The sequence below is a fragment of the Vulpes vulpes genome, chromosome 13 (assembly GCF_048418805.1).
Source record: "Vulpes vulpes isolate BD-2025 chromosome 13, VulVul3, whole genome shotgun sequence".
Lineage (NCBI taxonomy): Eukaryota > Metazoa > Chordata > Mammalia > Carnivora > Canidae > Vulpes > Vulpes vulpes.
Genome location: NC_132792.1, coordinates 119,035,040 through 119,099,446, shown reverse-complemented (window position 1 = coordinate 119,099,446; position 64,407 = coordinate 119,035,040). Strand labels below are relative to the sequence as shown.

At 55.7% G+C, this 64,407-nt stretch overlaps 3 protein-coding genes across 8 annotated transcripts; 1 reads left to right on the top strand and 2 right to left on the bottom strand.

Moving 5' to 3' along the window:
• Positions 1-5,298: 5,298 nt before the first annotated feature.
• On the top strand, positions 5,299-14,706 carry NES (nestin). The gene is made up of 4 exons (XM_072732541.1): positions 5,299-6,424; positions 7,544-7,668; positions 9,433-9,506; positions 9,755-14,706. Exons 1-4 carry the CDS (start codon positions 5,462-5,464, stop codon positions 14,131-14,133), a joined length of 5,541 nt encoding a protein of 1,846 aa, XP_072588642.1. The 5' UTR covers positions 5,299-5,461; the 3' UTR covers positions 14,134-14,706.
• Positions 14,707-22,447: 7,741 nt separating this feature from the next.
• On the bottom strand, positions 22,448-38,940 carry BCAN (brevican). 3 transcript variants are annotated; one of them, XM_025997336.2, is made up of 14 exons: positions 38,526-38,940; positions 34,867-34,976; positions 33,915-34,289; positions 33,448-33,622; positions 33,101-33,228; positions 32,322-32,615; positions 30,246-30,479; positions 29,111-29,749; positions 25,726-25,833; positions 25,022-25,180; positions 24,384-24,466; positions 23,929-24,073; positions 23,251-23,462; positions 22,448-22,940 (listed from the first exon to the last, which is right to left on the bottom strand). In XM_025997336.2, the coding sequence occupies exons 2-14, from the start codon at positions 34,955-34,957 to the stop codon at positions 22,818-22,820; spliced, it is 2,766 nt and encodes a 921-aa protein (XP_025853121.1). In that variant the 5' UTR covers positions 34,958-34,976; positions 38,526-38,940; the 3' UTR covers positions 22,448-22,817. The 3 variants fall into 3 exon arrangements, with proteins under 3 accessions (XP_025853121.1, XP_025853122.1, XP_025853123.1); XM_025997337.2 differs by having other exon boundaries at positions 23,272-23,462; XM_025997338.2 differs by lacking the exon at positions 23,251-23,462.
• Positions 38,941-50,601: 11,661 nt separating this feature from the next.
• Positions 50,602-55,589, bottom strand: HAPLN2 (hyaluronan and proteoglycan link protein 2). 4 transcript variants are annotated; one of them, XM_025997332.2, is made up of 8 exons: positions 55,454-55,589; positions 55,235-55,330; positions 54,840-54,901; positions 52,801-52,910; positions 52,225-52,578; positions 52,000-52,116; positions 51,724-51,906; positions 50,602-51,403 (listed from the first exon to the last, which is right to left on the bottom strand). In XM_025997332.2, the coding sequence occupies exons 4-8, from the start codon at positions 52,886-52,888 to the stop codon at positions 51,123-51,125; spliced, it is 1,023 nt and encodes a 340-aa protein (XP_025853117.1). In that variant the 5' UTR covers positions 52,889-52,910; positions 54,840-54,901; positions 55,235-55,330; positions 55,454-55,589; the 3' UTR covers positions 50,602-51,122. The 4 variants fall into 4 exon arrangements, with proteins under 4 accessions (XP_025853117.1, XP_025853119.1, XP_025853116.1 ...); XM_025997334.2 differs by having other exon boundaries at positions 54,840-54,980; positions 55,454-55,564; XM_025997331.2 differs by having other exon boundaries at positions 54,840-54,898; positions 55,454-55,564.
• Between the last annotated feature and the right edge of the window lie 8,818 nt (positions 55,590-64,407).

The window sequence follows — 64,407 nt, the reverse complement described above, 5'->3', positions numbered from 1 at the left end:
TCTCCAGTGGAAACCATGGATGATCACAACATTACCTGCCTCACTGCATAATCTCTAGTTTTTAGAAATCCTGTTTCAGGCACCTAGGTGACTCAGTGGTTGAGTGTCTGCCTTTGGCTCGGGTTGTGGTCCCAGAGTCCTGGGATCAAGTCCCACATTGGGCTCCCTGCAGGGAGCCTGCTTCTCCCTCTGCCTGTGTGTCTGTGTCTCTCATGAATAAGAAATCCAGTTTCCTGGGGAGGGGATGTGGCACTTCTTGAGGCAACAGCGGCCCCTGGAGGCTGCACTCTGCTATGGGGTGCAGCCACACCCTGAGCCCAGAGCAGGAAGGTGGCCTCTCTGTGGGGGTGCTTGCCAAACCCTAGACCCAGAGGGCCAGAGACAGGAGGGGACAGCGTATCTCTGTACCTTCTCTCCTGGGGCGGCCTCATCCACCCTCACGGTGCCCCCCATCTGCCCCACTCGGGCATCATCCTATACTGGAGCCCTGCCCTGCACACCTCCCCAAGCCCCGGACCTGGGGCCAAGCCACAAGTGCAAGGTCTTCCTGGTACACCCCTCACCCCCCACCCTGGAACTGACGTTCTGGGTATTCCCACGTCTCTTTCCTCCTCTCCACCCGGGGCTCAGGTCTCATCATGTTGAGCCTTGATGGTGGCAAGGGCCTCCTGACAGGCTGTGCTGCTGTCTCTCCCACCACACCCCACCCCACTTTAATCCTCCCCCAGCGCACCCCACCCCACCCCACCTCACCCTACCCCACCTCAGTTCTCCACAGTGATCTTCCTAAGATGTGCATCTGACCAAGTCACCCTTCCACCCATCTGACCAGACCCCTGCCAGGCTCCTTGCTGCCTTGAGGGCCAAGGCCTCAATTTAACCATACTGCCTCCTCCTCTGCCCACCCGATCACACTCTGGCCCCCGTATGCGGCCCCCCCATGTGGCCGATATGCCCAGGAGCTCCCAGGGATGGGGCTCCATATTGGTCCTCTGTGATTGCAATATTTACTCGGTGCATACCTGGCAGTCAGTATGGGCTTCTTGAGGGCTATTTGAATAAATTAATGAGAAAACAGACCCAGAGAAGTACACTGACTACTCAAAGTGGCCTAAAGGGACAGGGCTCTTTGCTCAGTGCTCTTTCCACCCTACTCGCTGTCCCTTGGCCGCCTGGCCAGGAAGGAGGTTGAGAAGGCCTCCCACCCTGTTGCAGAGGATGCAGCCAAGGTTGAGAAGGAGCAGGTCAGGGAGCCAAAGGCTAGGGGCTAAGTTAGGGATGGATGCCCTAGCCTCTTCGTTATGAGGCAAAGAAGGTGGGAGAGAGGATGGAAGGGAAATGAGACCTTCTGAGATGTCCCTGATCATCAACTGCGATAACCTGCTGCTGTAGCTCCCTCTCCCACCCCTGAAGGGCAGCTGGCAGAAAACCCCTGAGGTTTTTTTTTTCTTTTTAAGATTTTATTTATTCATGAGACACACAGAGAGAGAGGCAGAGACACAGGCAGAAGGAGAGGCAGGCTCCCCACTGAGCAGGGAGCCTGATGGAGGACTCGATCCCAGGACCCCAGGATCATGCCCTGAGCTGAAGGCAGATGCTCAAACACTGAGCTACCCAGGCGCCCCCCCCAACTCTAAGCTTTTCTGTCCCCTGTTGTCTGTCTGAGGGGGGCAACAGGGGTGAGTGTCCCTTACCCAGCCTCCCTCAGTTGTGGACCTTCCTCCCCGGGGCCCACGGGGGCTCCTTTCACAAAGTCCTCTTGGCACACCAAGCCTCACCTGTCCCTCCCTGTGGCCCCGTCTATTCCCCACCATCCCTCTCCAGGAATGGGACACCGGTGTGCCCCTCAGGCGGACCCCCACCCCTGAGGACTCATCCCCTCGGAAGCCTGCTCTCACTCGCCCTTGTGGGCATCACAGGTCCCCTCTGCGCAGAAGAGGGAGAAGCTGCATCTGCCTTCCAGGGATGGCTGGCACCCCCCAGTGCAGCTGCACTGGGCTCTTCCAACTCCGCCTGCCTTCCCCACGTAGACAGGGCGCAGAGGCCTTCCTGGCAGCTCGGGAACCGCTCTTCAGCGGGTGTGCGGTGCTCAGAGGCTGTGCTTTTAGCTTTGGAGCTTAGCTGGGACATGAGTAGATTGAGAAAGTCTTCATCAAACATTATTCCAAGTTCTCTTGTCACCCTGTCTTCTTCCTCTGGGATCAATTCCCACCTCTCAAGGTCCCTCTTAAAATACAGCATCCAGAACTATACTCCATGCACGGAGGGCCACAAAGCTGTCGCCCCTTGGTCTGGACACCCTGCACCCGCTCAAGGCAGGTGGAGTCATTTTGCCACGTTGGTTACATGAGGACCTTGAGCTCCGCAGAAACCCCCAGGCTGTCTTCAGTGGACACACTCTCTCTTCACTGTTCCTTTCTTAGGCTGCTGACTTTGAAACCAAAAGCAGAATTTTACATTTATTCCTATCAAATGTCATTTGGTTCATTTTTTGGTACTCAGTCAAAACGTAATTCTCCGGCAGCCTGGGTGGCTCAGCGATTTAACACCGCCTTCAGCCCGGGGTGTGATCTTGGAGACCTGGGATTGAGTCCCACGTCGGACTCCCTGCATGGAGCCTGCTTCTCCCTCTGCCTGTGTCTCTGCCTCTCTCCCTCTCTCTCTCTGTGTGTCTCTCATGAATAAATAAAATCTTAAAAAAAAGAAAACCTAATTCTCAGTTCTTGCATAGTCTGTAGATCGGACAAATGCGGCTTCTAGGCTTTCAACCCAGTCTTTGACAAACATTTGCGATAGTAAAGTCGGAGGGCAGAACTCTGTGAGGTGGCCCCAGGGCCTTACTCTGCCTCTGGGTGTGGCCACTGAGCTCTGTATCTACCCACCACAGCATCACATGGCCCAGGTGTCCTGGGTCCAGGGACAGAAAAGTGCCGCCAAAGTCCTCACAAAAATCCCAGGAATCCATGGGGCGCCTGGGTGGCTCAGTGGTTGAGCGGCTGCCTTCTACTCAGGTAGTGATCCCGGGATCCTGGGATGGAGCTCCACATCGGGCTCCCCACTGGGAGCCTGCTTCTCCCTCTACCTGTGTCTCTGCCTCTCTTTCTGTGCCAGGCTGTGGTTGCTGGAACCTACTTCCCCTGCTTAGGAAAATCAATACCACATTTTTTCTCCAGCATCCCAGAGCATCTCTGCTCCCCATGAGCCCCCAGGTTCACCAACAGTGTCCATGGGAGAGTTTGCTCCAGTGCAATGGCTTTCATGGTGATGGTCTTCAAAGACTTCCCCACACGTGGTCTTGTTTGATCTTCAAAGAAAATGTATGGGAACGGAGAAGTATTAACCTCCTTTACCAACAGGTACACTGAGGCTACTTAGAGAAGTTACACAATTTGCCCAAGGTGGTTAGCTAGAGAATGCAAAAGTCAGACACGGTGCTCTCTCCTGGACACAGCTCTTGGGAGCTCCCAGCCCAAGCCAGACAGCAGCTTTGTGAGGTAACGTGAGGATGGAGAAGCCTCAGCCTCAGGTGTGCACTGATCCTCGGTCACCCCCTCCATTCTACACCCACCAGCCCCTCCCAGCCTTCATTCCATGTGCTGGTAGTAAATTCCAAATCCTAGCTGGCCTGAGGATGGGTGGTGGCATCGGTGGGATGGCCTTCTGGTCCCTGACCCCGTTCTATCCCCCACCCCATTCTCTGTGCTTCCCTAGCTCTCTGTAGACACCCTGGGAGCTGAGTATTGTAATAATATCACTATTTTTACCTCCACCAGCCGACCCTGAGCATTCATCACTGTTGTCCTCACAAACCAAACCGTGTGCTCCTCTGGGGCTGGGGCAGAGTGATGACACTTAGCGGGTACACAGTGAACACTTACTAGCGTAAACTGGATTTATGTGGGCAGAAATTCCTTCCCCAGAGACAGCCTCCGATTCTTTTTGGCCCTGCCTCCCTTTACATACTCCACATCTTACCCTTCCCTCATTAACCAGCTCAGGGATCGCCCCCTCCAGGAGGCCTTCCCCACTGCTCCCACTCTGGTGAGCTCTCCACTTGCAGAGCTGCAGAATCCTCACAGGGATTTTGTTTTGTTTTGTTTTTAAAGATTTTATTTATTTATTTATTTATTTATTTATTTATTTATTTATTTTTATTTTATTTATTTTTTTAAAGATTTTATTTATTTATTCACGACACACACACATAGAGAAAGAGGCAGAGACACAGGCAGAGGGAAAAGCAGGCTCCATGCTGGGAGCCCGATGCGGGACTCGATCCCGGGACTCCAGGATTGCTCTCTGGGCCAAAGGCAGGCGCTAAACCGCTGAGCCATCCAGGGATCCCCTATTTATTTATTTTTAAAATATTTTACTTATTTATTCATGAGAGACACACACAGAGAGAGGCAGAAACACAGGCAGAGGGAGAAGCAGGCTCCATGCAGGGAGCCAGATGTGGAACTTGACCCCAGGACTCCAGGATCAGGTCCTGGGCCAAAGGCAGGCACTAAATTGCTGAGCCACCCAGTGATCCCCAAGATTTTATTTATTTATTCACAAGAGACGCACAGAGAGGCAGAGATACAAGCAGAGGGAGAAGGAGGCTCCCTGCTGGGAACCTGATGCAGGACTCAATCCCAGAACCCTGGGATCACGACCTGAGCCAAAGGCAGATGCTCAACCACTGAGCTACCCAAGTGCCCCTCCTCAAAGGGATGTTTTGAGGATTCCGTCAGAGAGTGCCAGTAAAATGTCAGAACATGATGTGGCACCTGCCAAGGCTCAGGACATTTGGGCTGTTTCTGCAGGCTTTCTCTTCCTGGCCCTGTCTATCCACCACCAGGGGGCACGCTCTGCCCAAAAAACCCCCCTGACACAGAGGGCAAGATGGGACCCCTTTCGCTGAGAACTGGGGGAGGCCTTGACGTACCAGAACCGTGTGTTTGTGAGCCTTGGGTCATATGGAAGAGCAGTGGGAAGGATGGAGGTGCATAATGGGGAGCATATCCTCTCCCCCGGATCTCCCCGTTTCCTGGTGTGTGTGTGTGCGTGCTGCGCCTCCTAACAGAACATATTTGTTCTTGTTTTCCAGGCTGGGTCCCTCTGTCCTCTCCCTGCAACGCGGCTTTCTCTCGGCATTTCAGGAGGGCGAGCACTCCTATCTGCCAAACAACCAAGGTCCGGTGGCCCAGCGATAGTCTTATCATTGCTCCCATTTTATGGGTGAAGAAACCGATTCCATGAGTGGTACCTCTCCTGGGTATGCTGAGTAACTGGTACTCGCCCTGCTGCCCCCCACCCCCACCCTCCACCACCCGTAGGATTGGATTCCCCAGGAGGCCCCCCACTCCAGGATCCAGCACAGCCGGGCGCACCGACGCCAGCTGCCAGCCGCCGGCTTCCCGAACTCCAGGGGTTAAGGCCTGGGTCCCGCCCCTTTTCCCGCCAGGCTGGCGGGAGTATGAATAGCCTCGTTTCCCACTCCCGACGTTCAGTCGCTCGGCTGCTCCTCGCCCCGCCCCGTCATTGTCCCTGCCGGTCTCCTTTCCCCTCCCGTCCGTCCTCAGGGCTGGGAGAGTTGCTTGCTGGCTTCTCCCGCTGCCCCGTGTCTCTCCGCCTTCGGTGGGTCAGACTCTGGAGCAGGATGGAGGGCTGCCTGGGGGAGGAATCTTTTCAGATGTGGGAGCTCAACCGGCGTCTGGAGGCCTACCTGGCGCGGGTGAAGGCCCTGGAGGAGCAGAATGAGCTGCTCGGCGCGGAGCTCGGGGGCCTCCGGGCACAGACCGGGGATGCCTCCTGGCGGGCCCGTGCAGACGAAGAGCTGGCGGCCCTGCGGGCCCTCGTCGAGCAGCGCTGGCGGGAGAAGCACGCGGCCGAGGTGGCGCGCGACAACCTGGCGGACGAGGTGGAGGGTGTGGCCAGCCAGTGCCAACAGCAGCGGCTGGCGCGGGAGCGGGCGGCTGCCGAGGCGGCCCGCAGCCGGCGTGCGGCCGAGGCCGAGAAGTGCGCCCAGGCCCGGCTGGGCTCCCGGGTGGCCGAGCTGGAGCGCGAGCTGAAGGCGGTGTGCGCGGCGCACGAGGAGGAGCGCGCCGGCCTCTGCGCCCGGCCCCGCGTCCCCAGCCGCCCCGCCGCGCCCCGCGGACCCCCCGCGCCCGCCCCGGAGCTGGAGGAGCTGGCGCGGCGGCTGGGGGACGCGTGGCGCGGGGCCGTGCGGGACTACCAGGAGCGCGTGGCGCGCATGGAGACGTCGCTGGGCCAAGCCCGCGAGCGCCTGAGCCGTGCGGTGCAGGGCGCCCGCGAGGGTCGCCTGGAACTTCAGCAGCTGCAGGCGGAGCGCGGCGGCCTCCAGGAGCGCAGGGCCGCGCTGGAGCAGAGGCTGGAGGGCCGCTGGCAGGAGGGGCTCCGGGCCACCGAGAAGTTCCAGGTGACCGGGGAGGGCCGGGGAGGCGCGGTCCCTGCCGGGCTCAGGGACCTGCGGGAGGCCGTGGGGAGCGGAGGTGGAGGTGCTGCCGGTGCAGGGGCCCCTTCTTAGAAAATCCGTCCTGGTGCAGAGGCCCTTGACTTTGCCGACTTTGTCTAGAGTCGGTGGGAATGGCGGGGGTTCAGAGCGTGTCAAGCACTCCCCGCGCCGGCAGACAGGCGCAAGAAAACGGCAGCAGCCTCCTCCTCGCTGTCTGGACAGGCCCCGGGCTTCCTGGGTTCTGCTATGGCTCAGAGGATGCGCTCAGAGGGTGCACAGGGCACCACTCCCACCCCTACACCAGCCTGCCAGCCCCCAGCGCAGAGTCTGCCCGACTGGCCGCTGGCCACTGCCCAGATCCTAAAGGCCTCTTCCCCAGGACAGGAGGGGTTCGAGCCCTGGGTGTGTGGCCACCAGCCCTACGACCATGTCACGGCTTCTCCGCTCCTGCAGCACATTCCAAAGGCCGGGTACAGTTGCTCGCTCTCACAGGGTGCAGATGGGACCAGCAGCTGAGGAAATAGCCTCCAGCCCGGACCAGACAGAGGTCTGGCCATGGCCACCTCCCACCCTTCCTCTCTGAGGAGAAAGATTCCAGAACATGTGGGAAGCGGAGGGGGTAGGGGCCTGGTGTGAGAACCTGGAGACAGGGATTGGGACCCAGTGTTTGGCTTCCAGGCCTGCGGGCTCCAGGCCTCTTGATTAATCGTTTTTCCTTCTGCTTCCACTTTTTTTTTTTCCTCTCCTCTCTCACCCCCCACTTCCTGTGGGAGCTGAAATCCAGGCAGCACTGGCTCCCATTCACTCTGCATCCTCTGAGCGGCAGCCAGACCTTGGGAGAGGCCCGAGAGGGGCCACCATCCTCATCTCCTCATCTTGGAGGCTCCAGAGGGGGTGCTCTGGGCAGGGCATAAGGCAGTAGAGGCAGGAATTTGCTCTATGGAGAAGCCAGAAGCCAGAGAACAGAGGCAGCAGCAGCAGGGGGGTGGAAGGGGTAGGGGGGTGGGAGGGGGAGAGGTGGGCACAGGTTAATTAGCAGGAGGAGCCCTGCCCCTCACTGGCCCTCTCTGGCTTGTTCTGCAGCTGACAGTGGACGCCCTGGAGCAGGAGAAACAGGGCCTGCAGAGCCAGATTGCCCAGGTCCTGGAAGGTCGGCAGCAGCTAGCACACCTCAAGATGTCCCTGAGCCTGGAAGTGGCCACATACAGGTATGGGTTGATGGTGACCAGCCCCAGCACACAGATACACACCTGCTCAGAGGCGGAGGCTCCACTGCAGGGACCCAGAGCTATGGGCCGTGGCAGCTGTGCTACCAGTAGGTTCCGTGACTCTACTGATTCCTCCCAACCCAGGATGTGTGCCCCTACCCTCAAGCCCACCTGCTCCTGTGGGTTTGGGACCAAAAAAGTATCCTGTGCCTAGGAAGTCCCCCAAGGAGAGATGATGTTGCTCAGTGGATGGCCTCAGGAGAGACAGCTGGACACACGTGGGGCATCTCCATCCAGACCTTCCCGGAAGGGGCTGAAAAGCCTTTGTGTATATGTGTGTGGGTATGTGTGTGTGCACGCTGAGGTAATGATGTCCTCTGGCAGCCCCAGAAAGAAGGAATTGCAGGTTGGGTGGAGGATGGCACTGACTTGCCACCTGATCTGGGCCTCAGTCTCCTTGTCTGGAGATGGGAGATGGGCTGGGTAACATCCAAGGCCCCTTCCGTCCTGAACATCATGGGCTTGACTCCCCTCAAGCCCTAGTGCCCCGGTTCTGCCCAGACCATCCATCTGCTGATCACATTTCCTGTTGGCTCCAGAAAGGCTGAGACCAAGGAAGTGCTGCCTCTCTGGCTCTGTGGCCTTGGGCCAAAGTCCAGTCTCTTCTGGAAACCTGATCTGTTGTGTGGAGGACCCAGTGATGGAACCCAAGGAAGGGGCTTTGCCATAGGGTGGGGGCCAGCACTGGACACACCATGAGGACAGTACCCTCAAGAATTTCCAGGCCAACCAAGACAAGGACGCTGGGGCAGGGGAGGCAGGGCCGTGAAAGGGAAGGTCAGTGAGGATCTTGAGATGAGGAAGAGGACACTGTACCTCCATGGAGCACAGAGCTCAGAGAGCAGGTAACCCGGTAGGCAAGGACAGGTGAGACCATGGCAGACACTAAGCAGACTCCGAGTCCTTGAGAGGAGCAGAGTTCATGTTCAGCATGATCTGTTGAATTGGTTCGTTCCCCCTCCTCCTCGTCCCTTCTTCATTCCTCGTGGGGCATGGAGGCAGGGCTGTGGACACAAAGACTTCCATTGCCCTGAAAGGCTTGTGATCCAGAGTACTTAGAGATCTCAGGATGAGGGCCTTGACCCCCAATCAAAACACGCAGGGCAAGGGTCCGGGCAGGCTTAACCACTGGTTTTTGAGGCATGAAAAGGATTTGGAGAGAGAGAACGGAATTCATTTGCTTTTGTCTGTGACCAGCTTTGGGGGCCCTGGGGGAGAAAGAGGGAGCCTATCCCATGGGAACCGCCTGAGAATTCCCACTTCCCCTGGGAAGCCCCCTACTCAGACCTTCCAGACAGCCCTGTGGACAAAGGCAGCAATTAGCATGAGAATCAGCCCCAGAGAGAGGATGAGATCACTGGCCTGGTGTGGGGGGGATGGGGGGAAAGGGGGGGAGGTGTGTGAGTGTGTGCGCGCGCGCTGTGTAGACTGTGTGGGAATCTGCTCCTGTGTCTGTGAGTCTAGCGGTGTGTTCTAAATAAGTGTGCGATGCTGTGTGACCTAGTGTGTGATATCTGTGGCGTGTGTCCATGTGATTTCCCGAGCACAGCCAAGTATTGGCCCGCATGTGGCTTTTGTGTGGCGGCAGAAATGAAGAGAAGTCTGGCAGGACCAGGGACACAAGCTCAGTGGAGTCCTTCATGGCTGACTTGCCAGAGGCCTGTGGGCAGAGGGGTGACCCAGCTTTTCCTCCTTCATCCCCAGGACCCTCCTAGAGGCTGAGAACTCCCGGCTGCAGACCCCTGGCAGTGGTTCCAACCCTTCTCTCGGCTTCCAGGGTAAGAGGAGGGGCCAGATTCCCCTCCTGACTCTTTCCTTTGCTCTTTATACCCCGAATGATTTCTCTCCCGGGAGACAGAGTCTAGATCTTGACTCCTGGGGCTGCAGTAGCCGTGGCCTCTCAGCCCAGCCAGAGGAAGGTGGGGGCAGGGCTCATGGGCACTCTTGCCACACATGGTAGCTGCCTGGAAGCTCCCCGCCACTGCCAGTCCCTCCTGACACTGTTTCTTCCCCTCTGCCTTTCCAGACCCTAAACTGGAGCTGCATTTCCCTGGGACCCCAGAGGGCCAGCACCTGGGACCTTTGCTCTCTGCCCTGAGCCCTACTTCCCTCTCCTTGCCCTTGCCTGATACCCTTGAGACACCCATGCCAGGCTTTCTGAAGAGCCAAAAATTCCTTCAGGCCCGTACCCCAACCTTGGCCAGCACCCCCATTCCGCCCACACTTCAGGCTCCCTGCAGTGTTAGAGATGCAGAGATCAGAGCTCAGGATGCCCCCCCCTCCCTGCTCCAGCCACAGATTGGGAGGCAGCAGGTTCCAGAGGCTATACAGGCTAAAGCCAAGGTGGCCATCCCTACCAGCATCCTGCCAGGACCAGAGGAGCCTGGGGGTGAGCAACGAGAGGCCAGTACAGGCCAGTCCTCTGAGGATGCTACCTCTTTGGCCTCATCCCTCAGCCCTTACCGCTCTAGTTTAGAGGCCAAAGGTAGAGAACTCAGTGGGTCTGGAATGGCCAGCAGATTCCAAGAGGAAGGCAAAGGGCAAATCCAGAAACTGGCAGAGGAAGAAACAGCCATAGAGGTCAAAATGGTGAGCAGTTTGCAGCAGGAAACACAGCAAGAAGATGAGGGTCTGAACATGCAGGAAATCCAGGACTCCCAGGGTCCTTTGGAAAGAGAGACTCTGAAATCTGTGGAAGAGAAAATTCAAGAGCCATCAATGTCTCTGGAAAAACAGAGCCATGAGACATTGAGATCTCTAGAGAGGGAGTATCTAGAATCTCTAAGGTCTTTAGAAGAAGACAAGTTAGATAGATCAAACAGTCTAGAAAAGGAGAATCAAGAGCTATTGATGTCTTTAGAAGAGGAGAATGCAGAGGTAGTGAGACCTCTAGAAAAAAAGACTCTAGGACTAGTTAAGTCTGTAGGAAAGGAGGACCCACAGATATTGCAATCTCTAGAAAAGGAGAATAGAGAAATAATGAGGTCTCTTGAAGACGGTCTGGAGACATTTTTATATCCAGAAAAGGAAAACCAAGAGTTAGTAAGGTCTCTGGAAGAGAACTTTGAGTCAGTGAGAGATCTAGAAAAGGAGAATCAAGAGCCACTGTGGTCTCTGGAAGATGAGAATCAAGAGAACTTGAGACTACAAGAAAAAGAGAACCAAGAGTTGCTAAACTCTCTAGAAGATGAGAAGCAGGAGACTTTGAGGCCTCTAGAAAAAGATAACCAGGAACCACTGAGGTCTCTAGAAGATGAGAACCAGGAGACATTGAGATCTCTAGAAAAAGAGAACCAGAAATCCTTGAGGCCTCTAGAAGAAGAGGACCAGGAAACAATGACACCTTTAGAAGAAGAGAACCAGGAGCAAGTGAAGTCTCTAGAAGATGAGAATCAAGAGAACTTGAGACTACTAGAAAAAGAGAACCAGAAATCCTGGAGATCTCCAGAAGAAGATAACCAAGAGACATTGAAGCTTCTAGAAGAAGAAAGCCAGGAGCCAGTGGGGTCTTTAGAAGAAGAAGACCAGGAGACATTGAGGCCTCTAGAAAAAGAGAACCAGGAGCCAATGAATTCTCTAGAAGATGAGAATCAAGAGAATTTGAGACCACTAGAAAAAGAAAACCAAAAGTCCTGGAGATCTCTAGAAGAAGACAACCAGGAGACACTGAAGCCTCTGGAAAAAGAAACCCAGGAGCCAGTGGGGTATCTAGAAGGAGAAGACCAGGGGACATTGAGGCCTCTAGAAAAAGAGAACCAGGAGCCGGTGAAGTCTCTAGAAGATGAGAACCAGGAGACATTGAGATCTCTAGAAAAAGAGAACCAGGAGCCAGTGAGGTCTCTAGTAGAAGATTTGGCAACACTGAGACCTCTAGAAAAGGTGAAACCAGAGCCACAAATGTCTCTTGGAAAAGACCAGGAGATATTTAGACCTTTGGAAAATGAGGATCAACAGTTATTAAGGTTCCTAAAAGAAGAGAGTTTAGAGGCAATGAGATCTTTAGAAACAGAAAATTTAGAACCACTGCAGTCTGCAAGAAAAGACTTGGAAATATTGAAACCTCTAAAAACTCAAGAGTCACTGTGGTCTCTAGAAGAAACGAATCAGGAGACAATGAAGCCTTTAGAAAAGGAAAGTCAGGAACCACTGGAATCTGTGGAAGAGCACCAAGAGACACTGAGACCTCTAGAAAAGGAAAATCTGGAATCACTGAACTCTCTGGGTGAGGGGAACCTAGAGCATCTGAGACCTCCAGAAGAGCTTGGTAAGGAAAGTCAAAGGTACCTGGCTGAGGAAGAGACCCCGGAGCATATGGAGAATCCAGAGTCACCAAGGTCTTTGAAAGAGGAAGGACAGGAGTTGCCGCTGTCTGCCATCCACCAGGGGTGGGAAGATATGGTGGGGGGCCAAGAAGTGGATCAGAAAATGCTCCCTGGCAGGGCTGCAGTGGGTCAGGAGGCTGAGGCAAAGCTGGACCTGAGAGAGTGGGATGGCTCTGGGAAGGAGTCTGTAGGGCATGGAGAACTGCAGCTGGCAGCCACAGGGGTGGTCTGGAGCCCTGGCAAGGGGCATCCAGGTTGCCCTGAGCCCAAAGAGCAGAGGATCCCGGTTAAGGGAGTCGGTGGGGAGGGAGGCACTGAGGGTTTCCAGGACCTTGAGGTTCAGCCAGAGCAAGTGGGGGCCCCAGGGCTCCAAGCTCCCCAGGGAATGTCAGAGGCAAGACAGCTGGTATCAGAAGGTGGAGATGAGTCCCCAGAGGGTGGCCAGACCTCCCTAGAGGTCACTTTGGGGTTGGAGACAGCTGTAGAGGATTCTGCTCCAGGAAGCCTACAGGGACCAGAGCAGGAGGTGGTAGGGCTGGAGGACCCAGGCCACCTGGCCAGAGAGGAGGTGATGGTCCCACCCATAGGTGAGGAAGGTTTGGAGGCAGAGAGGATGCAGGGCTTGGAAGGACCCTTTCTGGGCTCAAAAGAGGCAGTTGCTCTGGATCCAGAGCCTTCAACCCTGCTCAGGAAGAGCACAGACCCCCTGGCACCTCCCCAGTGCTGGGAGGAGGTGGAGCCTGAGGCCCCTTGGGGAGCAGAGGTGGGGCTTCCCGTTGAGACCCAGGGCCCCTCTCACAGTGGAAACAGTGGGGGTACCCCTCAGCCCAGGCCCCTGGGGGCAGAGGAAGCAGGAGAAGATGCAGACCTAATGCTGGGACCCCTCAGCCCAAGGCCCACTGAACCCCAGGTGCCCACCCCAATCCCTGGAGATGCTCCTGGGCTCCAGCTCCTGGCTGAGGGGAGCCAGGAGGCTGGCTGGGGGCTGGAGGGCAGAGCAGAGGCTCTGGGAAGGGTGGAGGGCGAGCAGGAGGAGTTGGGTTCTGAGGGGAGCCCTGAGGATCTCCAGGAGGAAGGAGAGGAGAACAGAGAAGACAGTGAGGCCGATGAGCTTGGGGAGACTCTTCCTGACTCCACTCCCCTGGGCCTCTATCTCAGGTCCCCAGCATCCCCCAAGTGGGACCAGGTTGGAGAACAGAGGCCCTCCCCTCAAGGTCAGGCTGGAAAGGAAGGCTGGGATCCTTCTGCCCTGGCCTCCCAGCTTGGGGAAGAGGAGGAGGAGGAGGGGGAAGAATGTGGTCAGGACTCTGACTTGTCGGGCGAATTTGAGGACCTGGAAACCGAGGGTTCTGTCCTTCCTGGGGTCCCTGGGGAGGCTGCAGAATGTCCAGGCCAAGTGCCTCAGCTGCTCCTGGAGCCAGCAGCCTGGGACAGGGATAGGGAGTCTGATGGGTTTGCAGATGAGGAAGAGAGTGGGGAAGAGGGAGAAGAAGAAGAGGGAAGAGAGTCAGAGGCTGGCCACTGGGGCCCGGGACTCGCTGTTGGCACCCTTCCAGGGTCAGGTGGCCCTCAGAGAGGGAGCTTCCTGGGGTCTGAGAGCGTGGATGTCAGTGTTCCCTGGGATGATGGCTCAAGGGGCATGGCAGCTGCTTCCTGCGTGAGTGTCCTGGAGACTGAGTCCCGGGACAGCACGGAGCCCTCAGGCTCAGATGAGGAGGCTGACCCTGTTCCCTTAGAGAGGGGGGACCAGGTCCCTGGCCCTCTGGGAACCCTCACTGGGGTGGAAGAGCCAGGCCTGGGAGGAGGGGACGGGCTTGGTGTCAATAGCCAGGGCCCCAGCCTGAAGGAGGAATTAGAACATATGAATGGGGAGGTTGTGAATGGGCTGCAGCAGTCTGAGGGAGGAGGGCAGGGGGAGCTGGGGGGCCCTGAGGGGGGCCAAGGGAGCCCCTTGGAGGAGGATGAGAGGGGTGCCCTGAAGACTCCTTGGGCGGGACCTGCTCTTCACCTGGGCCCCGGCCAGTTCCTGAAGTTCACTCAGAGGGAAGGAGATGTAGACTCCTGGTCCTCAGGGGAGGACTAGAGAAAGTGCCTCCTCCCTCACTGACAACTTCGTGTGTGTGTCTGTGTGTGTCTGTGTGCGCACACACACGCACATGCACCCATACTTGTAGGAGGTCCCTAAGCCCCCTCCCTGCTCAGAGGCAGCACCCTTAAATTATAATCTCTTGACCTGTGGTTTCTGTCCAGGAGGTCTGGCTGGCCAAGGTGAGGCAGGGTGTGGTGTAGGGATGTGTTCCAAGAGAATACAGCCCAGCCCCTTAGACCCTGCGATGGGGGACGTCTGGCCTGCACTGTCCTGTAAGGCTGAAGCCTATTGAACCACTCTAGGACTAGGCCCCTTCCCTCGAGCACCCCTTCTCCCATCTTATCATTGGGGAGGAGCTCCTCCCAGGAGAGGGGGCTGGGTGGTGCTCACCACAGGGCTCACCAGCCCTGTCCCTCCTCGCTGCATCCTCTTGGGATGCCTGGCCACCTGGTGAGGGTGTGCTCCCATGTCCTGATCACCGCCCCACCCCCACCCCCACAACGTATTCCTGCTGTGTTGTATCTGGCTCCTCCCTGCCTGAATAAAGTCATTCTCTCGCCTCCAAAATCTGGACTCTTCCTTCCCCAGTGTGGGGGGGCCTCAGGGCTGGATGGAGTAGAGGAAACAGGGTGACTGGGGAGGAAGCTAGTGCGGAGGAGCTGTCCTCTGAGGACAGAAGGACCTGGAAGGCCTCACAGGGCCCTGGGAGGGCAGGGTGGCAGTCCAGGTGACCCCAGTGCCAGCAGAAGCCAGGCCCATCATCATCTCTGCCCACAGTGCTGATGACAGGGATTAGGCCTGGGGCCACCCCACCTTATGCATCCTACCCCCCTCCCCCGGCCCGTCAGTGCCGCCATATAATGAGCCCCTTGCCTCCAAACCCAAACAGTCTAGCCTGTGATGTTTGCTCCGAGTGGCTGGGTCAGAGCTGGATGAGGGAGGCTGTGTGGCCTCTCATCATGTCTAACCTCTCTGAGCCTCAGACTCAGCCGCAATGTGAGGTGTGCTGGACAGGGTGATGGGGGAGGGGGCAGAGAAGGTGTCTTGGGGGCAGGAAGAGCAGGAGAAGGCCATGGGAGGCTGGGTGGGGAATGCAGCTTAGATCTTCAGTAGGACTTCCTCAGAAGATGGGAGGAGAGGTGGGATAAACTCAAGCTGTCAGGTGTGAAGGAACCAGCGGCTGTGCTGCCAACGGGTTTTGGCCTGGGGTCCCCACAGCTGCAGCTTCTCCCCATCCCCACCCCTCTTCCCAGGAGTTATCCCGGTCCCTGTGTGGGGCAGGGAGAGACCAGGGGCTCCTGGATTAGATGGGGCCTGAGGCCTTGAAATCAGGATACCCAGCAAGAAACCACTCCCGCTCAGGGCCGCGGGCAGAAAGAACTGGCAACCCCTCTAAAGGTCCCGGTGCCGGCAGGCTGCCACATTTGGAGGGCAGCCCAAGTCCGGAGCAGGCTCTTCCTCTCCCCAGGCCCAAGGCTGAGGGCAGAGGGACAATGAGAGGATGAAGTCCCAACCCCTCTGGCCCCACTCAGGTCCTCTGGCCAAAGAGGGGTGGCTGGACAGGAGGTGCCCTGACGGAATCTCTCTGTCCCCTTCTCTGCTCGGGAGTCTCTGGACGCCCAGACCCTCATGTCACACACGGCCCTGCCCTTGAGTGTAGGAACTTGGCTGTCCCCACCCTTCTGGCAGCCCCAGCCTCCGCTCTCCCTCCTGTACCCACCGCTGACAAGGCCTTGTCTGATCCCGCTGGGCTTGGGAGCCAGCACTCTGGCATCCAGGCGAGTAGGGACCACTCCCTGCCCCTCCGCACAGGACAGAGGAGCCCTGTGCAATATCTGCCCCCCTTGGGGGCAGCCGCCTGGGCCAGGAGCCAAGGACAGAGGCCATGCCAAGCACTCCTTCCCTGTCTCCGGGTACCCATCCTGCCCCCCTGACGCCAGGATCCCTGGTCTCCTATGGGGCGGGTGGGGGGCAGGGAGGATGTGAGTTAGAAATCAGGACTTCGGGATCCCTGGGTGGCGCAGCGGTTTGGCGCCTGCCTTTGGCCCAGGGCGCGATCCTGGAGACCCGGGATCGAATCCCATATCGGGCTCCCGGTGCATGGAGCCTGCTTCTCCCTCCGCCTGTGTCTCTGCCTCTCTCTCTCTCTCTCTATCATAAATAAATAAAAATTTAAAAAAAAAAAAAAAGAAAAAAAGAAATCAGGACTTCTGGGCAGCCCGGGTGGCTCAGGGGTTTAGCACTGCCTTCAGTCCAGGGCGTGCTCCTGGAGACCCAGGATAGAGTCCCACGTTGACTCCCTGCATGGAGCCTGCTTCTCCCTCTGCCTGTGTCTCTGCCTCTCTCTCTCTGTATCTCATCAGTAAATAAATAAGATCTTAAAAAAAAAAAAAAACAAGAGTATTACTTTTCAACAAATAACTTGCTGAGCATCTGCTATGTGCCATGCACTGTGCATACACTGGGAATCCAGGGTTCCTTGCTCCCTTCGGATTGAATAAGAGCTTCTGAGCATAAATCACACTTGAAAACAGCTGTAGGAGGTTGTGGGAGCATATAGAGCAGGGGACCCCGCCTGACTTGGGTGGGGGGAGTATGAGGAGGGGGAGAATGGGAGGAGGGGGCGGGAAAGCATCCTAGCTAGAGGGAACAGCATGTGCAAAATCCTGGGGCAAAACCAGAGACCCTGGCTTGAGGAGCAGAAGGAAGGTGGGTGTGGCCAGAGGTGGAAGATAGGGGGAAGAAGGTTCACAGTGAGATGACGGAGGGTCTGTGTCCTGGGCTGATGCTTTGCCAAGCAGCCAGGAGGTGTGTACATTTTCCGGAGGGAATGAGGAGCCTCTAATGGGCTCGAAGGCATGGGTGGCATGACCAGGTTTGCATTTTCAGTAAAACCTTCTGGGGGTTGGGCAAGGAGAGGTGGAGTGTGCAAGGAGTACTTCAGGAAGGCAACTGCAGTGGTCTGGGCAGGGGTGCTGGTGGCAGTAGGCATGTAGAGGACAGAAGTAAGGGAGGCAGGACCTCAGCTCTTGGCGCCACTGTGGGAGACAGAAGGGTATGTGGCAGCGGAGGCTCTCAGGTTCTTGGCTGGGACAGCTGGGAGATGGTGGTGCCATCTTCTGAGCTGAAGAATCAGCTCAGGGGCTGCCCTGGAGTTCAAGAGAGGGCCAGGGTGGAAACAAGAGCCCGAGGGTGGGCAGCCTGGGGGTCACGCAGAGAGAGCCCAGGATGGAGCCCCCAGGTAGCTACCTGCAGAGGCTAGTCGGGGGACCCTGTCCTCTCAGAAAGTTGCAGGAAGGCTTAGAGGTTGTTGGCGCACAGGGCCTGGGAGGGTGGCAGGGTGCTCAGCAAACAGGTATGGAATGAATGAAGGAAGGAACGAATGAAGGAAGGAAGGAAGTGTGATGAGGTCAGACAACAGGAAGCCCTTCAGAGGGTGGAGTCCCGAGAAGGGAACAAGGAGGCAGCACCCACCCCTCCAGCACCACCTCCCAAGGAGGACAAGTGGGAGGTTATTCTGGGGCCTTCATGGGTAAATATAGCCTCTGAACAGGGTGGGGGCAGGGTGCCCCCCCCCCCCCCACAGATGGCTTCCTCGGTTTGTTTGGGGCACTTCCTTATAAGGCTATGCAGGCTGAGGCGCCAGAGGGTGAGGTCAGGGGCTGAGCTCTCCAGCCAGCCAGCCCAGCATCCCTGTCCCTCCAGCAACTCCTGTCCCTCCAGCACCAGCCACCCACCACCCATCACCCAGCTGCTGGGTCTCAGAGGGAATCAAAAGCCTGGGCTTTGGGCTCGGGCCAAGGGAGCTCCGAGTGGGGCCTCTTAAAGGAGCCGTGGCCTTCCAGCCTGTGTGCATGCCCAGGGCCCTCGGGCGTGGCTCCCCATGGCCGTGACTCCCCATGGCCGTGACTCCCTGTGGTCTAACCTCATATCTCCCGCCACAGGCTGCCCCTCTCGCCAGCCTCTTAAGAGCAAACACTGGGGACGCCTGGGTGGCTCAGTGGTTGAGCATCTGCCTTTGGCTCAGGGTGTGATCCCAGGCCTGGGATCGAGGCCCACATGGGGCTCCCCGCAGGGAGTCTACTTCTCCTTCTGCCTATGTCTCTGCCTCTCTCTGTGTGTCTCCCATGAATAAATAAAATCTTAAAAAAAAAAAAAAAAAAAAGAACACTGAAGTTCATCCACTGCTTCCAAAGGTCCAGGCCCCTCAGCTCCCCGCAGTGCCCCCCTCTCGGCCCCTCCTTGGGGACCAGCTGCTGCCACTTGACCCTGTGGCGCCCCAGCTGCTGTCTGCAATGCCATCCTTGGCAGGCAGGGAAGGAGGAATGTGGTTTAATTTCAGCTGGAATGTGCCCTCTGGGCGGCCCACAGTGAGGGGAGGGACAGAGACCAAGCCCACAGGAGCCCAGGAAACCCAAGAGGACTCTGGGTTGGGGGACAGGCTGCTGTGTCCTCCTGGGCCCCCTGCATCCTGCTTCAAGGCTCTGACCAGGATGGGTTCTCCAGCAGGACAGGGCTCCCTGGGAGCTGGGCAGAGACGCTTCTTGTGCACGTAGCTCTCACGGGTGAAGAAAGGAGCCTTAGAGAGAGAGACTCAAGTGACAGCACTGGGAAGGGAATGAGTGAAAGAGGCAACAGAATGGCCTAGGGCAAGGGCCCCCAAGTCTGCTGTGGAAGCAGAGGGAAACATGGAGCTCTGCTTCCTCCCTCACATCCACTTTTCCTTGTCTGCCCATGCAGGGGGCCCTTTCCCGATGCCCTCTTCCACCAAGCACCCCCACACCCAGAGCACATTTGTCACTTCTCCAACATTCCAGGATCAGTGGGTCGGCCTTCTGCTCCCCTGCACCTTCCCCAGGCCCCATTATTTGAAGGACCCCAGGCTGGACGGCCCCTCTGCATCCTGACATCAGGGACCGAGCCCAGACCCCAGAGGCCCAGGCCCGGGGACCCTCTGGCCCCCTCCTGTCTTCTTCACCCTGACCACCCCCATAACTCAGCTGTGGCTCCAGAAATAATCTGAGGCAGATGCCAGGGGCCCACCATTGAGAAACTACCTCTTGGCAGCTGTGCGCTCAGCTGCTGACAAGCCAGGGCCTCACGGTCCTGGGAAGGGTGGCTGGGGGCCTCAGGGCTAGGGAGGTGCCACATAGGCTCTGGCCCCTCTGGGGCCCCCCACTCCCAAGCCCACCCGCCCTCCCTGTCTCCCTGTTTTCTCCCCTCCACTGTCTGCTACCTGCTCTTCTCCCAACTCCCAAATCCCGTGGTCTCTCCTGGGCTCCTTCCTTTTCTATCCACCTCACATGTCATGGAGAACTTCAGCTCACCCTGATAGGAAATTTGATGCACAGAGTGATGTCCCCTACCCATGCTACTAAGAGTCCCTAGACGCCTCTTGGGGTACACAGAACACAGGTCGGTGGGCTGTGGGCTGTTCCCCTCCAATGCCCCAGCCCCAAGCAGTCAACAGGCCTTCCTCTGCTAACAAGCTAGCCAAAGACTCAGGGAAAACCAGCAGGGAATAAACACAGAGGCCGCAGATCCTCCCACTCAGACGATTAATTAGAGCCCAGAGTCCTTTGGTGGGCGAGCGTCCTCACATTCTTCCTCCTCCTTCTTTTCTTGTCTTTCCTCCCCTTTTCCCAGCTCTTCCTCTTGCTCTGCCCCTGAATCTTTCCTTTCATCCTTCCCAGGAGGAAGCAGGCTGCTTTGTAGCCAGCAGAGTGGAAGTGAGACCCCAGGAAGGACCTGGGTACTTGGGGGAAGGCAGGAACGCAGTCCAGCTGGGAGAGGGGGCACCTGAGTCCTCACTAGGGGCAGCGATCAGAGGATCAGACACAGCCTCCAGGGTGAGCCCTCCCACCCCTGGGGCCGGCGGGGGGCGGGGGGGGGGGCTGCTGACAGGCTGAGCATTTTTGGAAGTCTTTGGGAGGCCAGGACAATGGGGCCCTTTCTCTCCTTGCACAGGAGACAGTTCCCCGGAGCTGGGACAAAGGCCCCAGTGAGGTCAGGGCCCTGTGTGGGAGTTGGAGGTGGGGGAGGAATGGTGAGGTGGGGTGTGGGTCAGAGCAGGCTGGGGGATTGCTGGGGACCATGGTAGTCGGTGGGCACCTGGAGGGCCCATTTCACTCATGGGGCCCTTAGGCCCCTCTGCAATGGCCAGACTCCTGAGGCTGGCCTCCCTTCTCAACTTATATCCCTACATTCTGACCTCACCCCAAAAGGACAGGAAACCCCTGGAGAGGACCCCACGTTAGACATGTGGGAAAGAGGCTTGGAGTATAACCAGCATCCATTGCTGGGCAGGGCTGGGCAGGGCTGGGCACATGGTCCTTGCTGTGCCCTGGAAGCACAAGCAGACACCCTGCTGCAGGCTCTTCACAGAGAGACAGGGCGGGCACTCCAGGAGCTGTGGATCCCCCTGCCAGTCATCGCACACGTGCTGATGTGCGCACACACACACACACACACGCAAACACACACACGCAGGTCAGTGCTGGATTTTGTTCACGGTGCTGAGTCATCCCTGGACCAGCTCCCGCTTCTCCAGGAAGCCCCACAAAGCCAGGAGAAGGCTTCCGTTTCCGGCAGCCTTGCTCCAGTGGCCAGCAGGTGTTGGGGAGGGGGAAAGGATTCCAGTTCCAGGCCCCATCAACCTCTGGCACTGTCCTCATCTAGCCTCAAGCAGTGGAACCCTGCCTCCAGCCGTGGGGAAGAGTCAGTGAGGAAGTGTTGGGGACAGGGCTGGGCAACCCAATCCCAGGAGCCTCCAGAGGATCCAACCTGCTGTGTCAGCTCCATCTCTGTGAGGACCTGTTTCTCAGAGAACCTCTCTTAGGAGCCCAGGGACAGACACATCCCCTCCTCAGCCTTCTCTTCAGGCCCTACTTTCAAAAGCCCACCTTGGTCTTGATGCACAATTCCAGCCAAGCGCCTGCCATCCCTAACAATGCACTGACTAGGCAATCCAACGGGTAGTACAGAACAAAGGGGGGGTGGTGTCCAGGGCGTACTCTGGCCCCAGGACGGTTTTCCTTCCTGTGGCTCCTGAAGAAACAGCCCCGTCCCTAGCCATGGGAGGCTGGGCCGTGTGGGGAGGGCAAGAGGTAGGGCAGGTGAGCCTGGGGAGGAGAGGAGCGTGGTGGTAGGGGGGCTGGGAGGTCACGCTGGAGTCCTGGAGACAGTGAGTTTGGGGTCTCCATCCAGGGTGGAGAGGCCGAGGAGCGGGGCAGCGCGGTGCTGCGGGTGGGATGGGGTGAGGCCCCCCGCGGCTCCCACAGGCACCTGCCGGGCCTCCCCTCCCCGGCTCCCAGCCCTCCTGCTCCGCTGGTCTGTCCCCTGTCTCTGAGTGTATCAGGTTCTGCGGACTCGCGGGAAGAGGACTCAGAATTGCCCACGTAGGGGACACTGGTTATGGGCAGCGGCCAGCGGCGGTGTGCGCGCGAGTGTGACTGCGAGTGGGCAGGGCCCCATCACGAAGGCACAACCCCGCGCCCTGCGAGGCGGTACACGCGCACTCCCGGCGCGTCATCCTCTCCCCAGTTCTGAGAGTGACCTCACCGTCCCAACCTCCGCTGACTCACGGCCCCAGGGCCAGCGCAGCCTGGCCGGAAGTCGCCCTCCGCCCCGCGGCCCCCTCCCCCTTCCCCGCCCCGGCTGCTCGGAGCCAGAGGTCGCGGCGCCCCCTGGCGGCCTTCCGGGGCCCCGCGGCTCCTGGCACGGCCCCACTCGCGCACGCGCACAGCGCTCTCTCGGGCCGCCGTCCCCGCGTCCGCAGCGCCCTCTGCCGGTCACAGTCCGGAGACCCGCCAAGGTCCTTCCCGGAGTCCAGCCGGCCAGCAAGGCTGGGGAGACTTCAGGGCCCTTGTCTGGCTGCCGCATTCCCGCGTCCCTGCTCCCTCTGCGGCAGTCTGGCCCCCAGACCTGCATTCCCTTCACCCTAACCCTCAGGCTCGAGAGAACACCTCCCTGGGAACTTCAGAACGGAACCACCAGGGCACCGACCTCCCAGCCTTGCTCTGTGGGCCCTCTGTCCCCAGACTGTCCAGGTCTGCTCAACTGGGCACCCTGGCACTCCAGCTCTTTCCAGACACCCTGACACTGGCCCCCTGTCCCAGTGAGCTCCTCCACCCCATAAATCCCGTCCTGGGCAGCTATGAGGTGCCCACATCATTCTCTCTGCTGACATCTTGGGGACTTCTCTGACCTTCAGAAGCTCATCACTGCATAGGATCTGTTTATCCCAGGAAGCCCAGCCCAAGCCCGTTCTCCTCTCTTCCTCTCCCACAGAATCATCAAACTTGCTTGATTGCAGTTGCTCAAATGCAGCTTTATTTCAGGCTGGTTTTACTGGTTCTCCATCCTGCAGACCCATTTCCTGGGAAATCTGAGTGTAAGGGGGCCAGGAGTTCCCAGAGGAATGGAGTGGACAGGAGGGGACAGGCTGGCTGGCAAGGAGAGGGGCAGTTGAGGCACTTTGGGACTCCCCCCTCCCCTGCCGAAGGGGTTCTGATGCCCAGGGTAGGGGCCAGAGGGTCTAGTCTAGGGTGGAGCTGCCCAGGCACTGCCTGCAGACCCCCCAGGCACTGCCACCTGGACTCCAGCTCCACCCCTCACGTGGTCACTTCCTGTGATGGGAAGAGGGTGGGAGAGAGGGCAGTGCTGGGGGCAGCAGTTGTTCAAGGCCTTGCTCCTTGAGGACCAAGAGAGGGCCTGGAAGGAGGCATCCAAGGTGCCTGCCAGCGTCCCAGTAGCCTCCCCTGTTGTCCTCCTGAGGCCTTCATTGGGTGCAGAGCCCGAGCCTGGGAAAGATGTAGACATTCACCCTCTGTCCTGGGCTCCTCCCTGTGTCTCTTCTCAGAGCCTGCCCTCTGGTGTTACTCCTCCTGACCCCTGATCTCATCCAAACACTAGCCCTGGCTCAGCACGTTGGAGTCCAGGGTGTGGCCAATGCTCTTGGACATCAGCACTGAAAGGGACCCCAGAGTATCCAGCTCACCACCACCTCCTTCCTGTTGCCCCAGAGGGGGGCAGCGATTACTGCAAGGTCACACAGCCAGGGGCTGGCAGAGCTGGGCTAGAGCCCAGGGCTACTGTTGGATAGCTCCCCACCTGCATCTTCCTGGCACTCACAGGCCTGCGGGGCACACAGGAGATCTGGGGTGGCTCCCAGTGACCATTCTCCTGGCAGCGGATTAGTGGCAGGTTGCGCTGCATCAACCCCTCCCGGCACCGGTAGCGAAGCACCGTGTCTACTTCATAGCGCAACCGTGGGCGGCCAAACACTCGAGCCAGGGGCAGCTCTGGTGGAGGCCCACAGGACACTGCAGGGGAGACACAGTCAAGAACTGGGAGCCTAGGGCAGCCAGGGTGGTTCAGTGGTTTAGCACCACCTTCAGCCCAGGGCCTGATCCTGGAGACCAGGCATGAATCCTGAGTCGGGCTCCCTGCATGGAGCCTGCTTCTCCCTCTACCTGTGTCTCTGCCTCTCTCTCTCTCTCTCTGTGTGTGTCTCATGAATAAATAAATAAAATCTTAAAAAAAAAAAAAAAAGAACTGGGAGCCTGGCTCTGTGGGTGACAGTTCCCAGAATCAGGAGGAGGAGGAGGGGGAGGGCCACAGTGTGATGCAAAAAAGAGCAGAGGTTCCTAGTGAGTGCACCTCATTTGTTATCTCCTTGCCAGTGGCCTGGGACACATTTCTGACTCCTCCGTAGCTTTTCCCCCTCCTTTTACACACATGCGGCTTGGGTCCCCTGGCGCTCCCCTCCTCCCCCTTGCCTGGCCTCACCCAGCCCCATCTTGCAGGTGTAGGACAGGTGGTAGTTGCAGGGTACATCACTCCACTGTCCCTGATCGTGCCACACCATGACCACGCAGTTCTCTCCAGACAAGAAGTAGCTGTCAGGTTGCCCAGGGTTCCAGTTCTCATAGAGCTGGGGGGTCGGGTGGAGGGTGTAGTGAGGGGGAGGGATGGACCTGGAGGGCCTAAGAAGGAGGGTGGGAGGAGTGCTAGGAGACAGCCAGCAAGGGGGATGAGGAGTGGGGGCCCAAGGACAGTCACAGGCTTTATGGGGAGGGATAATGAGAAGAGAGAGGAACGCAAGAAAGGGAGGCCTGCCCAGGAGAAGAGGGACAGAGAACCCGCCAGAAAAAGAGGGCAAGTGATGGGTCACTGGGGGCGGAGGGCAGAAGTGCTTGGGAGAAGCGACCTGGCCAGCTCGAGGGGCAGCCGGAGCCTCTCACCAGGGGGACGCCATCTGACCACAAGAAGTCGCCTTCGATTGTCCGGTCGTTAAGTCCGATCCACTGGTACTCGCGGTACCGACCTGGGGAGGAAGCGCCGGCGGACGCGGGTGTGTGCAGTGAGCCCTGCTGCCAGCAGGTGGCGCCGCTCCCCGCTGCCGGCGGCCTACGGCAGGGGGAGGGGGTCGGTCCCGCCAGACCCGGCCCGCGCTTCCCTGCTTCCCTATCCGTCGGTCCGACCTCTGCCCGCGGACGGAAGGAAGAGGTGGGGAGGAGAGATATGCCAGCGGGGCCGGGAAAGGGAAACCGAGGACAGAGTCGGGGAAGTAGATGGCGGTGGCAGAGGCTGCGAGGCGGGGAGGGGCCGCGGGTGGCGTCTGGCTGGTGCAGGTGTCGTTCCTGCCACAGCCCCCAGCCGGTGCTGCCGGAGCCCCACGCCCCTCGCGTGGCGTGCAACGGAAGGAGGGAGACGGAGATGAGAATGAATGAATGAATAAAGCAAACCAAGTAATGAGCTCCCGGGTTAATGAATTAGGGAGTTAATTAATTCACACACTCACTCGTGATTAATGACTGGTTAATGAGTGAGTGGGAGAGAGCAGGTGATGAGGTCCCCTCCAGCCCCAGCCCCAGCCCACTGTTGATGAAGTCCTGTTCCTCCGGCGTGCTGATGCTGGCCAGGTGCGAGCCGTACATCCGGCACTGGGTCTCTGCTTCCTCCCAGCTCCTCCGGGTAGAGAAGTGCTTGTAGCAAGCCCCCTGGAAGGCGTCCCAGCCAGGGCTGCAGAAGCGGAGGCCTGGGGCACAGAGGGGTGGGTCACTGGGGCCGGAGGGGCCACGTCCCTCAGAAGGGACTGGGCTCCTCCTGCTGCCCCAGCAGATGCCAGAGAGCCAGCAGAGGATGGGGGGCGAGGAGGAGCACCTGGGGCCCTGGTGGGAGGAATCCTTAATGGCTTCCTCCTCTGAGTACCAGGGACCAGTGAGGGTGAGGGCTAGAGTCCTCGCCCCGGTCTCCACAATCCTCCATCCTAGGGAGGGGCTGTGCCCTCCTCTCTTGCCAGGAGAGAACTAGCCGGTATGGACTGCCTGCCAGACGCAAGGGGTATGCTGTGCACTCCTTGCACGGGGACCACTTGAGACAGGCTTGTGTGGTTCCACTTAACAGACGAGGAAATCCAGGGTAGGGCTCAGGGTAGGGTTACATGATTTGACTAAAATGGAGATTTGTTAATGACAAGGCCCAAACCAGTGCCCTCCCTCCTCGCTCCAGAGCTAGTACATGGTGGCAGGGTCCAGGCTTCAGGTCTACCCCCACCCCAGCCCTGCTCCTCAACACACTCACCAACATCACACAGGTCCCCCCCATAGCCAGGCAAACACAGGCAGCGGACCCCCTCCTCCTCCTCCAAGCATGTCCCACCATTGTGGCAGGGGCTGGGGACACAGTCACCTGAGGGGGGAGAGAAGTGAGGTGGGGGGAGCAGGGGAGCACAGCTCTGCATCCTGAGCCCCCCAGAGAGGGTTCAGAGAGCCCACAGCCCCAATCTCCTTGTCTTGGGAGCTATCACAGTACCTTGAAAGTCAGCCCAGCCCTAAGTTCTGGGGTTTTCTCCCACATGGACCACCACCCCCATAACCTCTCACTTCAGCTTTGACTCAACCCTGTACTGGCCATTGCCCTGCCCACCAGTGTGGACGCTATGGAATGGGCTGGGGAAAGTGGCCAGGAAGGCCCTCAGGACCCAACCCCACAAAAGGGAAAGATACTGAGCTGTCAATCATGAGACCTGGACTCTTATCTGGTTCCTGGCTCTGCTGAGTGACACTGGGCAGGTCACTTTACCTCTCTGAGCTTGGAGGTCAGTTCCCACCCCCTTGTGTTTGTACCAGGTTTCTGTACAGTTCTGTATAGTTTAGGTGGCCCGAGTGCTACCTGAGAAGAGGACCATCACCACAGCAACACAGGTGTGGCCTGACCTTTACTGCTCTGGGACCTAATTGGGGGGGGGGCTAGCTATTCCTCCTGCCCTCTACCAGATAGAGTCAACCTCAGAAGCTGATAGTGAGCAATCAATGTATTTGCCTAACTCCATACCCTAATCATCAAACCCCACCCCCAGGAATGAAGCTGGAGGCTCCCACTGCCCTGCTGGCTCCATGCACTCTCAACATCACGCAGCCTCCTGCCTCCCCTTATCTCCCAGACTCTCTCTCCTCCCCAGACTCCCCTCCACTTTGGGCTTTCTGCACATTCCCCAGCCTAGAATCCCCTCCAATCCATCTCTTTTCCTTTTTCTGGCCCTCTCTCCCTGGAAAGTCTTCTTAGACTAACACACTACACTGAAGGCCTGCCATCTGTCCTCTGGCTGGGTCACCTGCCTTCTCCTCTGGACTTGCTCCCTCTGGATCCCAGGATCCCATGCTCCTAGGTGGCTGCCCTTAGACCAGGCCTGGGTGCTGGATAGGCAGCTTTCACTCCTTCTGGTCCAGGAAGAGGAGGATGGCCCCACAGACTGACAGTGCAGGGCCAGGCTCTCAGCTTGGGAGGGGAAACATTCCTGAGCAGGGCTCTTCACACCCTGCCATACCCTGGCAACCAAAGGCAAGGCCCACTGTGCTTCCCTCTGCCTGGTGGGGATGAGAGCAGAGGTAGGGGGAGGAGAAGCTGGAGGTGATTCCAAGATTTTTGCTGGGATGACCTAGCTGTTTTGGGTGAAATGAATCAGCTGTTCCAGCACACACACACCCATCATCTCCCCTCCTGCCAACAGTTTCTTCCAAGCTGGTAGCACTAGCTCCCTGGGCAAAGGGGGAGGGGAGGTGTTTTATGTAACCCACTAAGCACCAGGACCCACAGAGGGTAGGAAGAGGGTAGGAAGCCCATTCCATTCCTCACACTTCCCTGGGGGGCAGAGACTTCCAAACTTGGTCCTGCACCCAGGCCACTAGGTCCCTCCTTGGGCTGTGGGTGGCAGCACCTGAGCCAGGACAACAGACTGGAAGTGAAGGCACTCCTCCTGAGACTTTCTGCTCTTCCTTCTTCCCCCTCTGGAGGCCAATGACTTCTACAACCAGAAAGTTCTTCCCTCCTGGTGCAGTAGCAGACCAGAGGACGTCCCTCAGCCTCCAGGTGGGGTAACTAAGGTACCGCAGAGACTTCCCTTGATGCTTCTCTTCCCACCAAACCCCCTCCCAACCCACAGGGCACTGAACTCCAAGGCCAGTGGGGCAGAGAGCCAATGGTTGGAATGGGCAAGCCTGTTGTGGTTCATGGGCCCCTACCCCACCCTGGACCATCTAGCAAGGGTGGTCCTGGGGCTGACAGGACCCCAGCCTTCTCCAGGGCTCTCCACGGGGAAGCTCAACCTTCCCTGAGTAGGCAGGGCTTCTCTGAGACCCCAGAACCTAACTCTCCACTGCTCCCCCTCTATATTTCCTCTCCATCCTCGCCTCCCGCTTTGTGTATTCTGTAGCATTAGGGACTTTGAGATCCTTTAGGTTCAGAGAGGGTGAGACCATTCTTCCTAGGGGTGAGATGGTTGTTAGTGCAGGAGTCAGTGGAGGAGGGGATGGCTTTGGGCAGCGGGATGAAACTTAGATCCCATCCCCCTGCTGAGTTGTGGTGGGGGAGGCTGGGGCACCTGGATGCCAGGCATGGGCTTCTATGCTCAGATAGACTTTCTCCGTCACTAGTCTGTATATGGCTCTAGATGGGAGCCACTGAGATGGATCAGAAATGAATACAAATGTGCACTCTCTCTCTCTGGCTGAGGTTTCTCCCCATCGGGGTGCGGGACTACAACTCCCAGCAGTCCCTGGGCTGATGGACAATGACTTCTCTGACGGTCAGATTTGGGCTCTTGGCAGTGAGGAGGAAGACAGAGGACAGCCTGAGAGGGGAGGCTGAGGACCAGTGAGCGCTGTTAGATGGAGGACAGGAAAGGGCACTGGCTGAGGATGAAGAGGAGGCAGAGAGGCTTGGAGAGATGGGAGAGAGGAGAGGAGAGGCAGGGCCAAAGGGAAGCATCAGAGAGCTGCCCACGACACAAATCCAAGGAATGAAAAGGGCAGGCAGCTGAGGGTGGAGACAGAGGGGGCCAGAGTTTTGGTTATAAAGTGGTTTAATAGAGATTTATTTCCAAGGCTTGTTTTCCATGAAACAGTCGAAAAAATACTTCACAGAAGTAGTCGCTTAAGGCTCTGTGGGGATAAGGGCTCTCCTGGACCCCAGAGGCTAAGGGGCAGGGACAGAATCCTAGGCTTCCCTGATATCAGTGGGAGGGCTGAGGGGGATGGCACACAGGAGGGGGAGGGGGCAGGTGGAGGGGAAGGGGCAGCAAGAGCGGAGGCCTGGGCCTTGGAGAATACAATAGGAACCCAGGACACCTAAGGTACATGAGGATGGGGGGTGGCCTGTGGGGCCGCTGAGTCACGGGTGGAGAGCCAAGAGCAGGAAAAGGTCCCAGGTGGTTAGTGGTGGGGCTGGAGTCAACGGTGGGGCCATGGAGTTGGGGGTCATGAAGTGAGAAATCAGAGAGCTGGGATGGAAGTCACAAGTGCAGCATCCAAGACTGGACACCCAGGTAAAGGTGTGTAGGAGAATGAAGGCAAAGGACAGGAGAGGCTGGGGCAATGAGGGTAAAGGACCAGAGATCATGTGACCCAGAGCTTCAGGGGGAGAAAGGGAAGGAGGAGAAAGAGGAAAGTCGAGCCTTGGGCAAAGTTACCTGATGAGGGGGCCACGGCCACTCCACCTTGGCTGGCGCTGTCAGTGGGCAGCACTGGCTGAACCCGCACTGAGGTCCCTGCTGGGACAGTTCTTCCAGAATTCTCTTCAGAGGGGGCCTCCGATTCCCTGGCACTCTCAGGGGCCCGTGTGGCTGGAAGCAGGGCGGGGCTATCCTCAGAGCTCCCTGTCTCCTCACTCTCTCCTCGAGGGACCCCAGTCAGCTCAGGACCACCAGCCTCCACCCCCACCTCTCTCTCCCCAGCCGTAGCTGAAGGTGGTGGGGATGCCAGCTGCCCATTCCTGGGAGTGGATAGAGTCTCAGTGGGTGGCCCAAGGACCCTTGGAGGCCTGGGAGCCTCTGGCTCTCCGTCGGAAGGTGGTGATGGCCTAGGCTGTAGGACTGCACTCGCTGGTGGTGGAGAGGCAGGGAAGAGTAATTCCTCTAGGGCTGGCTCAGTGGGCAGAGGGGTCTGTGGGTCTGGGCTGCTGGGCTCACTGGACCAGGCCCATAGGGCCTCATCTTCCACCTCCTCCTCCTCTTTCTCTTCTTCATCCGTATATTTCTCTTCTTCCTCCAAAGCCTTGTCTTCCTCTTCGGAGGACCCCAGGGGAGGCACAATGGATTGCGTTTCGAATTCTAGACAAAGCACAGATGGTTCAGCACCAGGGACAGCACCAGCCCCCAACCGGGAAGACTGAAGAGGAGGGAGGAAGGGGCTGTGGAGGGTGAGGTGGGGGAGCCTGCCCCTGGGACAGGCTGTCTGCTCCCCACAGGAAGACCTCCAACTTGAACAGCAATATTGAGGCTACCTGGTGAAAGCTCTGTGAGCTGTCATTAGCCCAGGAAAAAAACCCAGTTGTTGTATCTCACTCACTCTTGTAGGCTTAAAATTCTAAAGTCTATTTTGGGTAGGTAAGGGGGAGGAGGACACAAAGGAGGGAGCACCCTCCTTCCAAGACCCAGAGAGTTGGGAGTGGAATGTGCTGCAAAGGCAAGGGTTGGGAAAGTCCTGGAGAGATGCCCTGCATCACCAAGATGCTGAGAAGGGACAGGACGAGTCATGCCAGCCGTAAGCCCAGCATCACCCTGGACACCTTCACCCCCAACTCCTCTTGACAGGGGCTCCAGTTACCGAGGAGGGTCTTGGGGGCCTCTGCGGGGTCTTCTGGAGTGGAGCTTCTACCACCTCCGTCCTCCACGATGGGGATGGAGTAGATGGCTCCCCGGGACTCGCTCTCCACAGCTTCCTGAGGCAGCCGCAGCTCCTCCAGGGTCTCTGTCACTGTGACAATGGCCTCCAGCCCATCAGAGGCTGGGTCAGACGCTGGGTCAGAGGCCTCAGGCATGGCGGAGGGCTGGGCAGAGTCTGTGTCAGGAGGGAAGTGTCAATGGGAGGTTAGGCAGGTGGCGCTGCCCTCCAGCCTCAGCCATGGGAGAGACCCACAGTCTCTGGACTAGACTCAAAGACCATGAGACTCTCTCAATTCTCACTCATCTTCCCTGTGAAGGACTCACAGGACCCAGGGAGCACTGTGGGAGTTCATCATGTGTCCCTCAAGCATTAATCACAGGCCCACTATGTGTCATGCCAAGCATTCTTCTGGGCACTGAGGACACCGTGGAGGAAAAACAGCAAGCCTCCTGTCCTAAGGGAGTTTAGAGCCTAACTATAGGTAATAAACCAGTAAACATATATTATGTTACTATATAAAGAACAATTGGGCAGAGTAAGGAGATAGAATGGTGGGAAGTACTACTTTAGATGGAGTGGTCAGGAAAGGCTCCGGAGAGAGACAGTCCCTTGAGTAAGGGGATAGAGACAAGAAGGATGGACAGGTGGCCCATTACCCAGGAGGGCTAGAGGGTGGAGCGCAGGAAGGACATTCGGCAGCCACCAGCTGAGGGTGTCAGCACTGGGGCCGGAGAGCAAAGGAAGGGGCTGCTCCATCCTTCCAGGAGCTGCTCCCTCCAAACAACTGGAGCTTTAGGATGGATTACCTTGTCTTTGAAGAGGAGAACCAAGATCAGAAAGCCAATGAAGTGACAGTGAAATTGGGCTAAGAAAAGCCCTGAGGGCTGTCTGTGCTCAGCCAGACATGACAGCACAGAACGTCCTGCCCCCTCACCTGCTCTGGTGAGCCTCGCTCCTGCCAGACTAGCAAACTTGTGCCCTTGCCTGCCTGTCCCTGTTCCCAACCAGTCATCCTTCCTCCCCCTCCATTCAGCTCCTCCTTCCATGTCTCCCTGGAACAGTGCTCAGCACAAAATCATAAGCAATGCATAAGACATATTCACTACAATTATGATCGTCATCATCAACCCTCTTGCACTGGCTTTTCCAGATGGATCTTCCTTCCTAGGGGCTTCACTTCCCCACCACTCCCTCGCCCTGGGCTAAGGATGTTTGGAGATCTGCCCCAATAGAAGTAATGCTTTTCTCTCAGTCTCTTTTCAAGCTTATTGTTTTTTGGACTGGGGGCTCCCATGGCAAAAGCAGTGTCTTTCCCCTTCAGACCAGGAGCTCCCCAAAGGTCGAGGCTGTGTAGTCTCCTTTCATTTCTGCCTCAACCCTTGTACCAGTACTGCAGACTCACGATTGAGGTGAGGACCCAGACACCCCCTGACACTGCCTCCCTGACTGTCAGTCCCCCTAGGTCTGGGCCCTGTGTCTCTGGGGGTCCCAGGCACTGCATTCCTATAAGCCCCCAATAGAAGATGTGGTCAGATAAACCATCTCTACACCCAGTGTCCTTGAGGACCTGCTCCCTGGGGGGGGGGGGGCGGGGAATTGTGTCTGTCCATCAATACTTGGTGGTTAAAAATCTGACACCCTCAAGCTGAAGGTTCTGAACACCACCCCCCCCAGGGCTCTTGAAGGCATTATGTTAACTGGAGCAGATCATTCATTGCATTCTGAGAATGTCTATCATCCCTGCTCTACTCATGAGCAGACCAGCAATGGAAACCTCTCCGATCACCCAATATGGAGTGACATGGGAGAGGCGAGTCATGGATTGGAGAGAAGGTAGGGGAGGGGATGCAGAGATGCAGGTGCTCCCTGAGGCTACACAGCACAAGACAGAGGGCAGAACCAGAGTAAGAACCCTAGGTGCCAAGCTGAGCTGGGGGGAGGGGGGAAACTTCAGAGCTCAAGTCTGTCTCTGACTAAAGGAGGGTGGTCTCGGCCTCTGCAGGAAGGCCGGCTCACCTCGGAAGCAGTACACGTTGAAGCGGCTGTGCTTGTTGGGAAAGCCGGTCTGGTTGGGGAAGAGGAAGAGCGTCTTGACACCAGGCAGGCCCCCACCGCAGCGCTGGCTGGGTGTGACAATGGGATAGCGCACACTGCCATCGGCCAGCCAGCCCGGGCTGCAGCGGTCCAGGCCCCCGTCCCAGGCTGCATAGAGCTGGCCCGTGGTGGCAATCTCTGCACCCCGTTCCCGGCAGTAAGCCCGTGCCTCCTCCAACGTCAGCTTGTCTGGGGGGGCACCCAGGAACAGCTCTCCTGGTAGAGAGGAAGAGGAGGCCGGGTGACCAGGAAGTCAGGAGCCCCATCCACCCTGGGCTCCCGTAGAGACCCTAGGCTGGCTTCTCTGGGCCTTGGTCTCTGCATCTGTGACATGGAGTCAACTACCCTATTTCAGGGTCAAAGCTCAGGTAAAACCTCAGGATAGATGTTATTACTCAGAGGGGCCTGGCTCAACTTTCTCAGACTGCAAAGAAGCACAGTACAGCCCAGAGATGCTACGAAGTAGAGAGATGCACAGCAGGTGGCAGCAGAGTCAAACTCAAAGTCGGTCTCCCACCACTTGTCGGAGGCTTTGGCCATGAACCTGCTTCCATGACAGTATCTGGAAGGTGGGACACGGGTTGTTCCTTTGGATGCCCCCTTGGATGCCTGCTTGAACACATGAGGTCCAGCAGAGGCCCCAGGAGGACCTCTGGAAAGCACCGGAGAAGGGGCTCTGAGAACCCCTCACCCCCAATCACCATTTAGGTCTTCAGCATAGCAGTAGACATCATAGAGGTCATCTGGGTCCACCACTCCATAGTTCCGGACCCCAGGGAAACCATCCATGTCTCCGTAACAGGCCTCTCGTGGTGTCTGGATGGGATACCTGGGAGCGAGTACAGATGCCTCCATCAGGGAGCTATCCAGGGATGCCCCTCCTGAACCACACTGCCTTTCCATGCAGCCAATTGTTTTCTTCTGCAGAGACACCCCCAGGGGCAGGGGGTCCTGGATGGCTGACCTGGCAGAACCAGGGCCCACTGCCACTTCCAGACACAACTAGAAGCTCCTGGTCCACAGGATCCCCCGTCCCAACCCTGCTCACCTCACGGTCTGGTCAGATAGCCAGCCAGCATCACACTGTTCATAGCCCCCGAGGTAGGCGGCATAGAGCTGCTCCGGGGTGGCAATGCGGGCTCCAATGCGGGCACAGGCCTCCTGGGCCCCAGCGAAAGAGAAAGCATAGCGGGCAGAGCCTTCCCGGTAGAGAAAGACGACCCCTGAGGGGCAGAGAGGAGCCCTGAGGCATGATCACCCCACCCTGACCTCCTCTCACCCTCCTTGGCACTCCCCTGTACACGAGGGTAAAGTTCACATTGTGCTCTCTCTACCGCTGAGGGCCCTGCCCCAGGCTGTGCACAGGAGTCTGTCCACCCCAAGAGAGAAAGGAGGTAACATAGGTCTGTCTACCCACTCCTTTTCTAGCTCACTGGGTGCCTTCCAGAGCATTTGCTCCCCCCTCACACTGTGGGCTCCCACCCTGGGGGAACCTGCCTGGGTCCTGCCCCTCACCTTTGACCTTGACCTCCACGGCATCGCTGCTGTCATCTATGCCGTGCTGGACCTCGCAGCGGTAGATGCCGGAGTCGTTGGGCCGAAGCTCACTCAGCACCAGGGACACGTCGGTGAGTGATGCCGGGTAGGCAGGCAGTGCCACACGGAAACGGTAGGCCTCGCTCACCTTGACGCGCAGCCCCCGAGCCACCAGTACTTCGGCCTCACGGCCCCCGGACAGGAAGGTCCACTTGACCCGCGGGGAGCCCAGCACAGCCCGGTGGCCCGGCAGCGGCCGTAGGTAGTGAACGTGGCAAGGGATGGTGAGGGCGCCGCCCAGCACGCCCTGCAGTGGTGCGTCACCCGCGATGCGCACGTGGAAGGCCCGGTCCTCTGTGGGTGGGTGGGCAGGCCAGTGGCTAGAACTTGGCACCTGGTCCACAGGGTCCCACCCGGTCTCCAAGCTCGCCCCAGGATCCCAGCCACCACTGCCCCCAGGGCCCCACATGCCTGCCTCTAGGACCCCAGGCCCATCCCACTCCCTCTCCAGATCTGTCCCCAAATATGGGAGCCATCCCACATGGAGTGCCAGCCCTGTGGACAGTGGCCTGGTAGGTACCATCCCAGGACCCCCTGGAGCCCACTCCAGATCTAAGCTGGCCCCAGCCCTGGCCTTAAAGTTTCCCCTCAGTTTCCCTCAGACTCACCTTCGGGATTTCTCCCCACTCTACCCCTGTTCTGTCTTCCAGCCCCCTTCATTGGTCCCATGCCCTAGGGGTTGGCAGTCCTACCACCAATTTTGCCTGCCCTACCCAGAGTCAGCAGCTTATCCCTTATTTCCAAGCATCCCAGACCAGATCATTCCCCACAGTGCCCTCTATCCTATCTCTCCCTGGGTCCTCCAAGGCCACCCTCTTCCACAGAGGAGATGCAGGAGACAGAGACAGTGATGCGGAGTGTGGTTGCTTACCTGAGCTGTCCCTTTCCAGGGCATCAGCTAAGCCCACAGGGCCCCGGGCCAGGGCCAGGGCTGCCAGCAGGGGCAGGAACAGGGGGGCCATGCTCGGGCTGGTGGAGGGACTTGAGGAGGAAAGCTGGGGTTAGACTTTAGGATGGACTTCCCCCGGCTCCTGACCACATCCATGTGGACTCACACATATGGTGGCCCAAGAAGCCCACTGTCCCAACCTCACCGTTAACTCCCTTGTTTTTGATTCTGTCTCCCCACCAGAGGACTCTTCCTTGGAACCAAGACCTGGGTTCTAGTCAACTTCCTGTGTGACTTAAGGCTAATTCATTAACCTCTGTAGGCCTTTGTTTCCTGACTTGTAGGACAGCACCTGGGTGGTGATGAGGCTCCGGGTTCTAGAATGCCTTTTATCCTATAAGCACTGCACAGATGCACAGAACCAGGCACACCGTAGGAGCTCAATAAATGCTTATAGCATGAGTGGTGGGTGCTATCATACTTCATTCCCTCTGGTCTTCACAGTGCCAGACTCCTTCCTTGAACCCAGAGCCCCAGAACCCTGCCAACTTTTCCTTTCCGCCCCTTCCTCCCTGAGTACCATACCCACCCAGCCTCTTCCAGGAGGGCCTCCTAGACTGAACCTGGGTGATGGACACCTTCTCTCTAGCTATACCCCTCCTTGACCCCCCCCACCCCACCAGTACTTACAAGGAAACTCTTCTCTTTACCCTTAGCATCCTCCACTCCCCCCCCCCCCTTTGGCTGCCTTCTCACTTCTTCTTCCCAGCCTTCCTTTCTGCCTGGCACGGGCTTTCCCACCGGATCTCCTGGCTCAGAAACCAGCTGGGACAAAGCCTCTGTCTCTGCCAGTCTGGCCTCCATCCAGCCTCTCCCTTCCCCCACCACAGCCCTAGGCTGGGGGGTGGTCTAAGGGAGGGGGAGACTAAATGGGAGGGGTCATCTCCCTCTTGCCCTTGGCTCTCAAACACCCTGAGAACCCAGAATAGTCCTCTGAAGATCTCAAAGCACTTACACTTTCATAATGGAGGGATGGGGGTGTTGGGGGGTGACACTGAGAAAAGGGACCCAGAGAAGGATAGGGCTGACCCTGGTTCCCAGCAAAGCCAAGTCAGGTAACAGGCCAATGTGCCTGCGGGAGGGAAGGCTTCAGAGCTAGTGTCCAACAACATCTGTAAGGGCTAGTAGAAAAGCACAGAGACCCAGGTCTGCCATGGCATAGGCCAATGATGCAGCAGGAGGGATGCAGGTTAGACTAGAGGCAGGACTTCCTAGAGGCTCATTCCCACTCCAGGCCCATGGTTCAACCTCCATCTTCTTTGCCCTCTTAGGCTCTTCCTTCATGCATGTGTTCCACTTTCTGAGCCTGAACTGCTGGGAAACCTCTCTTCTCCCAAATCCTCCCAGGGATCTGAGATCCTCCTTGGAATGCCTCCCCACCTACAACACCTCCATCCCTCCCGCTATGGCTGGGCTTCATTTCCTCAGGGTCCTCCTCAGACTTGGAGAACGAGTGACAGGAGCCAGATGTCCAGGGTGTCTTTTGTTGGGGCCAGATCAGAGGGTGCTGAGACCAGCTCTGGGTATAGGGGCACTTGGGAGGACTGCCTTCTGGGGTAGAAGGAGGGACCATTTGGTTTAAGAAGCCGGTGCCAGCTGGGTACTGGGCAGACTGTTTGCCTTGCATCTGAGCTGTGCCAGGTCCTGGGCCAGGCCCCTTTCTGGCGCCCTCCCTCCCCTCTCTTCAGGCTGGAGCTGGAGCTGCTCATAGACCTGGGTCCCAGCTCTCTGACAGACGGCCCAGAAACCCATATATTTGGAGCCACTCTGGGACCAGCACCCTGGCCTGCCCTTTTACCTCTGTTTTGAAGGTGAGGGAATAAAGGGAGAAAGTCTGAGGCTGATGAAGGCCTGATACCCTGAAATATGGGAGCCATCCCACTTCCAGGAATGGGAGTCACTAACCAGAGGGGCCAAGAGGGCACCTGGATTACATGGTTCTCATGATCAGAGACATTTGCATTGTCCCCACCCCATTGCTTGGGCCTCAGCCCCATCCTGGTACAGCCAAGTGTCCTGAGAACACTACTGCATCCTCTCCTCTGCCACCAGTGTCAGACCTGGGGTGGGGAAGGGGAAAACAGCTTGGCCTTCACCCCTCTGCTGTCCTCCAGAGCAGGATACCCTCTCCGTCCCTAACCTGGAGAGTTTTGGCATCGACAGGCTTCCTGTCCCTTCCCTGATCCACACCATCCCTCTCTCCAGCTCATCCTTTCCTGCTCCAGCTCCAGGATTTCTGCCCTTGCCTTGAGCTTCCCAAGCTGTTCAGGAAACTTCTCTCTTGATATGTTATTCCTGTCTGATCACGGAGCCCATCTTCCTCACAGGCTTTGTAGACCCAATCCACAGAGGATTAAGATCAGGACCAGGGTGTGTGTGTGTGTGTGTGTGTGTGTGTGTGTGTGTGTCCATGCATATGCGTACACACATCCAATACCTACCATCTCCATGCTAAATGACCCCCCCTTCCCTGCTGGCTGTGCAGGGTCCTCCCTGTAGGAACCAGGCTCCTGTAGCTAGCAGGGTCAGCAGGAGGGAAGCTCTTATGGTCCCCTTAGTGGCCGTGCAAGCAGCACCCTGACCTTACACGACAGCAGCCAGGCGTTAGCAGAGCTTGTGGGACCAGCTAAAGACATTGCATAAATAGTCCTATTTATTGGACGCACAACTAGTAATACTATTAGCGACATCACAACTGAGCTACTGTAGCTCCTCTTAGTTCAGAATCTGAAAGGTGGATGATGCCAAGTTAGCCATGAAAACACAGGTGCTGGTAATGCTGTGGGGCCAGGGTGAGTGGGGGTGGGTGGTCCATGGGTAACAGTGTCCCTTGATCTTACTGCTCTTATCCGGAATAGAAGTCATGCAGATATTAACGGTGCTAACAAAACTGATGGCAAATCTCTTGGTCCTGTTGGAAGCATGTGGGCAGAGCTATTCCCATAGGAGGGTGAGGGGAAAGGACCTGGGGGTGGGGGGTCTCCAGCCCCCTGGCAGTGCTAGAGAGGAAAGCAGGAGAGTAACTGGAGCTCTGGTGACTGACCATCCACCTGAGTTATCCAGGCTTCGCATGGATAACCTTAACTTTGAGAAAAATATGGTCTATGCATCACACTGAAGAGAAACCTGAGGTTCAGGGAGGTCAACTAACTTGCCCAAGGTCACACAGCAAGTAAGTGGCAGAGTTGGGACTCCAGCACCAGTCCGCGCCCCGACCACCCGCTCCGCTGTCGGCTGTCCCGGGGCTCCGCGGAGGGGCCTCCAATGAGGGGCTGCTTCCTGCTCCTCCCGCCGCCCGCCTGCCCCGCACAAGGTCGGAAGCCTGAGCCGGGGGCTGGCGCCCCAGGGCGCAGCAAGGAGGCCGCAGGGACGGGGGGCGTTCCTATCATCTGTGGACTCGGGGGCGCGGGAGGGGCCGCACGCAGCGGAGGGGCGCCTGGGGGCTGTCAGGGTCAGCAGGTGGCCTGCGCCCGAGCCCCGGGAGGCCAGAGCTGCGGGGCCCGGACCACGGGCGGCTGGCGGCGCCCCCGGCTCCCTGCCTCTCGGGTCCCGGTGGTCCGGCTGCGCTCGTGCTCACCTACCTGCAGGCGGCCGGGGCTGCGAGGGTGCTGCACCGCCAAGTTTGCAGCCTCCTCCGGGCTCTCCTCCGGGCTCTCCTCCGGGCTCTCCTCCGGGCTCTCCTCCGGGTCCACGCTCCGTCCTGCGGCTGCGGCCGACTGCGGCGAGGACTGCGCGGGCGCAGGGAGGGCCGGGCCCGCAGGACGTTCGGAAGAGGGCGCCGGGCCGCCGGGCGTCGCACAAAACCCCCTTTCTCCACTCCTCCGCTCGTCCCCGCCCCGCCCCTCCCCGGGGCCGCCCCCGCCCCCTGTCCAGGGACGCGGGGGGCTCGGGAAGGTCACGCTACCGCTGCCTCCTCTGCGTCGGTTCCTAGAGGCAGCAGAGAGAGCAAGGACGTGCGAAGTAGGACATGGTTCTGGAGAGAAGCCGGGGACTTGGAGTAGGGGGAGGGCTGGAGGGGCGGGAGCGAGCGCTCGCGGAGCTGGAGGATGCTGCTGCAACTGGACGGATGGAAGTTAGACAGCCAGAGGGACTTCCCGTGGGGCCAGGGGCGAGGAGGAGGGCCTGGGAATTGGACAATAGGGACAGGATGCCAGAAGCATGAGAGTGGGGGAGGGAAGCTCTTTTTTGGAGGCAGAATGAGGGGCAAAGGACCACAACCACGTCCCTGTTGGAAGCCCTGATTGGGTTTTGTCTCTGATGGTGCTCCTGCTCCCTGCACAGAGGAGGAGCTGACTTTGCAGCTGGACAGATGGAGGTTAGACAGCAGATTCAGGGGTTAAGAAAAGCAAGTCAGGGACTCTCTGGATGCCGTGTGGGGGAGGAGCGGCACTGTGAATGGACACACTGGTCACAAAAACCAATGTGCAAAACACAGGCGTTGCTGGGAGCTCAGAGGGCCCACTGGCCAGGGTTGTTGCTGATGAATGTGCAGCCTGGTGCCAGGGGGTGGGCCTTGAGTGCTGCCTAGCACTGGGGGACTCCTCAGAATACCAATGACACCCCCCTCTTCAGCTCCACGGCCTCCCCTTCCCTCTGCTTTCCCATGCTCTCTCTGCCCCTCCCTCTTCTCACTCCCCCTGTCCCTCCTGGGACTAGAAGCAGAGCCCCTGGCACTGACTGTGGGCAGGACAGCTAGATGCTTGAATTTTCTCCCCGGATACCTATGGTGGTACCAAGGATAGCTTGTTGGGGAATTTGATCTCCATAATCTCCAGCAGCACCCCAAAAATATCCCAAGTCATGCGGGGTGCCTGCAGTGCAAATCAACCTCAGGATCGGTCCCTGTCCTTCCATTTAGATGGCACCCAAGTCCCTCCCTCCTGTATGGGACTCTGGACTGCCCTCTGCTGATGCCCTGTCCCAGTCTTACCACTGTCTGGATTCTACTTCAAATGCTGTGGACTGGCTTCCAAAGCGCTTTTCAGAAGCTCACAATAAACTCCTCCCTAAATCCTCAAGGACCTAGGGTAGAGCTCTGGCCAATCCTTGGACACCCATGTACTGTAGAGACAGGACAGGAAGTCCTGGGGGTGGTGGGTGGTAGGGTCTTTTAGTAAAAGAAATGACCTAGGCAGGGAGGTGAGCCTAAAGAGGACAGAACAAGGTACCTGGCAGAGTCTGGGGAAGGAGAGACCTCTGTTTATTCATTTCATTAAATAAATACTAACTGAATGCCCACTATGGACCAGGCACTATTTCAGCACCAAGTCCTCTGATGGAGGCCAGAGGGATCTGGCCTTGGGGCAGATCTAAGCAGCACCTGGCAGCCCTAGGACCTCCCTTTGCTCCCCTCAGACCTTGCAACCCAACTGAAAGAGACCCCCCCACCAACAGTCTCAGCATGGGTCTATGCAGCCAGCCTGCCCCCACCAGGGCTGGGATCAGCTCCACCCGGGTCTTAAGCCCAGCCAGGCAGAGCCAGGCAACCATGTGGCTGAAATTCAATCTCAGTGGTGGCTCCCAGGTAACCACAGTTCTTGCTGTGGGGAAACCTGGCTGTGATGGGGAAAGAAGAGAAAGTGACCTTCCTTGTCACCTCCCCTCATGACTAGAAGTGTGGGCACACGTGGCATCCTGAAGGAGTCTGACCTTGATCGAGGCCAGAAGCAGCTGGGTCTGGACTGGGGCTGGTACCAGACAGTCTGTTCCAAGAGGCAGTCCCCTGGTGGGAAACCAGACGTGGTGCGGGAACAGGGAGCTGCTGCTGTGAAGGCTGGTGAGAGCCAGGACTCCAGAGGCTCCGGCCCTGAGGTCAAAGCCCTGGTTTGCCATCTGCAGCGGCCAAACCTTGTGCAGGGCTTCCTTTCTTTGAAACTCTTTCCTCTTCTGAACAACGGGCTGAAGAGTATCAATGGCACTGGGTAATGTGTACTGCACCTGGCCCATGGGTGAGCTCAGCAAAATCTAGTTCTTTCTCTTTGCTAGTCATGCACGCACATACACACATGCCCAGTGTGCACAGATCTCCTGGCCAGGAGGCCAGTGAACCAGTCCCCTGTGGGTGAGACGGAGCGTTCGTTATCTGAGAGAGGAGTCCCACCCTGAGGACTTTCCAGGGGAGGCAATGAGTGCCCCCTCGCCCCCGAGACTCTTCCAACACTTACAGCTCTGAAGACTCATACTGCAGTCTAGCTGGCACTTGCTGGGCAGGGACCTTCTGTACTATTTTTACCTGCATCTTGTCCCCTGGCCATGTGACAGCCACCATCATCCATTTCTATCCCTTCCTAAGAAGAGGCAAGAAGAACCAAGACCTCACTGAGGTCTCAGAAAGGGACCCTCGGAGACTGGCTGAAAGCAAACAGGACCAACGGAAGCAGGAAGAATTAAAGTCTGATTTCAAGTAGAACTTCCTGCCCTAGTAACAGAAGGAGAATGTCTCAGGGAAACTGAAGTATCTTCTGGACAAGGAAACAGACCCAGAGGTGGAGAGTTATCTGGGGTCACACAGCATGCCACAGGCTGACCATGACCAAAAGCAAGTCTCTTGACGGACGCCCAGGCCAGGGTTCTTGCCAGGGCCCCAGCTGTCTCTCAGGGGACAGAAATGGTGGAGGTGGGGGGGGGGGCGGTTTGCAGCCCAGCTGGCTAGCCTCCCAGCCTCCTGGGTCCTGGGGAGCTTTCCAGTCTCTGTGGAGGAGAATAATCAGTCTCCTGCCTCTCCCTCACCCCTATGGCCCCCCCACCAAGGCCAACGCTGAGGCCATGACCCAAGTTGAGGAAACAGACCCTCCCCAAGGTCCTGGCATCCCTGGCGCCCCCGCCTCCAGTGTTAGCCAGTGGTCACTGGACTCCCAGCCACAGTGGCCACTGGGAGAGCCCATCCTTCTGGTCCCTTGAGCACCTGTTCCCACTTCCCCAGACGTGGGGGTGGGGCCCAGCAGCTCAGATCCTCTCAAGGCCCTGCATGTCATGTGGGCACCTGGGTCCTCTGCAGGGGGACGTGGGAGTGGGGCTGCATGCGCACAGCTCCAAGCGCTGCCACAGCTGTGCTGGCAGAATGGTGGCTTTGAGAACTTCTGAAAGGGGCCAGGAAGCGTGGGACACTGGCCCAGACGAGGGAGGGCTCCTGCAGCTGAAGGCCTCAGGGTGGGCAGGGGAGGTGGGGTGGTGAGGAGGCAGGCTGAACGGCACCACATCTAGGGGAGCCCCTGAGTGGACAGAACTTTGCAGCCAGGGAGCAAAGTCCTATGCTCAGAGGGCATCCCAGACTGTTCCCCAAAGAACAGCTGAAGGAACTGGAGGGCTCGGCCCTGAGAACATCCAGATCTCCTTCTGGAGAAAGCTGTCCCATCTGCAGGCTCCTCGCAGCCCCCTTCCCTACAGCCCAGGGTGAGAGACCTCTCAGGTTTTCTGAAGAGCAGGCACTCATGCTGCAGGCCTCAGTTTCTTCACCTGTAAAATGGCAGCAGCTTGTTTTCTGGCTTTGACGTTGGAACTACATAAATATATTATATAATTGAAACAGAATTAAATTCAGAATAATGAAGTTAATTTTAGGCTAAATTAAGAAGCAGAACAGGGATGCAATTCCTAAAAATCTGAAACAAAGTGAGACAAGCGCCCGTGATTGTACTTGGAGCTGGAAGCAAAGCCACATGGAAGAATTTTCTTTCAAGTGATTATGAAACTGAGCATTTTGACTATTCATCCCTAAGAACGAAAAGAACTGCAGAGAAATCATAATGTTGGCTTGACATTTCAAAACGCACTATTTATTGGGATAATGCAAACAAATAATTATAGTAATGGTGTTTGGAACTCTGAGTTTCAGCGTGAGGAAAGGAGAGTTAAGCTAAACTGCTAATCTTTCACGTGAACTGAAGACAACAGCATGAGCTCACGATTTATATGTCTGTGAAAAAGGCTTAGAAGCAGTGACACACTGCTTCCCCCCCCCCCCCCCCATTAATGCTGAGTGCTCCTGGGATCCAGACGACCGACCGTCTCTAAATAGTACTTTCCACTTCCAGGAACCAGGCCTCTTCAGGATGTCCCAGTCAGGGGCAGGACAGCTTGTCACACTTGCAAATAAAGGAAGTTTGGGGACTCAGGTCAGGTCATGTCAAAGGGACCCAGCAGCCACATTGTGGAGACTCTCACTGGCCAGGATGACATGTCAGCATTAAAATGAATAAATCCCATAAGAGATGGAAGCACATCAAATCTATAAAGTCCAAGAATTCATCATGATACTAAACAAGAAAATCCCTGATCACCTTTGCACACTGATGGGGGCATGGACTCACAGTTGTGAAGATTAAGAGGGTGTAGCAGACCCTGTTAGTGTCCCCTTACTGGCCTGTGTCCCCTTACTGGCCACCTAAACAAGCCACAGGCCCCAGACTTCCTGAGGATTTTTTCTGACTGGGCAGGTACACTGGGCCCAAGAACACAACGAGTCAGACGCGTGTAGGAGTTGATGGCCTGGAAACAGCCTCCGCCAGTGACAGAGGGGGAGCCTGCAGACTAGAAGCCCCACCCCGCCCCCCTCTCCCTTCACTCTCAGCAGCTTTGAGCTCCAGCTGGGCACCTGTTCCAGGTGATTGGACTGTTTGCTCAATGATTTGTTGGATTCTCTCCCTTCCTGGACTCACTGTCTTATTAAGACCTGGGGGTTCAAAGCCTGCACATACATATGGGTGGACACAACGGCAATCCCAGGTGGAATGTGTGATTGGGTGAGACTGCTCAGAGAGCAGGAAGCCAGGCTCCCAGATGCCCTGTGTCTGTGTGGCACCCATGCCTCTCTCTCAGTGCCTCTGTGATCAGGCCAATCAGGCTTCAGAGGAGGAAGTCCAGGCCTGCTTCATGGATGGATCAGTCTGGTGCACTGATGTGAGCTGACCCGGGATGGAGGCTGGGGAGGGAGTTCAGGCAGCACACTGGCCACTCTTGTCTGCAGGGGGAGAGGTGACTTGGGAGAGGTCTATTGGACTCTTGAGCGGTGGCACATGGTTTGGCGGGCTGGTCAGGCCAGGAAAGGGCAGGACAGGAAGGGCGGAGATAAGGAAGTGGAGCGAGAGCCATGGATGGACTTGCAGGAGCGGGCATTGTTTTTACAGCAGTACCATTAAGGAGCATTCACTGCAGGGGAACGTTGGACAGCCAGGAGACAGGAGACTCCAGGGGATACCAGCCAGACTCTGTCCTTCCCCCATGCCAGTGCCTGTGTGAGGGCCCATGAATGGAGTGGCTATGGCAGTGGGTAGAAGTCTGCATGGTTCCCTCTCATTAAGGCCACCTGACGTGGCGGCAGCACAGACAGGTGCTGAGCCCTCACATGGCGCCATCCCTCAGGGAGTTCAACCAGCCACTGGGAAGCATGTTGACTACAGTGTCTCTCTTACAGTCTGGATGGGAGGGCAATGTTTCCTTCCTGGGACTATGCACATTCTGAGTATGAATTTGCCTTCCCTGCCCAAGTGCCTTGGCCAGTACCAATATTCAAGGTCATGAAGGAGATGGCTTATACTTATGAGACCCCATATAGTATCACCTCTAACCAAGGGGATACACTTTAAAGTAAAGGAGATGCGACAATGGCCACAAGACCACAGCATCCATTGACCCTACCATGTATCACATCACCTTGAAATTGCCAACCCTGGGAGTGCTTTAGTATGACCTCGTTACAGCACATCTAAATACCAGCTTGGGGAAAACATCCTCTGAAATCAGAGTACTGGACTTCAAAATGCAGTCTACATTTTGAACCAACGGCTATTATATGGTGCTGTAGCCCACAGAGCTAGAAGTCACGGATACAAGAACCAAGGGTTGGAAAGAGCAATAATTTCTCACCATCATCCCGAGTGACCCATGTGAAGATTCGTGCTTCCTATACCTATAAATGTAGACTCTGTAGGATTAGAAGCCCTAGTCCTTAGGGTGGGAGATGTGTCTGCCAGAGGCTACTGTAAGGGTACCACCAGACCTAAGGTACTAGCAGCCTCTGGGTCCTTTTGGGTACCTCATGCCAATTCACCAACACGCAAAGAAAAGGATTATACTGGCAAAGACTTTTGTCCTTTTTTTAAAGATTTTATTTTATGTTTAAGATTTTATTTATTTATTCATAGACACAGAGAGAGGGGCAGAGACACAGACAGAGGGAGAAGCAGGCTCCATGCAGGAAGCCTGATGTGGGACTCGATCCCGGGTCTCCAGGATCACACCCCAGGCTGCAGGCGCCGCCAAACCGCTGTGCCACCGGGGCTGCCCTTTTTTAAGATTTTAAAAGTGTATTTATTCACGAGAGACACCCAGAGAGAGGCAGAGATACAGGCAGTGGGAGAAGCAGGCTCCCTGTGGCGAGCCAAACACAGGACCCAATCCCAGGACCCCAGGATCACAACCCAAGCCAAAGGAAGACGCTCAATCACTGAGCCACCCAGGCACCCCAAAACATTTACTCTTGACGAGCCCATACCCGGTGGTAAGTATGATGGCAGGTGCAGCCATGCTGGCCTGTCAAGGGCATGGGAAGTAAAGGCCTTCAGGGATGAAAGTCTGGGTTTTTCTGTGAAAGCCCTGTGGACAACAGATGAACCATGGAGGAAGATGTGGAATATTGATAATGGTCACCGCCCCGGAGCCACCCGCTGCAGCAACTATTGGAACTTGTCCCACTAACCCTCCTGTCATAAGACTCTGTTTTCTTTCTTTCTTTTTTAAGATTTTATTTATTTATCCATGAGAGACACAGAGAGAGAGAGAGAGGCAGAGACACAGGCAGAGGGAGAAGCAGGCTCCATGCAGGGAGCCTGAAATGAGACTCGATCCCGGGTCTCCAGGATCACGCCCTGGGCTGAAGGCCGTGCTAAACCACTGGGCCCCCTGGGGCTGCCCATAAAACTCTCTTTTCAAGAATTAAAAATGGTGCCCAGCCACAGCCTTGGAGAGTCAGTGACAGGACACGGTGGACAGGGGGACACATGGGTCTGAGCAGTGGGGAGGGTGGACCACAGCTGTGACCCGACCCTCCAGTATTTGTCTCCATAGGCAGACGGTAGCATCTGGGATTCTGTCTGGTGTCTTTTTTCTCACTGTGGGAGCATGTGTGCACTCAGAGCTAGCCAGGAATGCTAACGGGTCAGTGCTCCCAGAAGCAGCCCTCGGCTTTCAGGCAGGAAGTTGACACATATGACCCTGCTGTCTGCCCATCAGGTGGGATTCTCTGAGACAGGCTCCACACTGCCTTCCAGGGATCCCTTGGCAGGACTGGGCCAATCGCTCCGGCCACTCTATCTCACAGCCTTTGCCGGCTTCCTCTTCCCTCCTGCCTTGCTTCCCCAGTCCCCCACTGGTGCATTTTAGCCTGACCCCCCAGATAAACTGCTTGTACTGAAATCTTTGACTCAACATTGGTTTCAGGGAACCCCATGGTCTTAGTCAGCTCAGGCTGCTGTAACAAGTTACCATAGCCTGGATGGTTTGTTTATTTATTTGTTTGTTTGTTTATTTATTTATTTATTTTAAGATTTTATTTATTTATTCATGAAAGACACAGAGAGGCAGAGACATAGGCAGAGGGAAAAGCAGGCTCCACGCAGGAAGTCCAATGTGGGACTGGATCCCAGGACCCCGGGATTTCGACCTGAGCCAAAGGCAGATGCTCAACCAACTGAGCCACCCAGGTGCCCCAGCCTGGATGGTTTAAACAACAAACACATACTTCTCTCATCCCTGGAGGCCAGGAGACCTGGTATCTGGTGAGGGCTGGCTTCCTGCAGACGTCTGCCTTCTCACTGAAGTCTGCAAGGAGAGAGCAAGCTCTCCCAAATCTCTTCTTATAAGGGCACTAATATCATCGTGGGATTACCTTCCAAAGGCCCCATGTCCAAAACCACCACACTGGGGATTAGGGCTTTAATATATGGATTTGGGTGATGCAAACACTCATTCCACAGTACCTATTTAAGACAAATGGGAAAAAAAAATAAGACAAATGGGAGAGAACCAGGCATTAACTCTACCTTTCCTGAATGGGTTCTAAGCCAGAGTGACAGTAATTGCTGAGGGATATTTTTCCATATGGGACAATTCATAATAATAAAGGAAGAGGAGAGACACAATTAGAACATCTCCATTTTGTCCTCCTAATGAAATAATGCATCTAGACCATGGTCACCGTAGCCATCAGATAAAAAGGCTATGGGTAAAGATGTGTCTGCATCCTAATCCCTGAAACCCTTGTTTGGAAAAAGGGTCTCTGTGGATGTAATTCATTATATGAATTTATTCCCAAAATTCAGTTTAATGTGTCTGCATTGCTCCTATCTCTGTCTGTGGTCGTATTTCATGAAAAGGAGGAGGCAACATGACCACAGACACAGAGATAGGAGCAATGCAGCCAGAGACACTGAGGAATGTCACCTGCCACTGAAGATGGAAGAAGCAAGGAAGAATTCTCTCAGAGTCTACACAGAGGGAGGGCCACAATGCCAACACTCTGAGTTTAGACTTCTGGCCTCCAGAACAGTAGAAAAATATATTTCTGGCTCATAAACCACCACGTTTGTGGTAATGTGTTGCAGCAGCCTGCGTAACTGGTACAAGCAACTTTGTGAGTGGATCAGGCTGACAGCAGCAGAATTAACTGACCAGTCGTAGCATCAACAACCAGACACCGCATACCTCCGGATCTGACAACAGAGGAAATACAGTCTTACTTATGAAATACTCCTGGGAAAAAAGTTAATGCATGTTTAATCAAACTGTGAAATATATGGGACTCCTGGGTGGCTCAGTGGTTGAGTGTCTGCCTTTAGGTCAGGGCGTGATCCCGGAGTCCCAGGATTGAGTCCCACATCAGGCTTTCTGCATGGAGCCTGCTTCTCCCTTTGCCTATGTCTCTGCCTCTCTCTGTGTGTGTCTCTTATGAATGAATAAATAAAATCTTAGAAAAACAAACAGTGAAATATAATGACAGGGACAGAGGAACATGTGAAATGACACAACAGGGATACACTCACAGCCAGATCTAGAACATGGGAGACTCGACAGGGAAACAGTCCAGTTTCCTAAATAAACAAAAATGGCATAGAAAACATAAAGGAAAAAGTATTACAGTCTAAAAAGATATTTTTAAGAAATTAACCAAGAGGCGCAGGAGTGGCTAAGTTGGTTTAGCATCCAACTCTTGATTTTGGCTCAGGTCATGATCTCAGGATCCTGAGATCCAGACACTCAGCGAGGAGTCTGCTTGAGATTCTCACTCTGCCCCTTCTCTCACTTGCGTGTGCTTACTCTCTCTCTCTCTCATGCTCTCTAAATGAATAAATAAAATATTTTAAAAAATAAACAAAGTTAATCAAATGCAATGTATAGCCCTTGGATGCTGGTTTGGGCAAATCAACTATAAAATGGTATTTTTTTTAGACATTTAAGGGAAACTGATCATGAAGTATATATTAGATAATGTCAATTGGGGGAATATGATAACAGAATTAGTTATCTTTTAAAGTCACTGTATGTTAGACATACATAGCATGTATGTGAAGATTAATAGGAAATAATAAGCTGTCTGAGATTTGCTTTAAAATACTCCAGCGGGATCCCTGGGTGGCGCAGCGGTTTGGCGCCTGCCTTTGGCCCAGGGCACGATCCTGGAGACCCGGGATCGAATCCCACATCAGGCTCCCGGTGCATGGAGCCTGCTTCTTCCTCCGCCTGTGTCTCTGCCTCTCTCTCTCTCTCTGTGACTATCATAAATAAATAAAAAAAAATAAAAATTAAAATACTCCAGCATGGGCAGCCCGGGTGGCTCAGGGGTTTAGCGCTGCCTTCAGCCAGGGTGTGATCCTGGAGACCCAGGACTGAGTCCCACATTGGGCTCCCTGCATGGAGCCTGCTTCTCCCTCCACCTGTGTCTCTGCCTCTCTCTGTGTCTCTCATGAATAAATAAATAAAATCTTAAAAAAATAATACTCCAGCACAAACGACCACAAGTGAGGGAATTCATGAAACCAGAAAGGAGGAATTTTGGTCAAGCTGGATGATGAAGTGGTTCACTATCCTTTCTCTCTTTTCTTGCGTATGTTTGAAGTTCTCCATAATAAAAACATTGTAATAGTAGTGTGGGGCGTAGTTGTAGAAATTAGTGGGCATGTGTTTTCATGGGTGAAAATATAAAACTTTGGGATGCCTGGATGGCTCAGTGGTTCAGTGTCTGCCTTTGGCTGAGGTCATGATCCTGGGGTCCTGGGATCGAGTCCTGCATCAGGCTACCTGCAGGGAGCCTGCTTCTCCCTCTGCCTATGTCTCTGCCTCTCTGTGTGTCTCTCGTGAATAAGTAAATAAAATCTTTAAAAAAGAGAGAGAGAGAGAGAGAGATTTGCAGCAAATGGAAAGTCCTGTGACCATTTTTTATGCAGTCTCTTGACAAAGTCGAGGGCATCACACAGAAGGGAAGCCATCTTCCTTCAGGGAAGCTTCTGGGTCCAGCGTCTTGGCTTTCTGGGGCTCTGACTCCGTACAGACTATAACTTAGAAAACCCAGAAGAGCCGGGGAGGAGTGGGTGCCCACCAGTCTGCCCGCCCTGATGCCTGTGGTGGAACTGGGGCTGATCCTGTACATACTGGCGGTTGTACTTCCAGGCCTGAGTAGGTTGCTCTTTTCTGCCCCCTTTTGGTTAAGCAAGGCCATGGGATTCGTTCTAGAGAAACAGCTGTCGTCGGGAGAGACCGGTGTCTCTCTGCGCTGCAGCTATTCATTGCAGGTATAAGACCTTTCAGAGCTCTTCTTACTTTTCCCTTCTGGTGTGCTGACCGGCAGCATTTAGGATGGTGGCTGTCTGATCAGCTTGGGTCCCTGAATAACTAAAATGAGAAGAACCCCCTTGTTGACCATGATGCACAGGTGGCCTAAGGGAGAAGTAATGTTTGAAACCACTGCTGTTTGGAGGTTGTTATCACAGTGTAGCTGAGCATATCCTGATGAACACAGTGCCACACAGCAAGCAAACCCCTACAGGCTACTTGGGAAGAACTCCAATAATAATGATGGCTGATGTTCTGTTGTCATTAGTGTTCTTATCATCATAATCATCAGTCATCACAGGTACCATCCCCAGAGTGCCTCTGATGTGTGCCAGGCCTGTGGCACCCCGCGAATGCATTGTCTCAGTCACCGCTCACAGCAAACTCCAGAGGGAGAGATTCTTATCCCACGGCCAAGATGAGGAAAGCAAAGCTTAGGAACTCCCACAAACACCCCATTTGCCGTGTGAGAGCTCCTGAAGATGTCATTCGTTCCTTTATATAAAAATCCCACGGGATGAATTCTCTTTAGCAATTACAGCAAGAACCCGCCTGGAAAACAATTTCCCCACTCCTATCAAGCACCATTTGAAAGTCCGTACCCTTTGCTCCAGTAATTATTCACTAGCCCAAGCTTGCTGCGGTGGAGTTATATTGCCCGAACAGCAAAATGAATAACAAATTAATTCATTAATTAAAATAATATACAAAAGAAAAAGGAGTTAATGACATTTGATCTTGTCTGTCGAGTTATTGGTGCGTTTCCTTTCTCCAGGCGTTAACGATGCTCCGGGTCCAGCTCCCAGTCTCGCCCCGGGTGGGTGGGGGTGACCGCTCAAGCTCTCAGGTGTCGGCCGAGGACCCAGGTGGGTGGCGGGTTGGTCCCCTCCTCCCGCGCTGGGTCCGTTTGCCGCCAGCTGCGTAGCGGTCCGAGGGTCCCCCACAGGAAAGGAGACGGGCAGGATACAGACCCATCCTGAAGCACGTTCAAGACCATTCGGCTCCGTTCGTTCGGTCGTGCCCGGCGGGGGAGCCTGCGGGTGTGAACCCGAGTCCGGCGGGTGCGCGGCGCCCCCGCGTGGGGCCCCGCGCAACAGCACCGCGCGTTCTCCCGCGTCCACGTCGACCTAGGGTCGCGGTGCCTGCTGCGCGCCTCGGCCTGTGGGGCCCTCTCCCCGCCCCCCACGGTCAGGCAGGTCCGCCCCGCCACTGCCCCACCAGTCCCGTGCTGCCCGCCCGCGCCCAGCAGCGGCCCGGTCCGCGCTTCCGAGGGTCCTGCCGGGCGCCGCCACTCGCCCTCCCGCCCGGCCCGCCGGGACCCCGGGACCCCGGGACCTGCGCCCGGGGCGGCGGCCCTACTCCGAGTAGCAGTAGGTCCCGAAGGCCGCCTGCTGGGCTCGTGGGAAGCCGAAGCTGCGCACGCCGGGGTCGGGGAGGCCCCCGCAGCGCGGCCGCGGCGACGTGATGGGGAAGCGCACGCTGCCGTCCGCCAGCCAGCCGCCGTCGCACTGGTCCAGCCCCGAGAACTTCCAGGCGGCGTACAGGTGCCCGACCTTGGCCACCGTGGCCCCGCGCCGCCGGCACGCCGCGTGCGCTTCAGACAGGGTCAGCCGCCCGGGCACGAAGAACACGTGGCCTGGGGAGCGGAGCGCGTCACCCCTGGCCGGGCCGGACCCACCCCAGATCCTCCTCTTCGACCCTCCCCCGGATCCTCCCCGGGCGGAGCCTGGGTAGCAGAGCGGGTGCCGAAGAGGCGTGAGGGGGGCAGGGGGCGGAGGGAGCCTGGCGGGCAGCGTGGCGGTCGGCACCACGCAGGGACTCCGCGGCGAGCGCCGGCCCCCTCCCGCGGTGCGCATCTCGCCCGCGCCGCGTTCCGCAGACCCCTGGGCCCCACATCCTCGTCGGAGCTGCAGCGGGGAGGAGGGGCTCTCATCCCCCGCCCCCCTGCGTCCTCACCTGCTGTCATCGAAGTGAAGCAGAAGGCGTCGTAGCGGTCGCGGTGCCGGTCGCGGGGTCCGTAGCTGCGGATCCCCGGCCGCCCCCGGCCGCCGCACGGGGCCCGCGCCGTGAGCACCGGGTAGCGCACCGAGCCCTCGAGCAGCCAGCCCGCGTTGCACCAGTCCAGGCCCTCGGTCCACGCTGGCGGGCAGGGGGAGACGAGGTCGCGGGTCAGAGGTGTCCCCGCAGGAGCCTGACCCAAGCTCGCCCCGCGGGGCCGGGTCGGCCGCTCACCCTGGTACAGCTGGGCGTAGGTGGCCAGACGCCCGTCCTGCTCCTCGCACGCCTGCTTCGCTTCATAGTAATTGAACTGGTACCGGCCTCGGCTGGGCTGGTACGGAAACACCACACCTGGGGGGAGGCGGACAGCTTAGGAAGAGCCGGCAGACAGGGGGGAGGGTGGGGGACGCAGCCCGGGGAGACCCGAAGAGGAGGGGGCCAGGAACCCAAGGGCCTTACCCTCCAGGCTCAAGGTCAGCGCCACGCTCTCGTCCTCGATGCCGTTGATGAGCTCACAGCGGTACCTGCCCTCGTCCTCCAAGCGCACGCCCTCGATGACCAGGGAGGCGTCCAGCCGATGCCCCCTCCGCATCCTGGCGCGTCCCCCCAGGGGCCCGTAGCCACGGGCGTGCAGGCCGTTGGTGACGAGGATCAGCACTTCCCGGAGCTCCCCGGGCTCCACTTTGCTCCAGCGCACCTTGTAGCTGGGAGGCTGGGCGCCCAGGACGCAGGGCAGCGTGGCCGTGGCCCCACGACGAGAGTGAATGACCTCGTGGATGGGGGGCAGGAGGTAGTGGGGGCTAGGGTGGGGTGCTGAGCAGAGGGGGGCCACAGTGGCAGGAACCCCCTGACCCTCACTACAAGTGCCCATCCAGACCCTGCTCCCCAGACTCCCCCAACCCGCGTCTCCATTGCACACTCACCAAAGGCTCTCCTGGAGCACCTCCAACGGCTGCCCTGCCCTAGCCACCATCCGCACACTTGAAGCCTCTCCCCCACCTTCCCCCAGATTCTGGGCGGGGCTTGGGGTCTTACCTGAGTCCCCCAGGGCTTTGTGGAAGATGGTGAAGGCCCAAGGGAGAAGGAACTGACAGAGTGCTGGGAGACTGAGCAGGCCTGGCATGATGGGAGTCAGCCCAGCGTGTCTGCAGAGTGCAAAGAGCAGGCATTTCTTGGGACTAAGGGAAGGGGAGAAGGGAGCAGGCTTGGAGATGAACTCCCATCCATTGGGGATCCCTTGGTGTGTGTGGGGGGGGAATGTCCAGCTGGAAAGCAAGTGGGCAGAGAAGGCGCCTGGACCAGCAAAAGGAAGGTGATGGGGAAGGGACAGTAGCAAACCCCTTTCCCCAGGCCTGGGGCTCTCTTCTGTACACCACCAAGGTCCAGCCCCCCTCCTGGCACCATCCTCCAGCAAAGCCAGAGGACACACGTTCTTGTCACTCTCCTGCTTAAAGCATTGGCTCCCTTTGCCTTGAGGATAAAGTCCGGTCTCTGGACCAGCTTCCAAGGCCTTCTGGGATCCCGCCTCTCCCAGAGCCTTCCACATCACCTCCCATCCGCTGTGCCTCCGCACATGGGCTCCAGACACTGGGCTCCAGACACGTTGGACTGGCTCCCAAAGAAGCCGGATTCACTCTGCCGGCATCACTGTGAGCCTCACCTCCTCTGGGAAATCTTTCCTCTTCCCTGGTTGGCCAGACTATAGTGCACCGCACCTGCTCTTCTGCTTCCCCTACTGCACTGTCCTGGGCATTCCTCTTTGGAAGTGCTTTTATTAGCAGCTGAACTAACTGTGAATTTGGAAGTAATACCTATGCGCATATAGACTTTATCAGTGAGGTTTCTGGTGATTATACAGTTATAGAAACTAATTCCAAACACAATTGTCTACTTCAGCAGTGGAGTTCCCTTTTCTTTTTCTTTTTTAAAATTTTATTTTATGAAGTAGGCTCCATACCCACTGTGGGGCTCAAACTCATGACCCTGAAATCAAGAGTCGCAGGCTCTAGGGACTGAGCCAGCCAGGCACTCCAATTTTTCACTTCTTTATTGTATCTGTTCTTTATCAACTTGGCCATTTTTTTAAAGATTTTATTTATTTATTCATGAGAGACAGAGAGAGAGAGAGAGACAGAGAGAGAGAGAGAGAGGCAGAGACACAGGCAGAGGGAGAAGCAGGCTCCATGCAAAGAGCCTGATGTGGGACTCGATCGCGATCCCGAGGGCTCCAGGATCACACCCTGAGCTGCAGGCAGCACTAAACCGATGCGCCACCGGGGTTGCCCCAACTTGGCCATTTTTTAAAAATTGGACTCAGGACCCTTTCACCTAGCTTTACTCATTTTCTAATCCTGATTCCTCCAAGTCCTAATTGCATGGCTTTGAGTGAGTTATTTACTTCTCTCTGCCTCAATGTCCTCATCAGTAAACATGAAAATAATAATTCCCACCTATCTCACCAAAGGAAGATGCGTAAAATGCTTAAAATCGTGTCTGGCATGTAGTAGGTGCCATGCATGTGTTAGCTATTATCTGCAGCACCCTGCAGAGTTTCTGGCACAATAGTAAGTGCTAAATAAATGTGTGTGCATGTTAATGAATGAGCCCACAGTAAGGATTCTGGGAAGGAGAGCTGGGACTGGGGGGAAGAAAATACTGTAGCGGGGAGACAGGCGAAGAACCTTGGGGCTGAGCCCATCCTCCTGCAAATGAAGGCCACACCACACGAGGTGGAAGAAATGGGGGCTGTGGTCACAGAGGGCTGGGGGAAGAGGCTGGTGAGCCACGCCCAGCACTTCCCTTGTGTACCTTCCATTTACTCCTCTCAGCAATGGCCTAAAGTGGGAAGGATTAGGAATCCCCTTTCACGCCTGCTCAAACAAAGGTGCACAAATTATAGGAGACTTGACTGAGGTCACACAATAAGAGGAGGGTTTCCTGGGATTTGAACCAGATTTAAACGCAGGCTCAAGCTCTTAACCAGTGGTCTGTATTTCTGTATTTCCAAGCAACCCTCACATACCCTCTTTGTAGCCTCTGCAGAGAATGAGAGCTCCCACAGCCCCAGTGCCTACCTGTTAGAAGCCGATCTCTTCACAGAGCTGGGAGCCACAGGGACTGGCAGCTTTGTGGCCTGCTTCAGGAAGAGATTCCAGTGAAGGAGTTGTCTGGCCCCTGGCAGGTCCAAGCACCTTAGAGCTGCGGCACTTGGGCACCTGATCAACGGAGTGGCTCCTTTTGACCTTTGAGGAACGGCTTCTGCCCTGAGCTCGCAGAAGCAGCCAAAGTGCCAAGAACTTTTCCACCTGTCACTGCACTAAGCGAGGCTGAGTGACCAGTGTCCAGCCTGTGACCTGGCACTATACCTGCACTGCTCACCATCCTGGGCCTGGGGAAGGTGTGGGGCTTGGGACCAGGGGTGGGGACCCCCAAAAGGGATAGAGTAAAGGAGGCATCCAGGAAGGTTTACCTGGAGGACTGTGGAGGATGGGGTGCCTTGTTTCTTCTAGATGCTCTTGGCCGGAGAAAGAGCAGACTGGCTGGCAGGGATGAAGACGTTGGGCCGCTGTGTGTGAGGATCAAGTACAGATGAGCTCACAGACCCATGGTCAAGCTCCCGCTGTCTCCGATTTTCTACATGGGCCTCATCCAAGCAGCACCCCCTCCTCTTGCCCCACAAAGTCCTCACCTCTGTCCTCTGGAGCCTGGGTGCGCATTGCCTATGGGAAGAGACTCTCAAGGTGGGAGCCAGACTTCCAGGACCTCTAGCTGCTTCAAGAAACTGGTCCCTTCTGTCCAGCCCCCTGTCTGTCCTTTCCTTCCCTGACCCCACCCCATCGGAAGCACAATTTCCCATTGTCTCTGTCTTTCCCTCTATTGTTGAATAACAGGGGCCCTTTCTTTATCCTGGCAACGAATGGCAACGAAATGTCAACAGCTGGGGATGTGGGATGCAGGACCGGCTGGCACACACCACCGGAAAACGACCCGGATAGGGGTAAGCTCAGAACAGGACAGATATCCCCAGGGAAAGAGAATGAGGGTGGGGATGGTGGTTGGTGAGAAGGTGGAAATGGGGCCCCTCCCATACTCCAAGCTTCAAGCCTCTGAAGAGCTGTGTGGTGTGAGGCCAGGGATGGCTGGGCTCCATGGGGGGCCAGGGTCAATGGTTGGAATTGCAGTGGGAGAGATGGCAGGCGACAGCAAGGAGGGGTTTCTGTGCCTGGGAGGAAAATGGGAATTTCTGAGAAGGACTTTGGAAAGGTCTTCAGATAGAGGTCAGCTTATTCATCCTGCCTCCTGTAGTGTAAATTCTCCAGAGAAAGGAGGTCCTTAACCTCACGGGGTGGGACTACACCCCTCCACTGTCTCCCCTGGAGTGTAAGCTCCTGCCCAAGTTCATACTCATTGTCCAAACCTTTCTGTTGGGGTACAATTTACAACCAACAAGGAGCACAGATCTTCAGTGAACAGCTCAATAATGTTTACATGTATACATACCATGGAGCTCACCCCCAGATCATATGGGACATTTCTAAAGATTTTTTTATTTGAGACAGAGAGAGAGGGGAGAGGGTGGAGTGGAGAGGGGCAAAGGGAGAGGATATTCAAGCAGACTGCTGAGCAGGGAGCCTGACAAGGGCTCGATCTGTAACCCACGGGATCGGAACCTGAGCCAAAACCAAGAGTCTGATCCTTCACCAACTGCGCCACCAGGGGCCCTTCATATGGAAGATTTCAACACCCAGAATGAGACTTTTTTTGTTTGTTGTCAGTGCAGAGGGTGGACTCCCTCTGGAAATAACCATTTAGAAACAGTTCCAGCTTCCAATGGTCTCTTAACCTTTTTTTCTCTCTGCCCAGCAACCCCATATCCATAGCTTTGCATCATTAGGATCATGGACTTTTGGAACCACAGGGGACCTTGGGACACTTATCTTCTTCAGGCGCCTGATGAAAAGGACAAGCCGGTGGGACTTGCCCAAGCCTACACAGAAGGCAGCCCTGGAGTCAAGTCTGGAACTTGCTGCTGTTCCTGCTAATCTCCCGGATGCTGGATGCTGCAGGGTTTCTTGCTGGGGCCACATCTTGTAATAGGGAGCCCAGCCCACCTGCACTCCCTAGGGGTTTGTTGGATGGTTCCTCCTCCTCCATTACTCTTCCAGAGCCCTTCCCTCCTCCTCCCAGAGGAGAAAAGACAAACAGCCCCTGTCTTAGGGCCAGGACACCCTGATCCAGTGCCTCTGATTGGCCTCCACCCAACTCAGACAAACAGCTTCCCGCAGAGAGGGGGGCATACAGGCTCTGCGGCCACCCCAGGCTCACTCCCACTCTTCTCTCTCCCTAGATCGCTTCTGAACTATGGTTTGGAAGACTCAAGTATGTGCATCCATAAAAGGCTGAGTTTGGCAGGAACTGTTTGATAGAGGCAGAAAGAACCCTTTGAGGATGGAGTGGGGAAGGAAGGGACCAGGACCAGGAATAAATGTGTGGTGAACAGCCAGAGCTCACTCAGTTTGCTCAAGGGCACTTGCATCCCCAGGCCCCCACAAGCCTCAGCAGACCAGGAGGCTGCTGGGCTTGCTTTTCTGAGTGGAGGTCTTTGCCACTGTTGCTACTAGCTGGGCAGGTGATAAGAATGATCCAGTACCAGCATGGAGTCCTGACTTCCTCCCTCTAACTCCTCTTCCCAGACTGGCTTCGGCCCCCAGGCAGGGTCAGCTGACCAACCTTCTTGATCCCTGCTGATGGTAAGCTGGTCCCAGTTTACTATTGGGATTGTTGCATGAGGGATGGGATGGAAAGAGTTGGCAAGATGGCACTTCAGGGGGGTTGCAGGGAAAGACTGGGGACAACCTCTCCTTCCAGTGAAGTTCACACACAGATGCCATAGCCACCTCCCTGCCTCCCAGAAGCAGAGGTCCCTCATCTTCTCCTCCTCCCTGTGAGCCCCAGGCCATACTTCTTTCTGGCCCAGGCTGAGGCATCCTGTGGAGCTGGATCCCTGTGTCACTGCAGGAGGATGTGGGGGTGAGGCTGGGGAAGTCAGCCTTCAGTAAAAGGCACAATTTCCACTCAGGATTGCTCCCTCTCACTCCCTGTGTTTCTGTCTCTGTGCGGACATGAGGACTCACCTCAGATGCCTCATGGATCCTTGGCAGGAGACTGTGCCTCATCTCAGGGGGCCCTGCCCTGCCCTGCCTGGAAGTCCTGGACAGAGCTGGGTCTCCTGGCCTTCACTCCAGCCCCTTTACTTGGGGTTCCTGAGAAGTGGGCATCAGGGGCGTCAGAGGATTGGAACGGGGTGTCACCCTGTCCTTATCTGAAGCTAGCTAACCTTCAGGTTCATCAACCATCTCCATTCTGAGGGCATTGTGGGGGGCAGAGTGTAGGGCAGTGCTTCTTCTTCTGGGGCAATATTCTCATAGTACCAAGGGCTGTCAGAGGAAAGGCGACAAGACATTAGAAGGCATGGTGGTCTCTGGTCTTTCCCTAGGGAAAATAATGAACAATAATTATAAAACAATAGAGCAATAATGAACTCATCATTCTGCTCTATTTGACTGTTCCCCTGGATTCCGCTCCCAGCCACAGGGGTACGCACCAGCTAGATAGAGGCCTGCCCTGTGTTTGCAGGACAGGACTCCACCATCCAGACCTTTACAGATGCTGGGCATGATAGTGGTTGTGTTAGAGCAGGGCTTTGGGTTCCAGCCATGGCTCCACCATGGATGGTGTCACCTGCGGCCAGATCTCTTCACTGGTCTGGTTTGCTCACCTGCACAACAGGCATGCAATTTCACTTAAAATATGTTCTGAAGAACCTCAGCATGCAGAGCACCATGAAGGACAGAAGTTCCCAGTCTAGTGGGATAACACCTATTCTGTCTCAGAGGTAGATGAAGGTAAGGTAAAATCATAGGAAGTGTAGAGAACATGGAACAGAATAAAGAACCCAGGAATACACCCTCAACTCTATGGTCAACTAATCTTCAACAAAGCAGAAGAGAATATCCAATGGAAAAAAAGACAGTCTCTTCAACAAATGGTGTTGGGAAATTTGGACAGCCACATGCAGAAGAATGAAACTGGACAATTTTCTCACACCATACACAAAAACAGACTCAAAGTGTATGAAAGGCCTAAATATGAGACAAGAATCCATCAAAATCCTAGAGGAGAACGCAGGCAGGAACCTCTGTGACCTCAGCCGCAGCCACCTCTGTGACCTTGGCCACAGCAACTTCTTGCTAGACACATCTCCAAAGGCGAAGGGAACAAAGGCAAAAATGAACTATTGGGACTTCATCAAGCTAAAAAGCTTCTGCCCAGTAAAGGAAACAATCCACAAAATTAAGAGACAACCTACAGAAGCAGAGAAGATATTTGCAAATGACGTATCAGATAAAGGGCTAATATCCAAGATCTGTAAAGAACTTATCAAACTCAACACCCAAGAGACAAACAATCCAGTCATGAAATGCGCAGAAGACATGAACAGACATTTTTCCAAAGAAGACCTACACGTGGCCAACAGACATAATAAAATGCTCAGCATCACTCAGCCTCAAGGAAATGCAAATCAAAACACAATGAGATACCACCTCACACCTGTCAGAATGGCTGAAGTTATAAGTCAGGAAATGACAGATGTTGGGGAGGATGCAGAGAAAGGGAAACCCTGTACACTGTTGGTGGGAATGTAAGCTGGTGCAGCCACTCTGGAAAACAGTACGGATGTTCCTCAAAAAGTTGAAAATAGAGTTACTCTATGACTCAGCAATTGCACTACTGGGTATTTACCCCAAAGATACAAAGGTAGTGATTCAAAGGGGGCACCTCCAGCCCTATGTTTATTTTATTTTTTATTTTTTTAAAGATTTTATTTATTCATGAGAGACACAGAGAGAGAGGCACAGACACAGGCAGAAGGAGAAGCAGGCTCCATGCAGGGAGCGCGACATTGGACTCGATCCCAGGTCTCCAGGATCAGGCCCTGGGCTGAAGGCAGCGCTAAACCACCGAGCCACCCGGGCTGCCCCATATGTAGAATTTAAGACGCAAAACAAAGGATCATAGGGGAAAAGAGGAAAAAATAAAACAAGATGAAATCAGAGAGAAACAGTAAGAGACTCTTAATCATAGGAATCAAACTAAGGGTTGCAGGAGGGGAGGTGTAGGGGGTTGAGGTCACTACAGGATGGGCATGAAGACGGGCACATGACGTCATGAGCCCTGGGATATAAGACTGATGCATCACTGACCTCTACCTCTGAAACTAGTAATATACTATATGTTAATTACTTGAATTTAAATTTATTTTTAAAATTTTATTTATGATAGGCACACAGTGAAAGAGAGAGAGAGGCAGAGACATAGGAATAGGGAGAAGCAGGCCCAATGCACCGGGAGCCCGACGTGGGATTCGATCCCGGGTCTCCAGGATCGTGCCTTGGGCCAAAGGCAGGTGCTAAACCGCTGCGCCGCCCTGGGATCCCTTGAATTTAAATTAAAAAATATATATATTTTTTTATTTATACAGAGAGAGAGAGAGAGAGAGGCAGAGACATAGGCAGAGGGAGAAGCAGGCTCCATGCACCAGGAGCCTGACGTGGGATTCGATCCCGGGTCTCCAGGATTGCACCCTGGGCCAAAGGCAGGTGCCAAACCGCTGCGCCACCCAGGGATCCCCTAAATTTAAAAAAATTTTAAAGAACGTACAGAAAACAGTAAATGACAGACATCTAGAAGCTATTTTCATGGTGACAAAGATTTAATAATTATATTTCACTTGCTAATGGTCATGTCACCTATCAATGTGTTTGTTGACAGTCTGCTGCTATGTTCAAGTGCACCATTTAAACTGTATTTTAAAAATAAATAAATAAACTATTTTTGTTCAAGTAGTCCTGCAAGTACCTTGATACCCCAACTTCCATTTTATCAGCCCTTCTTGTCATGCTGGGGCCCAGATTCTCTCACACCCCAGCTTGTGTTCTCCTCCTAACCGTGTACAGACCTCCACTCCCAGTCTCACGTGGGTCACGCTGAAGCCCAGAAGTAGGAGGATTTGTATGGGGCACTTGGGTGGCTCAGTGGCTGAGCATTTGCCTTTGGCTCAGGTCTTATCCTGGGGTCCTGGGATCGAGTCCCATATCTGGCTCCCTGCAGGGAGCTTCTCCCTCTGCCTGTCTCTGCCTTTCTCTGGGTGGCTCATGAATAAATAAATAATATCTTTTTAAAAAGATTCGTGGAATGCCTGGGTGGCTCAGTGGTTAAGTGCCTGCCTTTGGCCCAAGGTGTGATCCTGGGGTCCCAGGATCGAGTCTTGCATCGGGCTCCCTGCATGGAGCCTGCTTCTCTCTCTGCCTATGTCTCTGCCTCTCTCTCTCTGTATCTCTCATGAATAAATAAATAAAATCTTTTAAAAAAGATTTGTACATATTCAACCATTCTCAGACCAGAATTTGAGTAATTTAAAAAGTAAGCTGCCTGCCTAGAGCTCTGTATTGTTTCACAAGGAGATGATATACAAACTATCACAGTGTCATTCCCATCTTATGGACAAAAAACACATTCAAAACAAACAAAAAAAAAAAGCAAAAAACTAGTGTCCAGAGAAGGTTAGTAAGTTGTTCAAGGTCATCTAGCTACTAAGTAACCCAGGTAGCTATCTCCAAAGCTGGAGGACATCTTCCCTTCAGTGAAAGAATAATTTCTCCAAACTTGGAAAAGGTAAAGTGACAGTTGCTTGGTTTTTGTTATCATTCTAAAGCACTAAGACCTGTCTTGGCAGTCACTGAAGTCTCCTGAGGAATGTATTTGATAAATAATCCACAACCAAAGAAGGTACAGACATGTACAGGTCTGTACTATGAGTGGTTAACTCACAGAAGTTGATGAAATAATAGGGTTTTATTGCCCAATACAGAAGTTAACCACAAAGGTGTTTATTTTTAAAAAGGTTTTATTTATGTATTCATGAGAGACACAGACAGAGAGAGGCAGAGACATAGACTGAGGGAAGGGAAGCAGGCTCCATGCAAGGAGCCCAATGTGGGACACGATCCCGGGACTCCTGGGACTCCGGGATCATTCCCTGAGCTGAAGGCAGATGCTCAACCACTGAGCCACACAGGTGTCCCCACAAAGGTGTTTTGGTTCTATTGTGTTAGAAAGTTGGCCAGTCATATATAAATTAGCAATTTTATTTCAACATTCCTTTTTTTTTCCTTATTCGCTCATTAATGAATTGAGTAAATCGTCAATGTGAATTAGCAAATAACTTTCAGAATTGCGTTTTTTCACTTCTCTACTTCCCTACATTGAAGGCAACCCACTGGCACTCTGTGCTTCCTTGGACTAGCAGACCCACTGGTGGGACCAGCGCAGGACTTCCTCGGGATACTAGACCTCCTGGAGTGTAGGACACTTTGTGTCTCCAGTTTGGACCAGCAATGGGCGCCATTCTTAGCCAGGGTCCTTACAGTGCCTTGTCATAGTTAAGTATACCCTCACTGGCTGTGTACCTGGGGACCATCAGTGGTGCAGTGACTCAATTTCATTCGCAACACTGAAGATTTTACATGGTGCCCATTGCTTCCTCCAGGAAACTCCTTAACAAAAGCAAGAAAGGATTTCACATCTTTCTCACTTGACATCTACTAGGCATCCAGAAGATGTTCACTAAATAAATCAATGAAATTGAGTGCTCTGGGATGCCTGGGTGTCTCAATGTTTGAGCATCTGCCTTTGGCTCAGCACATGGGTCCTGGGATCAAGTCCCACATCGGGCTCCCCTTGGGGAGCCTGCTTCTCCCTCTGCCTGTATCTCTGCATCTCATGAATAAATAAATTAAATCTAAAAAAAAAAAAAAAAAAAAATGTGGGCAGCCCGGGTGGCTCAGCAGTTTAGCGCCGCCTTTGGCCCAGGGCGTGATCCTGGAGACCTGGGATTGGTCCCGCATTGGGCTCCCTGCGTGGAACCTGCTTCTCCCTCTACCTGTGTCTCTGCCTCTCTCTCTCTTTCTGTCTCTCAGGAATGAATAAATAAAATCTTAAAAAAAAAAAAAAAAAAGAATTCCACGTTTAAGGAACTGAGCCATCCAGGCACCTCATGTTCTTTTTAAATCGAATAGAGATCCTAATGTACAAGCTGTTCCCTACTTTGCTCTTTTCACCTAATAACATGCAGTGAGCATCTACCCAGGAGCACTGGCATCAAGCTCCCTCACTCTCTTCTGCACCTGCATAGCATTCCAGTGGCTGGCTGCAGCACACCTTAACCAGATGTCTGTTGGTGTGTGTATATTCAGGGTGCCAGAGGTTGGGACAATTAGTTAGACCTCTCAGGAAGGAAAAAAAAAGAAAGAAAAACAAACAAACAAAAAGAAACAAAAACCGCTCCATTAGCCTTCCCATAAACTAAATAAATTCCAGGAATCTTAGAGATGTAAATATAAAAATGAAGCCAAAACAAATCACAGAATAATATTTTTTCATTTCAAAGTTAACTTTTATTGCTTTTTATAAACCTAATTACAAAATGATATACTTAATTGTAGACCATGTAACAAACATGAAAAAGTGAAAATCTCCCTCAGTCTCACCACACAGAATACATTTTAACATTTTGTTGTCTGTCCTTCCCAACTTTGAAGAACCATGCGACCGACGCGGAGCTTTGAGCGGGGACCGCCGGGTGACGTGCGATGCGCCCGAGCGCCAGCAGGGGCAGTGGGGAGCAGACCCCGCGGGGAGGCGGCCGTGCGTGGGGGCCCCGGAGCTGCTCAGAGCGGCCGGCTCCCGGTGAGGGGACCTCGCGCGTGCCTCGGGGGCTCGGCTGACTTCTAGCTCGGAAGGCGCGGAGTCCTGACCCCTTGAAGCCTGTCTCTGGGATTCCGGAGAGGCAAGGTGCGTGGAGACAGCGCGAGGTCCTGGCGGTCCCTTCCTGCGCGCTCCTCGGGGTCCACTCGCGTCGGTGCAAAGACTGTCCCATGCGATCCCAGTGCGGTGTCAGCAAGCACTGCCCTTTGAGAACAGAAAAGCAGCCTCCCAAGTGGATGCATCTGCTGCCCTCGAAGACTGTCCTCCTCCAGGGTGACTCTAGAGGTCTGCCCACCCTCCGACCCGCTGTCCCCCCCCCTTCACAAGGGACACTGAGACCGGACCCCAGGGGAGAGGAGGAGGGCCGTGAGTGCAGGTGGCAGCGGAGCCTCAGGAATGTGCATGGGTGAGGGGCCATCCCAGCTGCATGCTAATAGGGACAATGACACACGACAGGACATCTCGGTGACATGGAATAGGAGGATGTTTGTCAAGATAAAGTTTTGAACTGCAAACCACTTGGGCTGAAGGCGGTGCTAAACCGCTGAGCCACCCAGGCTGCCCAAACCATTGCTTTTAAAGCACTGTATACAAAGGGTGGTTATACTTTTATTGTCGTGAACTCAGTGAAGCAGAAAAACGAAATAGGGCCTAAGTTGGAGGATTGGGAAATAAGAGTCAGCCTCAGAAAGAGCATGTGAGGGCAGCCCTGGTGGCGCAGCGGTTTAGTGCTGCCTGCAACCTGGGAGACCCGGGATCGAGTCCCACCTCGGGCTTCTTGCATGGAGCCTGCTTCTCCCTCTGCCTCTCTCTCTC

Bases quoted from the DNA above. Each gene is read 5' to 3' on its own strand.
- HAPLN2 (XM_025997332.2), bottom strand. From the start codon at position 52,888: ATGCCAGGCCTGCTCAGTCTCCCAGCACTCTGTCAGTTCCTTCTCCCT. The intron at 52,579-52,800 runs GTAAGACCCCAA...CCCTCTGCTCAG, and splicing joins CAAAGCCCTGGGGGACTCAG to CACCCCACCCTAGCCCCCAC. The intron at 51,404-51,723 runs GTGAGGACGCAG...TCCGCTCCCCAG, and splicing joins CTTCACTTCGATGACAGCAG to GCCACGTGTTCTTCGTGCCC.
- NES (XM_072732541.1), top strand. From the start codon at position 5,462: ATGAATAGCCTCGTTTCCCACTCCCGACGTTCAGTCGCTCGGCTGCTC. The intron at 7,669-9,432 runs GTATGGGTTGAT...CTTCATCCCCAG, and splicing joins CTGGAAGTGGCCACATACAG to GACCCTCCTAGAGGCTGAGA. The intron at 9,507-9,754 runs GTAAGAGGAGGG...CTGCCTTTCCAG, and splicing joins CCCTTCTCTCGGCTTCCAGG to ACCCTAAACTGGAGCTGCAT.
- BCAN (XM_025997336.2), bottom strand. From the start codon at position 34,957: ATGGCCCCCCTGTTCCTGCCCCTGCTGGCAGCCCTGGCCCTGGCCCGG. The intron at 30,480-32,321 runs GTGAGCCGGCCT...CTCCTGACACAG, and splicing joins CAACGTGTACTGCTTCCGAG to ACTCTGCCCAGCCCTCCGCC. The intron at 25,834-29,110 runs GTAACTTTGCCC...CTCCCCCCTCAG, and splicing joins GGCCGTGGCCCCCTCATCAG to GTGACTGTGTCCCCAGCCCC.